Here is a 72,089-nt window from a genome sequence, read left to right as displayed (position 1 = left end):
TCGTGAATTTGCTTGTAACCTTTAGCAACTAATCTAGCTTTGCGTGTGAACACAATTTCATGTTTGATGGTTTTTTATCCTTAAAACAAACTTGCAACCAATAGATGTGAAACTATTCTTGCAAATCAACAAAATTTTAATTTTGTCATCAAAACATTGAGTATGTTTTATGGCCTCTAACCATTTAAACATATAGTCTATATATGGCCTCTAACCATTTTAGGGAATCTATATTTCGTCATAGCTTTCTTACAAGTCACAAACTCATTAATCTATATGATAATAGTTTGACTGCAAGTTGTAGGTTTCTTCACTATTTAATAGAAGAATCTCATAGTTTCATTGACCTGATCTCTATGTTTCTTCACTATCTAATAGAAGAATCTCATAGTTTCAGTGACTTGAATTCTATGCCTACTTGGGTATAGAACATCAAACAATAGAATATCAATAGCCACTTGAAAGTCCTTTGAATATTCTGTTCTCCTTGAAGCACTTGTAAAGTCTTCTAAGAGATGTCTATTCTTTAAAGCCACTTCTAAAGTCTTAAAGAATAAGTTCGGATTTTCTGAAGCACTTCGAAAAGCCTCCGGAATGTCCGTTTATGTTTGTTGTTCGCCTCGAAGACTTTCGAGGTCTATTTTCTCCCACTTGTCATTTTGGAAACGAATCTCCAAAAGGACATTATTTCGAGCAAACAAACATTATGTTCTCAAAAATTCGTGGTAGAAACAATACCCTTGTGTCTCATCACAATGAAACATATATCTATACTTGGGCCTTAGTTTGTCGAATAACAAACACTAAGCTCCCACTGAGTTTAGCAACTCTCTAGATATATATTATCGAAAAGATATTCTGAAATTTCTTTTCTATAGCTTTGACGAATTTAGTTCAGTTTGGTGGTAGTTGAGCATTTTGTTTTAGAAATTATAGGAAAAGTCTTTATGATTCATCATTGATCGAATCAAGTACTAATTGACTTCGATTATTCCAACTACGATATGCCATATCTTATGGACCTAGATTGTGAAATTACAACACACAATCATTGATGATCATATTTGGTCTCAAGTAATCATTAACATGATCTAACCTAGATCTTTATGATTTCTTACCAAGTGGATTTTATACTTCTGAATCTTTGAACTAGCCAAACAGATTCAACTTATATCACATTTGAGTAAATAAACCTATATTCACTCAAATCCATGTGAAATAATAAAGTCATAAAATCTTTCTTTAGCTTTGAACTCCATTGTCTAGGCGTTCTAACAATAGTTCATATCTTTTGTTACTTTCAACAAGTAAGACTAGTTGTCTTAAAATGATCTAGAAATCAATCAACTTTCAGAAGTCCATCAAAATAGAGCTTATGAATGTTAACTTGTTGATATGGTCTAAGCAACAATGCCAAAGATTTGTGGAACTCAAATCAAGGGGTTGATTTGAACCTAGTAAAGTTCTTTAAAGAGTTGTTTGTTTTAATCAAGCATATTGACTCAACCTGTAATTGACCATTTCATTCAAATAAACAAACAAACATTGTTTTTGTTTTTCTTTGAATGTGAGTCTTTCTGTGTTTGAAGCAGAAATTTAGGTATGCTGATTATGGATCAAAATAGCCATTAAGTTCCAGCCTTTGAAAGGACTTAAAACAAACTTAGATGACCCTACAATTAATGTAGCATTGCCATGCTTCATTTCCCACTTGTAGGTCATTAGTGTATCCTAGCTTCCATTGTTTGAGTTATTACCGAAGTAAGAACCTCAAGCGGTATATGATACCAAGGAAGTTTGATTGCTAGGTCACTTCTCTTTAAACATTAACTTTTAGGTAGAAACGGAATCGTAAATTCCTTTCATTTGTTCCTCGTTTTCCTATTTCTTGTACCCTTTCTTATAGTCTTAAGAATTGAATTCTTTAGTGTTGACTTTTATACTTTGTTAGACATGTCCAATGTCACCAACAAGGTTCTTTACCATTTTAATTTATGTTGAATATTTTGTTTCAACTAGATGATCTTACCAGAAGCTTCTAAAGTTCTCTAAGTATCGATCTATTCGAATGTCTAGGGACTAGACTCATTCGAGAATTAAATGGAAAAAGGATTTTAGGTTGTTAACCATTGGTAAAGCTAAGCGTTTAAACTCAATGCTTTATGATCTCAAAACCACATTGTATTTTGAATTCACAAGCACCAATCGGTTTGCCATTCGACTTTGATACTCGAAAACAACCATAAAAGTCGATATAAGAAACGTACATTTTAAATTGCTCACTTTCTCTCATTTCCGTGAATCGTTCTTGGATTCACTACCAATCGAGGAAATTTACTGTTACCTTTCTAAAAGGATTTATTGCAGTGCAAGATATTTAATTATAAACAATAATTAAAACATACATTGAAGCATGCAAAGTCTAAACATTTATCATGAATAATAACTTGAAATTAAAGCAACCATGCAATTCAAACAAGTTATTAGCATTTTATTCGATTTTATTGTTCCGGCAGGTGTGAATAAAATGATTCCAAGATCCTAAAATCATTGAAGAACTAAGCACAGTTTGTCGACTTAATCCTAGAACATCTTAGGTAAGCAAAAGCCTTTTGCTAATAGTCTAGAAACTATTCTTGGTTGATAGGTACGTCTAAGAACTTATTAGGTAAACCTATCGATTTTGCCACGACATAAAAGGACTCCTTACTTATATCGTTGAGTTTCACCAAAACTAACATGTACTCACAATTATTTGTGTACCTTGCCCCTTTAGGACCAATAAGTAACACCTCGCTGAGCGAAAACTATTACTAGATTGATGTAAAGGATATCCAAGCAAGTGTATATTTTGGCATGGCACCTTATAACTCAATTTTTAAGTTTGGAACTTAAGGCTCTTACTATGTTGGTTAGATTTTAAGTGAACTAAAATCCTTAATCATGCAACATAATCAAGCTTTTGATCTCATGCATTTTAAGACATATTTAAAAGCAATAAATAACTTAAAACATGCATAAGATATTTGTGATCTAGTATGGCCCGACTTCATCTTGAAGCTTTAACTTCAAAGTCCGTCTTGAAAATCTCCGTGGGAGGCACCATTTTCTTCAAATAGGATAAGCTATAACTAATTACAACTATTTGATGGTTCGTAGACCATATTTGAATTGAAAAATAACTTTGGTACTTTAGACCAATTACATTCAAATTAATGGTACGCAGACCATATTTTCTATCCTATTTGGGCCATACTAGTCACTTCATAACCTGCAAAACAGTACATATACAATATATACCATTCACCCATTCATTATCATGAATGGCCCACTTAGCTGGTTAGTAAAACACATTATGCATCACGTAAATATTTGCAGCAATTAATCAAGGGCACCAATAATCTACCAATTATTCAGTCCTTATTAATTCTAATCAAGTTGTTTTAACCTTAAGGATTTGTAGACCTAATCAAGAGTTTATGACTAAAAAGCGCTCCCACTTAAACCAATAAATTCATATGCTTTACCAATTTTAAACATAAAAATGTATTTCTAGTCTAACCGGAAACATACAAATTTAATTAAAATTTAAAGCTCATATCAATTTATAATTGAATCCAAAAATTTAATTTAATTTCAGTCATATTTAAATTAATTCATGATTTTAATTTTAGTAAAATAATTAGAATAAATAACATTTATTATAATTATAATATTCAAAATTAAAATCCAAGAAAATAATTTAAATTATTAATTTTAAAATTAATTAAAATTACGTGAACTGAAATTTTCAAATTAAACATTCAAAACGATCTAATCGTAACGCAAACACCCTACGCGTTGCACGCCCATGGACCGTACGCACACAGCCATTGCTGGCCATGTGCGCGCAGCCTATGTGCTCGTCGCATAGCTGCTGCTTCCCTATCGCAAGCCTCCGCACGCATTTGTGCTCGCTGCGCGCGCCAGCGCTCATCGCACGCGAGCTATCGCTCGCAGTGCGCGCGCGCGACATCGCTCGCTGGGCGCGCGACATCGCTCGCTGGGCGCGCGACATCGCTCGCTGGGCGCGCGAGCCATCGCTCGCTGGGCGCGCGACATCGCTCGCTGGGCGCGCGACATCGCTCGCTGTGCGCGCCAGCCATCGCTCGCTGGGGCGCGACATCGCTCGCTGGGCGGGCGACATCGCGCGCTGTGCGCGCGAGTAATGCTGGGCGCAGCGCTCGTGGCACGCGAGCTTGCGCTCGCTGCGCGCGAGGCTGCGCGCTCTTGTGCGAGGCAGCGCGCGTTGTGGCGCAGCTCGCTTGCTGCCCACACGCGACTGCCTTGGCTCGCCCTTCGCCCATGCCCATTCGTTCATTGCTCGTGGCACACGACACAAGGCAGGGCTGCTGCCTTGTGCTCGTGCACTACGCCCTTGCTCATTGCATTCGTGCCGCACGGGCGACGAGCTCCCTTGCTCGTCGTCGCATGCCCGCATTATACAACACCCCTTAAGGGTAACACGAAGCGTCCATTGCTTCGTGCGTGCAAGTTTTATGAACGAATCGCATAAAAATTTAAAATTTATATTTAAAATTAATGACAAATTAATAAATGATATTAATTTCATAATTTTAGGGCGAAAAAATCGAAAATTTATTATCCAATTGATTTCCGATTGTTATGGATTCAAGTCTAGGTCATAAAAATTTAAAATTTATCGTAAATTTACAATTTTTATGGTGGTTTTTAATCATAGGTTTCTAATTAAATTACAATTAATTATGAAAATCAAATTAATTCTAAATTATTCTAATTTTCAACAAATTAATCATAATTACAAATTAGATTGCATAATTAACAAGACTAGGCATTCAAACTTGTTAAACATATGCAGTAGGTCAATCAAAAATTCAAGATTTATCAACAAGAATCGCAAATATTTAATTTAACATCTTAAATTTACGAAATTTTGCATTCGAAAAACTAAAACCTTCGAAAAGTCATAGTTAGGCTTCGAATTTGAGAATTCTGGGTTCGGCAGAAAAATACTATTTTTGTCAAAATTTTAGAATGCCTTTTACATGCGGAATTGACACAAAAATCACTCGATTTGGATGAGTAACGAAGAAACTGCCGAAAAACTGCGTACGTATAATTAAATAAACGCAATTTGCAATTAATTAACAATTACGAAAATTAATCACCCCTTTTAATTCTTGCAAATTTGTAATATTTAACCATGTTCATGCAATTTAGATTATGAAAATAATAAGGGGCTCGTGATACCACTGTTAGGTTATGATTCATATGACAGTTCATAAATCATGCGGAAAAACCATAAAGCCAGGAAACATATTATTTACACATAATCATTTAGCATAGTTTAGATGCATACTCTTTGTTGCGTGCCTTCCCTAGCTGCGCCCGAACCGAACAAGAACAAGTCTTTAGGACTCCAAGTGTCGTCCCTCCGTAGATAGTCCACAGCACGTCCGGATCCGCCTTAAGATTGACCAACTAGAATCGCCCTTAAGGTTCTAATATTTTCGGTTAGGTAGGCAAGAATATTGGCTGATTTTTCTGCTTAAAAATCTTAGTTTTGAATACTTAAAACTTGTGTATAAATAATGACCCCTAGGCCTTTATTTATAGAGTTATGGAAAAGGAATCGTAATCCTAGTAGGATACGAATTAATTGAAATTAGAATCCTACATGAATTCTATTTAATTAATTTATCCAATTAGGAATAGGAATTTAATCATACACTAACTCTTGTAGATTTAGGAATCACGCATGAGCACAAACTCACACACACACGACAGCCACAAGGGCTGCCCATGCGCGTGCGAGCAGCAGCCCACGCAGCGCGGCCCACGCATCCGTGGCCTTGGCGCGCGCTGGGCCTGCCTTGCGGTAGGCCTGGGCGCTGCCTTGGCTGGGCTTGTGGCGCGTGTGCTTGCTGGGCGATGGCCCGGCTTCGTGCTGGGCCTTCGTCCGGCAGGCCTCGTCCGATGCTAATTCGTACGATACGCTTCCGATTAAATTTCCAGTTCCGGAATTTATTTCCGATACGAACAATATTTAATATTTCCGATTCCGGAATTAATTTCCGTTTCGAACAAATATTTAATATTTCCGTTTCCGGAATTATTTTCCGATTCCGGTAATATTTCCGATTCTGACAATATTTCCGTTTCCGGCAATATTTCCGATTCTGGTAATATTTTCATTTCCAATAATATTTTCCGATACGTACCATGTTTCCGTTTCCGGCAACATCTACGACTTGGATAATATTCATATTTCCGATACGATCCATATTTCCGTTTCCGGCAATATCATCGTTTCCGGAGTATTCATTTCTTGCCTGTGACGATCTTAGCTCCCACTGAAACCAAGATCCGTCGGTTCCGAATATTCATAGATGGAGTATTTAATGCCATTAAATACTTGATCCGTTTACGTACTATTTGTGTGACCCTACGGGTTCAGTCAAGAGTAAGCTGTGGATTAATATCATTAATTCCACTTGAACTGAAGCGGCCTCTAGCTAGGCATTCAGTTCACTTGATCTCACTGAATTATTAACTTGTTAATTAATACTGAACCGCATTTATTAGACTTAACATAGAATGCATACTTGGACCAAGGGCATTATTTCCTTCATTATTTCCTTCAGGAGGAAGTGCTGAGTTTGGTCTAGCAACCTCTTCACTGGGGTGCATATTCAGCCGTCGCCTAGTTCTCCTCTCTTCTTGGCGGCCGTTTATCAATCCGGCCTTGCTCCTTCTCATTCAAGAGGAAGTTTTGCATGATGGTTATGGCCGCGGTGAGCTCTTCCCGGGTTGGGAGCAGAGGCCTTGCGGTCACGGCGGTCGTAGCCCTGCTCGGTTGTGACCTCGCCTCTGACCGTGGTTGCATCTCCGCTTCAGATTCTGAATTTGTGCGAGCGATGACACGTTATCAGCGTTGTGATTATTGTCTTTTTCCATTTTCAGAACATAAATGGTTGATTTTTCGAGGCTTTGAAGTGTTCGTCCCCACAAACGGCGCCAAATTGTTCTGGTGTTGAAACAACAGGCTTTGTATGAAGGCCCTTTTTGTTGGTGTTGAAGATCTTGCTTGCTTGAGTGAGTTGTGTACGAATTTACCTGCACAATGACAATGTTACTGGCCTTGGGGTGTTTCTGAGGAAAGCCCCTCCGATGCCTAAGTAAGAACGATGCTCGGATTCTAGAGAGAGTTCTCTAGAGAGTAGTCTTAAGGCAATAAATTAGACGTACCTTGAGGTGTGAGTCTTTGCGGCTTATTTATATTGTTTGTGTAATAAATGTGACCATAGGTCATTTATTGCAGTTGGGCCTTGGGCCTTGTTTGGTGGCTGACAAGCCAAGTTGGTTTGGAGTGGGTTTGATGTTGTTGTGTTGAGCCTTTGGGCTTTGAACTGCTGGCCCAATTGGTATTCAATTGGGAGCCCAAACAACATGCCCCCCAGACCCGGTCCATTTAGAATTAAATGGGTGGGTTTCCAAGCATCAGAAGTCCAAAAGTTCCCTATCTTTTTTCAAAAATGAACGTTTGAATCCGTGTATTCGTGGGACAGGTGTCGAAAAGATCTTCGGAAGTGTCTTCTTTAATACTTGTGTAGGTCAACCTAAGACTGCTAAAAAAATACGGATGGAGTATATTTTCATAGTTCAATATAGTAGTTAACTGTATCGATCGAAGGTTTGGGATTTATTTTCGTCTAAATTAATACTCTCTTCGTCCCTTGATACTCGCACCGGTTTGATTGATGCGGAGTTTAAGACACTTAATTCCCTTATTAATTTAATGGGTGTTAGTTAATAGTGGGATATTTTTTTAATATAGTTAGTGGTAAATGGGTAAGGGGTGAAGATGAAGAGTGGGGGGTGTGAATTTTTAAATGATGTTTTGTAGAGAGTAGAGGTGTAAGTGAGTTACTGTGTAAGTGTGAAAAATAATATAGTATTGGTAAAAAAATTATATTTATAGAATTGGTACAAGTATTAAAGGACGGTTCGAAAAGAAAAGCAGTGCGAGTATTAAGAGACGGAGGGAGTACAAATATGGAGTCGATGGTGCATAATCGTAAGCATCTTGCCCACTTGTGCTCTCATCCATCGAAAAATCAAACCTAGTTCTTGATCGGTATTAACAATTGACGTCTTTGTTGGTGCCAAATTCAGTGCAAGGCCGTCGATCATGATAAAAAATGAATTCTCTGTATTAATTAGTGCAAATATACTAACGTAATATTTGGTATATTTTTTGTTTTTAATTTTCTGTTTTTACTTACAAAACTAAAAGTTAAAAATATGAAAATCACAAAAAGTAGTTGTAGTTTTTTATTGTCAGTTTTCAAAATACAACAATATTCCTATAAGTATGCCTTTTTAGTTCATAATTCAATCTAAATCATACTTCCTCTGATTTTTAATACTCGCAACGTTTGTGATTTCTACACTATTCACATATTATACTTTGACCATTGTGATTTATACGTAAGATAAAACATAGTCTATGGGATCTTGTTGCATTCGTTTTAATGTGTATTTTCAAAATATTAACTTTTATAATTTTTGCTTAAAGAGAATTATAGATAATAATGATCAAAGTGTGCATTGGCATGCGTGAAAGTGACAAACGTTGCGAGTAAAAATGAACGGAGGAAGTATGACTTAAAAAAATTAAATACCAAAAACTGAAAACTGATAGTGATACCATAGATTATTATATGATATGCGTCATCCCCATCTTTTACCCGTTAATTTGTTCTTTTGTTGTTTGTTATACGAAGTATTTTATAGCTTCAGTCAACACCTCTTCCACTTCATCTTCCTCATTCAACATGAAATTACCATTTAATTCATATAAGCTTTTCCATCCCATCTCCCTCTTTAAAAATCGATATTAATCCACCATCTAATTTATACTTCCTCCGTTCCGGAAATATTGCACCATTTTTTTTACACTATTCACACTACAACTTTGGCCATTTTTTGTGATTCGTACGGAAGAAAATTTAGTCATGTGTGGTCATGTTAGATTCGTATCGATATAGATTTTCTAAATATTATTTTTTTATAAGTTTTACTTGCACACGATTTGAGATATTAAGAGTCAAAGTAATAGTTAGGAGTAAAAGTCAACCATGGTGCAATATTTCCGAAACGTAGGAAGTATATTTTTTCTACTTTTAAATTTCGCTGCTCACAACAAAATAGCACTTTAAATACCGTTTAACTACTATGTAATTACCTATTCATTGAACAGACTCAAGAACTAGTTGTCATTTATCTACACCATCGTTGCCACGTGACTCTCCCATACAAATTTACCTCTCCAATTTCCACATAGGCAACCAATCATAAAATCGAGTGCTTCTTTTTATAACTTGGATAAATGATGAACGATAAATTAATGAGCAAATTAGTGATTAGTCAATTATTTATACATAACCAATCAATTTCTTTATGTTTTGGGTTAAGCCGGTTAACTTTGCATCTTTATTTGGTCCTAGTTGCAGATTACGGATACTTGATATTAATTGGAATCGTTGTTTACAGGTACTCAACCAGATCCCCGTTCCAAAATGAACATGTTGCAATAGCTAGGTTTCCAATTTTGTTAACTAAAATCGCAGGTTCCTAGTATGTTTCGATTCCAATTCAGGTTGTCCTGACTTTTTGATTACCCCAAAAGGTTATCTAATTAAATTCATAATTTTATACACTATTTTATCGGAGTAATTAAGATTCAAACATAAAATCAATAAGATCAAGCTATTAATTATGTGAATTGAATCTAAGTTGGAGAATGATGACTATCCTAACTATGTGTACTAAAATCTAAGTTGGAGATGGTATGAGGAATGGAGACATACAACAAAATAAAGGAGTGTTTGGGTTAGTGTGAAATGTTTTCCTGCAAAACGATTTTTCTCCTTTTCAATCATTTTCCATTATTTATTTTGACAAAGGCTGTAAAATAATTTTCCGATGATGGAAAATGGGTGGAAATTAAAACATCTTCCGTTTGAAAAGAAGGGAAACGAATTTTCCTCCTTACTTCCATCTTCTCTCTTTCCCATCAACTCGCACCCATCTACTCTAATTTCCTTTCCCTATGACTTTTCTTGTAAGGAACCAAACAACGTGAAAGTAATTTGAAAATGTATTATCTATTGAAAATTATATTTTACTGAAAATATTTTACTTCAAACCAAACGGTTTTCAATTATGCCCATTCGGTATCACTATCAGTTTTCAATTTTTGTTTTATGATTTTGAAAGTCATATGAGTAAGATTGAATCACGCGTTAGAAAGTAGGCATGCATACCTACGATAACCATGTCAATTTTGAAAACTGAAAACAAAAAATGATAACTATTTTGTGTGGATTCCATATGTTTACTTTTAATTTTCTAAAAAAAAATGGTAATAAATATGATATCTAACGAGGTCGATTGGTTAAGTTCATGTACAGATTAACAGACGTATAACACAAATAGTGATGGATAGCTCAGTTGGTTAGAGCTTCCATCCCGATTCCAGGTGATCCTTGGATCGATTCTCATCCCCGCCCTTGTGGCTCATTTACACCAAAAAAAAAAAAAAAAACAGACGTATAACACAAATAGTTGCACTTACTGAATGTTACACTAAAGTGATGGACTATTATAATCAAATCATATGAGGCAAACTCAAAAGAATAATCCCAAAAGAGGGGGGGCTATTTCTATTTATTGACATGAATTTTTAGCATAAATTTCCCCACCATCCCTTATAATTCATTCACATTTCCTCATTTACTCACTCAACCACACTTTTATGATTTTTTATTACTTTAATAAAAATATCTTCTCTCTCCTTCATTTCTTTATTATTTTCCTTCATTTTTTTATTACTTTCTCTTACACTCAATCATTCCTCTTACACTCAATCATTACAGGATTTCATTTTCTTAATTTCCACCCCAAACTTCAAATAGGAACATCAAATGAGAACAGAGGGAGTAGTTGTGAATTGTCCAACACTAATGAGTAAGATGAAAAAATCACAGTAAGAATATTAATCACCCGCATACACCGTACAATCTCTCACGTTTTTCCCTTATGTGCATGAAAGGAATTAAGGTTGAATGGCTGATTATTCTCATTAATCAAAGGTCAATATATACAATCAGCGCGTCTCCTGTGAGACTAGTCACACCATCAACTTGATGGTGTGAAGAGCGTGAAACCCATAGCGTACCTCCCCTAAAACTATATATAAAAAAAAGTAACATAGCTAAACTATAGAAGTAACATACCTAAACTAAAAAAGTACCTCCTCTAAAATTATATATATAAAAAAGTAACATGTCCAAACTATAGAAGTAACATACCTAAACTAAAAATGTACCTCCCATAAAACTATTCCATATAAAAAAAAGTAACATGTCTAAACTATAGAAGTAACATACCAAAACTAAAAAAGTACCTCATTTAAAATTATAAAAAAAAAGTAACATGTCTAAACTATAGAAGTAACATACCTAAACTAAAAAAAATACCTCCTCTAAAATTATTAAAAAAAAAGTAACATGTCTAAACTATAGAAGTAACATACCTAAACTAAGAAGGTATCTCCCCTAAAACTACTCCGTATAAAAAAAGTAACATGTATAAACTATAGAAGTAACATACCTAAACTAAAAAAAGTACTTCGTCTAAAATTATATAAAAAAAGTAACATGTCTAAACTATAGAAGTAACATACCTAAACTAAGAAGGTATCTCCCCTAAAACTACTTCGTATAAAAAAAAGTAACATGTATAAACTATAGAAGTAACATACCTAAACTAAAAAAAGTACCTCTTCTAAAATTATAAAAAAAAAGTAATATGTCTAAACTATAGAAGTAACATACCTAAATTCGCAAGTGTGAACTGGTCTCATCATCAGTTGATGGTGAGGACAATCTCATATAAGAATTTGGGATATACAATTATGCGTGCCAATATTATGGCTGCAATTTAGGCATATATTGATTTGATTGCCTGATTGTTAGCCGTAATCTAATCAAATCATATTGATTTGATTTCCTAATATTTACTGCCTATACATAGGAACGATATTATACATAGAATAATATACAAATATACAAATAATTTATCGCACCCCCGCAGTCGAAACGGAAGGTTCTCGTACACTGAGACCGTCCCTGAAATCATTGAAGAGTACACGTGGATGACCTTTAGTAAATATGTCGGCTATTTGAACACGGGACGGAACATGAAGGACTCGACATTGTCCTTTTGCAACTTTTTCACGTACGAAGTGAATATCCATTTCAATATGTTTAGTGCGTTGATGTTGAACCGAATTTCCTGAGATATATATGGCACTAACATTGTCACAATAGACTAAGGTAGCCTTGTTGATCGGACATTGAATCTCCAAGAGAAGATTACGTAGCCAACATGACTCAGAAACCACGTTAGTCACTCCTCTGTACTCGGCTTCGGCACTTGAGCGTGATAAAGTGGGTTGTCGTTTGGACGACCAAGAGATAAAATTGTCTCCAAGGAAGACACAGTAGCCTGATGTAGATCGTCTCGTGTCCGAGCTACCGCCCCAATCAGCATCAGTGTAGGAAATGAGACTAGAAATGGATGACTTATATAAATGTAAGCCAAAAGAGAGAGTGCCTTGAATATATCGAACAATGCGCTTTAGAGCACCCATATGTTCATCTCGGGGGTCGTGCATGTGGTGACAGACTTGCTGAACTGCAAAGAGATATCTGCCCTGGTGAAGGTAAGATATTGCAATGCACCTGCAAGACTGCGATACTGTGTTGGATCCTTATATGGTGATCCCGAAGAGGAGCTCAACTTTGGGGTAGTATCAACAGGAGTAGGAGTGGGTGCACAAGATGACATGCCTGCTCTCTCAATTATCTCTTCAGCATATTTGCGTTGTGAAAGAAAAAACCCTGAAGCATGACGAGTCACAGCAATGCCCATAAAATAACTTAGAGGATCCAAGTCCTTCATAGCAAATTCAGAACTGAGAATAGACATAATATTACAGCGTAACATATCAGAAGAAGCAGTAAGAATGATGTCATCCACATATAGCAATATATAAGTTGTCTCATTGCTATGATGATAAATAAAGAGAGAGTGGTCAGATTTGCTGTGAGAAAAACCAATAGTTGAAATAAAATCAGCAAACCTTTGGTACCATGCCCAGGGAGCCTGTTTAAGACCATAAAGAGACTTCTTCAATAAACAAACATGATCTGGGCGAGAAGGGTATCGAAACCCCATCGGTTGATGCATATATACTGTTTCATGGAGATTACCATGTAAATATGCATTCTTTACATCCTATTGATGAATGTGCCATGATTTGGAGAGTGCAATGCTAAGCAAAGTCCGAATAGTAGCAGGCTTGACCACGGGGCTAAAAGTTTCATCACAATCCACACCAACCTGTTGAGATGCTCCATCGCCTACAAGACGGGCTTTATGCCTCTCAAAAGAACCATCAGATTTACGTTTATGACGGAAAATCCATGAAGACCGAATAATATTAACATCAACATATTTGGGAACCAACTCCCACGTCTTACTATTAATAAGAGCATTTTACTCATCTAACATGACCTCTTTCCAGTTTGGATTGGACAAAGCCGCCTTCGGATTACGAGGAATAGGAGAAGGGGTAACCGAAGTCGTCAAATTAAGTTAACGTTTAGGCTTATAAATTCCATGTTTAGAACGTGTGGCCATAGAATGTGTGGGTTGGACCTTCTGATTTGTAGGCGTAGAGGAAACAGAAGATGGATGGGATTGAGGGGCTTGGCCCACGTGAGGTGGACTGTGGGTAGGGGATGCTGCCAAGGGAGTAGAGTAGTTTTGGTGGGCCGGCTGGGTTGATTCCCTAATTGGACCAGAAGGTGACAAAGTCACATTAGGAGGAGAGCTGTGTGACTGCTCTGTGTGGGCCTACTTCGGTTGAGCTTGGTGAGGCCTAACTGGAGTGGGAATCAATGGGTTTTGATTGAGAATGGATGAATTTGACCCAAAAAAATCATATGTAGTAGGTGTAGGATTATGGATTGAGGAGAACGGAAATTTTGACTCATCAAATACGACATGGCGGGAGATGATAATTTTGCCACTTGAGATATCGTAATATTTTAAACCCCTATGATTTTGAGGATACCCTAGAAAGACACATGGTGGAGATCGAGATTGAAGTTTATTGATTTTAGTAGAGGGATGTAAGGGAAAACATAAACACCCAAAAACTCGTAGAAGAGAGTAAGAAGGATCCTTTAAATAAAGGATTTGGGTGGGGGATTTATTGTTCAATTTCTTGTTCGGTAAAATGTTAAGTAAGTACGTAGCCATTTGAAAAGTATGGTGCCAAAAGGATGGGGGCATGGAGGAATGAGCAAGGATAGTGCGAGCTAAGTTATTGATCGTTCGAATTTTACGCTCGGTTTTCCCATTTTGAGGAGAAGTATGAGGACAAGAAAAGCAAAAAACCATCCCATTTTGTGCACAAAATTACTTAAAGAAATAATTGTTATATTCCCTCCCATTGTCACATTGAAAACATTTTATTGGGCGCTCAAATTGGGTTCGAATGTAAGCACTAAATTTCAAGAAAATGGAGTAAATCTGAGATTTAGCTCCTAAGGGAAAGTCCATAAGAAATTAGTGAAATCATCCAAAATCAACATGAAGTATAATATTTATGGCCGGCGGAATTCAAAACCGGAGAGGTCCATAAATTACTATGACAAATATCAAATAGCATGCAAGTATGAGAAACAGAATCATAAAAAGGTAACTTGACATGTTTACCGAAAACACAAGATTGACAGACCGAAGAAACAGAAGTCCGCTTACAATCACTCAATTTATTATTTTTGAGGGAATTGAAAACTAAAGAGCCAGGATGCCCTAAACGGGCATGCCACATAACAGGAGATATAGCAGAGAATGAGGAAGGTTGGGAAACTTGAGTTTTGGTGAAGTCGGTGATGATAGGATAAAGATCACCTGTGGGGTGACATCTCATGAGATGCATCCCGTCTAAAAGTCCTTCACATAAAACCCAAATGGATCAAACTCAACAGAAACATTATTATCAAGAGTAAAATGACGAACAGAAATTAAGTTTTTGATGAGTTTAGGAGCATGAATCACATTATTTAGTTGAAAGGGTGGAAAAGGAGGGTGAAAAGATTTTTCTCCATAGCCACAAATTGGAATTTCATGTCTGTTTCCAACAATAATATTACGATCAATGCCCATATTAAAGTAAGGTGAGAGTGTACCTCCATTCGAAATCATATGAGACGTAGCACCGATATTTATGTACCAATTCTCATCTGGTTGTTGAAGCGTCATTGTATGCATTGTTATCGGTGCATATCACACCCATGACAGAGACCATCGATAGATATAAAAATATCCTTTGGTGTACGATGCAGCTAGAAATTTCTGAATGAAAAATACATTGGAATGAAAATGTGGTGGATCTAGGTTGCTTAATCTAAACGGCTATACCTGCCCAATGCCCCAATCTCATTGATGTTATTGGGTTATAAATAGGGATCGACTCAACTAAGCTCTGATAGTTTTCAATATATCTACCATACATATATTGTTTTATTCCAGAAAATGAAATACGTGGTGGTTCTGATCGGATTCGTTGCCATCACTGCTGTTGCGGTGATGGTTACTGCTGGTACATCGTCTTCTGCCGACAAATTTAGAGATGAATTAGCCGAGATGTTACCGGTTTATAACATAATGCTTACAGAAGCCCAAATAGGGAAAACTCAGGAGTGCACTGGAGAAGGTGGAAATTGCGAGGAAGACGACGAATGTTGCCAAGGGTACAACTGTAGAGCTAGTTTCTCTTCGTTTCCTGCCACAGTATGCCTACCATGCAGCACTGCTACTCAAGATTGTTCTTTAGCCCGTACTTGTTGCAATGGCTTTCACTGCGTCTACCCATCTTTGGCCTCACTTGTGGGTACATGTGAGTGATGACCTATTTGTCCAACTTGCTAGGTGCGTTTAGGGCTTCAATTTATGTACCTTTTTCAATAAAATTGGATATCGGATATCCGAAAGTGTTCGGATCCGATACGGATATGAAATATTATAATTTTCGTTTACAGATATCCCATCCGTGTTCATGTCTGATGTCTATATTGGATTGGGTTAGATTGGGATAAGTATGATCCCTGTGTGATTAAGTGTGTAGTAACTAGTAAGAGGGTACCCTACATAAATAAGCATGTACGTTTGTTGTCGTACTTTACGAAGGATTACTACTACTAGTACGTGAACGTGTATGTAAATCATGTATACAACTACCGTCATATTCTTAAGTGTCCTATTTATAATCGTGTTATTTCTATGATGATAAGTTGTGCAAGGTTAATCACATTCATAATTTTGTAGAAAGTGTTTTATCGGAGTGATTAAGGTTCCAACATGAAACCAACAAGATTAAGCTGCTATCTAAGTTGGAGACCATATGAGGAATGGAGACCTACAACAAATTAAATTAACCAACAAAACTTTGAGACTATTTATTCATTATTTACAGAGTAAACAGCTCGCTATAACACAAAACGCATATTAAAATTACAAAAACAGAACAACTACTACTTCTCACTTCTCAGGGCTTTCTTCTACCCAAAACTTCTACATTTTTTTAATCTTTTTCATTCCATTTTTTTGTTTTGTTTCCTAGCTCGTCGAAATCCTCCATTATCAACTCTAACGATTAAGACACTGGTCTGTTAGCAACAGCAAGTTCAACAGAGATGATGAAAGTCGAGGACCCAGCGGCTCTCAGATACTGGATATCTCCATTCATTAGCTTCACTAACTTCCTGCTTATTTGCAGACTAATTCCCTCTTCTGTTGCGTCTCCGTTGCTCTCGAACATCTGTCCCAACAATTCTTCTGGTATCCCTCCGCCTGTATGTAATATCCTGATTCAAGAACAACAAACCCATTAAGTAATTTTCGTCAGACTAAGATCCATAGCATCCCGGAATTAATTAAAACATGCATGATGGCTATTATGCAGAATATAACTGATCACGGGTCAGGCTTCAGCTGAAATTTCTGCCCAACCCATCAAAATCGGGTTGGGTAATGTGATCAGTGATTCGAGCAGTGCTGCACACAAAAGACCTGCTCCACTGTTTAGGCCCGAGAATTCTGCCCAATATAGGACCCTGATCATTTTATGATCTGCTCTATAAAGTCGTAGCAGTATATTGATATAGAACACTATTCAGGCAGAAACACGAGTAAAAACTATAACCAATAACACAGACAAGATGTTAGTTCATAATTATGATAAAACTAGCGATATCATTCTTCTCGCACGAAATGAGAGTTGAGAGTTTATGTAACCCTGTACTAATTGTCCCTTTTAATTGCCGGAAATTGTGTACTTCACTGTCAGCCTATCAGAACTTTATTCCTGGTCCATGACTCTTTTCAGATAACAAGTAGAATGTTTTAGTATTCTCATGAAGATAACTATCTGTACTGGTGGCTGTAGCTTACATTTCTTGTTCATTGTGATTACAAGTCACTTTCCCATGAGAAAAAATTCAAACAAGTTTGCAGTATCTCGCTTTTCTGACAAAGATACTGCTCCCGCTGTGGGTTTCTCCCTTAGTCCTACAGAAATGCTACCATGTTCACTTTCATAAGTTTTTTCTGGTCGAAAGAACTCTAGCTAGAGCTAAACACGGGCCAAGCTGAGGCAAAAGGCCCATTTTTGCCGTCCCGGCCCTAAATGTTTCCTCAACCCAGAAAAACACGGGTTGGGCCAATTTGATCAGTTCTAACTCCAGCTGAAATGGAGGCTTTAAAAGGTTAAGTGGTATACCCGTATAAGGTTGAATGATACACAAGATCTATACGGTTTTTTTTTTTGTGTGTGCATGTTTCTGTCAACTAATTTTCCAAACGTCAACAGAACAACAGAAATTGTTGAATCACTTCAAAAAAAAGAAAAAGGTACTCATGTTTAATCTAAATAAAGGTGAGGGTGATGCGTTACCTGAATTCTAAATTTGCAAGTTGAACGGATTCTCCTATCTTATCCTTGTTTAAGTGAACTATAATTCCAATATGACCTCCAGCAGGTGTAAAATTGACTGAAATTAACAGGAAATCAGCCAGGACTTGCTGGAGCCTTAAGCTATCCCCATACAAGGTCTCATCCATGTAATCTTTTGCAGACTCGTTCTCTATCTGAATTCCCTTTTCGTTGCTCTTTGTCATCACCTGACTTATTGAGGCAACCAGTACATCTTGCATAGAGAACTCTAACATCTCCAATTCAAGGTACCTATTAAAACACAACACTGACTTATTTACTTTTTCTTAGATATATATATATATATATATATATATATAAAGGAAATAAATAAACTTAAAGAGTAAGTAATACACAAATGGACGTCAAATTCACATACCCATCAGTTATGTTATCCAAGTCAGAATCTTCAAGGATCTTATTAAGCTGGCGTTGGCATTGAGCACTTGTATGCAATAACATCCTTTGATCTTCTCCCAAGTGAGTACCCTCAAGCAACTGCCTAGAGAACATAATCCCAGACAAAGGGTTTCTAATCTGTCTTTTCATATAAGCTAATGCTTTTAGCCTCTTTAAAGCAGCTTGCTCAGCTAATCGTTGAACATGGAGTGCATGCTGCAAGTCTTGACTAGCAAGCTGCAAGAAGCAGAACACGCCAGTGACTGCACCTTCTCTATCCAACTTAGGATTCACACAAAGCAGGCATTCAATATACTTCCCATTACGTGTGAAAAACCCAATTGGGACTTTCTCTGTATCTCGCCCACTCATAGCTCCATTGAGTACAACACCGAGGTTTACAAATGCCTCCTGATTTTTAAGACGGCAACATGATTTTTGGGTTCCGAAAACTTCCCCAAGTAACATCTTATCAATAACCTCGTCTCGTTTATACCCTGTTAACTTTGACATTGCAGGATTCCATTCTGAACACCATCCAAATTCATCCGTTCCAAATATTGGGGGAATCAAGGGATTTGGATTCTGTACTATTGCTTTGTAATCACCTTCAATTCGTGTGAACTTGTCCATAACTGTTTTCTGACCGGTTATATCTTGAGCAATGAAGCACACCCCGATAACATTTCCACTCACATCTTTGCTTGCACAAGCATTCACAACTAAACTGATGGAACCTGAGTCTACGATTGACTGTTGTCGTTTTATCTCAAATTGAACATCTTTCTCCTCTTTTCCTGATGAAAGAAGAAAACTCAATAATAAATATGGACCCACCCATTATACGCACAAGAAACCGTATCATAATATATATGTTAAAGCATATCTAAGACTAAATGATTGTTATATCAATACCAGTTCAGCTTTAAGTCCTCAATATATCAGTACCAGTTCAGTTTTAAGTCTTCAATTTTACAGAATTGTGGATAATTAACTTCAAAAGGGATATACTTGTCCTGATAGTGTATGACAACTGAAAACTAGATACCAAATAAGTATTAAACAGATTGCATTGAAAAGAAGTAGAATAGAACATACCCTGTAGAGCTAACTGCAACACATTCTTGACTATATCAATTGAAGAGTCTTCAACAAGTGCTGCAATATGTTTTCCAACAGCTTCTGTAACTGGAAGACCTGTTAGCTCGGAAATTTTGGTGTTCCATCCATTGACAAGTCCATCGGAATCAACAGCAAAAATGGGTACAGTAGCTGTTTCAATCAAGCGAACCATCTCACTAGTCACTGCTTCAAGCTCTCGCATACCATCAATCCTAAGATCGCTGATTTTAGAATGTATGACAGATGTATTCAAGTCAGACGCTTCCCTATCCTTGAAAGCATTTCTTAGAATAAGCTGCAAAGAGTGGATTGCATCCATCTCGAAATCCTTCCAAGGTACACTCCTATTCTTCACAACCTCAAGGAAAGCCTTAAATGAAGATCTTGGGTGCATCTTTGTTCCATCATCTTTCTCATACGGATGATGTTTAGCACCACCCCATTTAATCTCTCCAGCAGTATGGGACCGGAACCAGAAAATCATGTCTTTCAAAGTTATCCGTACTGCAGCCATCCCACAAACAGAATCACCAAGGGAAAGTGCACCCGGGTAACCGGCATCATACATACTATCCGTGCTCAACCCTGTGGAATCCTTATGATCAAGGGACAACCACACAGCTATATCTCTTATTTGGTATTCTGTTGGAGTGGCTCCAAGTTTCCATATCTTATTGTTGTATAAAAGGACAGCTCCATCACATTTAACAAGGTCCATTACGTTTGGACTTTGTGTCACTATACCTAACGGAACATCTCTCATTAGCATATCACATAGGAGAGTCTGAGTACGGAGGATTTTCTTCTCGAGGAACTGGTTTTCCAACTCTAGTTCTTTATTTACATGGATGGCAAATACTTGAGCTAGAAACTCACATGCATAGCGCAATGGAAAAGGGACAAACCTTGGAGATGTGTGATGGCAGACAACTAAACCCCATAGCCTTTTCCTCTTTTGGGTCTGAGGAGGAGCAGAGCCACCATCGTTGTTGTCATCATCTTCATCATTAACAACAACAGCCATAACCAAAGATCCAATAGAGTTCATATTCTCCATGTATTGAGCATGACAACCATGTGGGGCCCTAAGAGTCGAGCCACATAGAGTCAGATCAAAAGGAAGTTTCTCATCTTGGATCACCTGCACGTATCTTGCACGGCAATCACATATCAGGCGGACCTTATTCTTCATGAATAAGAACCGTGCAGCTTGTGGAATATCAGTTGCAGGATAATGCAATCCTAGGTAAGGGTCGAGGCCAGGCTTTGTAATCTCAGAGATAACCTCACCGTGATCATCTTCATGAAATTTATATGCCATTACCCTGTCATATCCTGTTAACTCAAACACCTCCTGAACCATAGTATCAACAAGTTTATTGAGATTTCCACTAGATAAAGATTGCAAACGAGTTATTGCTTTGGCTGCAAGCTTGTAAGATTGTAGGGCACCGGCAGCTGTCATTGGAACTTCATACGGCTTTACTGGTTCAAAATCAATGACTAAACTACCAGTCACCCTATGGATGATTGCATAGAAAGGCTTTCCAGAAGTCTTGCAATGAACTAAGATAGGATTTAAAAGAGAAACATCTGCAAACCCTAATGCCTTGTAAAGTGCAGAAGCACTTGGAGCAGTGAATATAGTCCTTATATCAGTTCCAATCCCTATTACTGGATAATCACCTACACTTGGGACAGCATGACTAACCATTGTTAACATATCAGGGGCATTCTCACTATAAGCAACCACCTTAAAAGTCTTCTCATCAAGGGCAAGCAAGCAGCCGAAAGGCTGTATTAACTTTCCTTTCTGTATTTGAAGGAGATAAGATGAGGTGACCTTGTCAGACTTTGGCGGTTGTTTTCCTCCACCACTAGAGCTAGTAGCTCGAACCGAACTGGTGTAATCAAATTCAGTACTTGAATCTTCAAAATCTGCATGAAGCTTCGCATCGACAATAGTTTGAGCAATAATCCTAGCACCGTGATTTGTACGGCCGGAATTGCTGGAACCCTGACTTGGTGTTGCACCAGACATATTTTTTGTCGAAAATCTAGTAACAATAAAAAAATATAAAAAAAACTGTGTTACACAAAAAGGATCAGAGATAAGTTGCAAAGGGATGAAAATAACCAAAAACAGGTGAAGGAATGGAAACTATCATCACCAAAACCATGTTCAGAAATTCGTGCAGTAACAAAGATGAACTACAATCAAGCTCTCATCCTCTAACTGAGAACTCCAATCCGATTAGCAAATACAGTCAGATTATTGTAGAAGGAAGTCAGGAACACCAGAGCTATAAAATCTTAGTAAAATGTTACATCAGGATTTTCTAATTGTTACTGTAACTTTGTAAGCATACCAATCAGGTGTTTCAGGTTATATGGGGACTTCACTTTGCAAGGTACATCTATAAATTTGGAGTTCCAATTCGAAATAAGGCCATGTTTTTTTCAACATCTTTCTAAAGGTTCATATCATTTTAGTTAAGCTCAATTCAGTTGAAAGAACATACTCTCTAGTTGAAACGAACATTTTTCTAACACGGTGGTAAAGTTTGGAGGGTGATACCCAAACCCTGGATCAAGTTTCATCTACACCATTTGTCGGTTTATCCTTTGAGGCTCTTTATAAGCCCAAAAAAAAAAACATTTTGTAACACTAATTCGAATTTGGTATCATCTTTATAAGTATCACCCTGGAAACCATTTTTAGAAAGAAAAAAAATAAAGAGCAGTGGCACTCACACAGTCACACCAACTAACTGAATATTTTCCCCAAATACTTGATATACAACTCATAAAAATAGTACTAATTATGGAATAATTCAGTTGAAAAAGAAGGTGCCAAATCTGTCAAGTACAAAAGTCATAACTAATTACTGAAAATAACACACACATACTCATAGCACCAGAAACATGATTGGAGTACATCACAGCCAAAAGTTATTAATCTCACCATTTGGTCACTTACCCTTTTTGATAAAATTAATAGTGAAAATTGCAACATTACTTGTTCAAATTAGCACTACCCTTTGCCTAATCCCGTTTTAGTTGTCACATTATTAGTTCAAACAAGGGAAATAATTTTGGATCAGGGGAGTAGTAATTCATGAATTTGACCAACAAACAAAACAAATAATTATTCTCCAAGCAAAATGAAGTCACCTAACAAAATATCCAGAAACATAACAGACAGGATCAAAATCTAACCTTTCAGAAAGACGAAGCTTGAGACTGAAGAAAACCCAGCAAAACAACTAAGCAAGAACACCCCTTTCAGCTGAAATTGGATCAGAACTAAATACCCAACTCAACCCACTTGACCCAGATGCTAAAATTTAAGTTCCCAACATCAAATCTCAAGTAATTTTACTCAATTTCCAAGGAACCCAAAGGGACCACTTCAGATTTTTCTCAATGAATCCAGAATTTTGAATTTCTGTGCAAAACCTCTGTATTTATTTCCTGCAATAGAGGGTTTTCTGAAGTGAAGTTGATCAGTGAGAAACACGAAAAGAAAAGAAACATGTAACAGAGTTTTGATTTGTCATTGTTGAGAGTGTAAAAGTGTGTTGGATTATGGTGAGTTGTTTACAAATTTATGGGGAGAAGGAAGAAGGAAGAAGGAAGAAGAAGAAAAAAAATGATGTTATTTTATTAAAAAAAGTGGGATGTGGGCACTGGGCACTGGGCAGGCAGAAAACAAGCATCAAATTATTGTAATTGGTAACATGGGGTTGCATTACTATCTTGAGTAAATTATGTACGGATAATGTTAAGTATGGGCTTGCTACTAGTGGCAACTTTTGTGGGGTCCACTCCTTGTCTAGATAATGGCATTACATTATTGAATTCCCCAGTTAGTTTATTACTCCCTCCGTCCCGGAATACTCGACCCGGTTTGACCGGCACAGAGTTTAAGGGATTTGAATTGACTTATTTAATTTAATAGGTAGTAGTTGATAGTGGGGTATTATTTTAATGTAGTTAGTGGGAAATGTGTAAAGGGGTGGGGTTGGGGAGAGTAGGAGTTGAATGTTTAATTATTTTTTGTATGGAGTAGGGGGTAGGTGGGTTAATAGGGGTGGAGTGAGAAATAATATAATATTGTTAGAATATTTCCATTTTTAGAAACAGGTCAAGTATTAAGGGGCGGCCCGATAAGGAAAACAGGTCAAGTATTCCGGGACGGAGGGAGTATTACTCTATTCGTTTCCTACCAATACTGATCGAATAGGAAACAATAGTATCACGAATTATGTATTAGAAAAATTATAAAAAATTACATTTAAAAAATAAAATATCGATATGAATCTAATGACATCTCACATGACTATAATGTTTCTTAAGTAGAAATCACAAAAAAGGAACAAATGGCTAGTGTGAATAGTGTAAAAAAAAGATGGTGCAATATTTATAGAATAAAGGAAGTAATAATAATAATAATAATAATAATAATGATAATAATAATAATAATAGGGCACGTTCTTCTTCCGGCGGAGGCTACGGTGGTTTGGTCCGACGAAGGCTTCGGCAAAGGGTAGGCGGTTCTCAGGCGAGATATACGGGCGGTCCTCATGCAAGATTTAGGCGGTGTTGGGTCGGTTTTATCTGTGTTTTCTACCGTAATTAGCGTGGAAGTTTTCAGGCGGCTTTTGGTGCAGTTATTGATCAGTCTCCGGTAACACATTACCGGCTTACGAAGGTGTCTTTCCAGGTGGCTTTTTCCGGTATCTCCTGGCGGTTCTCGGTTCTGTTGTGGTTCTGTTTGGTTGCGGTGCGGTTGTGATGTTGTTTCGTGTTTGTTGCGCTTCTGTTTTGGTGCGGTTGTAGTGCCTCGACGGCGGAGTTCTGCTGCGGAGTTTCCGGCTATTCGTAATTTCAGTTCCTGTTCGGGGTTCAGTTCAGTGATTTCAAGTTCGTAAGTCCAGTTTGGTGATTGGTGTTTGTCTTGGAGATTGGTGTTTGTCTTGGAGTTTGGTGATTTGGTCAGATTATTGCATTGTTGTTGTGCGTTTGGTGATTTGGTGATTGGTGATTTGGTCAGATTATTGCATTGTTGTTGTGCGTTTGTCTTGGAGATTGGTGTTTATCTTGGAGTTTGGTGTTTGTCTTGGAGTTTGGAGTTTGGGCAGCTTGAGTTGTTGCTCTTTGGTGTTGTTATTGTTTGCGTGTGTGTTGAGGTTATCAAGTGTGCGTTTGGTGTTGGTGGTGCTGTTGAAGTGCTTTGATATGGAGGCTTCCGTGGAGAAGTTTCATTGCCCTTTTGTGGGTCTTAGCGGGTGCCAGGATGGCGGTGGGCGTGGTTTGGTAAGGAGTTCTCTGATCACTCACTTACGGGATCGTCATTGTTGCTCTGATGTGCGGGATGTAACCCGTCAGTCCCTTACTACCAATTTGCAGGTTTTTACTTCGGCTGAGGTTACCTTTCGTCGTATGGGAATTTGGTTATGTGGAGATTGTTTCAAGACGCATACTCATCGTATTAGGTGTCGGCATGGCAGTGGTTCTAGTACGGTTTTTGTGGACCCACCTAATTCTGGGGATGGTACTATTCGTTTTACTCTCTACGGTATTCAAAAACCTCAAGCTCCTGCTTCCGAGCTGTCTACTTCTGATGCGCCTCGAGAACAATATTTTTCTTTTGATGTTGCTCTTCTGGACACTTTATGGTCTAAGCGGTTGCGTTCTGTGAAATCCATCCCTCCCAAATGTCGTTTGGGTTTTTCGCGAGTTCTGAAAGGGGCGCTTGATAAGGTGATTTGCAGACCAGATGACATCGCTTGTTGGGTTCAGTTGCTCGTGTTACCTCTTTGTGTCCTTAAGACTTTTTCTCCACGAAGTAATCGTGAGTGTTCCTCCGGTGTTAGGCGGCGGCAACAGGAGGAGTGTATCACCTCTGCTATTCGTTCTTGGGGTGTGCCTGGCGGTTCTGAGCAACTTGTCATAGACACATTGGCTAGCGTGTCTCCCTCTCTATTGGATGTTGACGATGACCATGATTTGGCGGAGCGTAATATTAAGCAATGCAAGAGAAAGATTTCTGACGGTCACTACACTGCTGCCGTTAGGGTTCTTTCTTCCTCAGGTCTTGCCCCTTACGATGATGCTACTCTTGCAGATTTACAAGCAAAGCACCCTTCCGTTCCGGTCCCTACCTTACCGGATATCCCTGTTGATCATCACCTTTCTGCTTCCTCCGCTGTTGTTTTGGAGCAGATTATGGGCTTTCCGCGTGGTACTTCGTGCGGTAGAGATGGCTTGCGTGCTCAGCACCTTTTGGATTGCTTGGGTGGTGCTGCTGTAGCTGTTTCTGATGAGTTGGTGGATGCTATCACTCAGGTAGTTAATCTCTTTCTTGCTGGGAAGTGTCCCGCTGAGCTTGGAGGATACATTGCTAGTGCTCCTCTTACGCCATTGGTTAAGCCTGGTGGGGGTGTTCGGCCTATTGCGGTGGGTACTATTTGGAGGCGCCTTGTTTCTAAGGTCGGGGCTGCTTTGATTGGTCCGCGTTTAGGAAACTACTTTGGAGGTCTGCAGTTTGGAGTTGGGGTTCCAGCAGGTGGTGAGGCCATTCTCCATGCTGTCAATCGGTTGGTTGGGGCTCGTGGGGCCGATGTTGGCCTATCTATGTTATTGGTGGATTTTCAGAATGCTTTCAATTTAGTTGATCGATCGGCTTTGTTGCGTGAGGTTCGGCTCCATTGTCCTGCTCTTTCGCGTTGGGTTGAATTCTGCTACTCTTCTCCAGCGCGGCTGTATTATGGGGAGCATACCTTGTGGTCTTGTCAGGGTGTGCAGCAAGGGGATCCTCTCGGCCCTTTGCTTTTTTCTCTGGTTCTACATCCATTGGTGTGTCGAATTCGAGACTCATTTGATCTATCTCTTCAGGCATGGTACTTGGACGATGGCACTATTGTTGGTGACACTTTGGTGGTTGGGCAGGTCTTGGAGTTGATTTTGGAGGAGGGGCCTCGTTTAGGTCTCCATGTTAATGTTGAGAAGACGGAGGTTTTCTGGCCTTCGGAGGACCCACGCTGTCGTCTAGAGGGTGTCTTTCCTACGGATATTGCTCGTCCTGAGCTTGGTGTTAAGTTGCTTGGTGGCCCAGTCAGTACGGATTCTTCTTTTTGTAAGGAGGTTGTTTCGCAACGTGTGTCGAAGACTGTTGTGTTGATGGATGCTGTAGCCAAGCTTAATGATCCCCAGTGTGAGTTGTTGCTTCTTCGTGCGTGTACTGGAGTTTCTAAACTCTACTTTGCTATGCGCACTTGTCCGCCTCATCTTTTCGAAGCGGCCCAATTATCTTTTGATGTGGCTCTGCGGGCTTCTTTAGAGCGCATCGTGGTTGCTTCGGGACCTGGGTTCGGTGACTGGCAATGGCGCCTTGCCACCTTGCCTTATTCTTATGGAGGATTGGGTGTTTATTCAGCTGGTGATGTTCGGCATTATGCTTTTCTTGCATCCCGTTTGCAGTCTTCTGGTTTGCAGGATTCGCTTCTTCGGCTTTCAGGTGTTGAAGGTCCGGGACCGGCCTTTGATGATGCTCTTGGTCTTTTCAACAGGACCGTGGAGACCGACCTTATGCGTAGCCCTAGTGAGATCGCTGCCCCCAGACTCATGAAGAAATTGGCAGACATATATTTCACGAAGGTTATTGCTGATGCGGAATCCGCCTACTCCTTATCTTCACGTTTTGTTGCCCTATGGAAATCTCAGCAGGGGGATCACTCCTCAGCTTGGTTGCGGGCAGTCCCCATCTCGGGGTTAGGCCAGACTATGAACGGTAAGACTTATCGTTCGGTTCTTTGCTATCGGTTGGGTATTCCGTTGTTCTCTGATTCGACGCCGTGTTCTGCTTGCTCTCGGATTTTCGACGGGGACATTTATGGGGATCATGCCGTGTCTTGTGCTGGGATTGTGGGTATCAAACATCGTCATAATGTTGTTCGTGATACCCTTTTGGATATTTGCTATCGGTCGGGGATTTCTGCTCGCAAGGAGGTTGATGTTGGGCTGACTAGTGAGAGCGATGGAGCTCTTCGTCCTGCAGATATATTGCTTTACTCATGGGATGGCGGTCTAGATGTGTGTGTTGACTTGACTGGGTCTTCCCCTATGACGCAATCTGGGTTGTCAGGCTTCATTCCGGGTCGGGTTGTGGCGGTTGCAGCACAGCGGAAGCAGGATAAGTATGCGGCACGTTGTAGGGCTTTGGGTTACGGTTTCTTTCCTTTTTCCTTCTCTTCTTTTGGGGAATTAGAGAAAGGGGCTGTTTCTTTGCTGAAGTGGGTTCAGACATACTCCAGGGCTCAGGACATTGGGGCACGGGCAGCTGCCCACATTTTCAGCAGGAACGGGTTCGCCATAGCTAGAGGAGTGGGGGCCCGGATTGTATCTCGGCTCCCCTCCAACTTCTTGTAGTTCACTTGATCTTTATAGCTTGTTAAGCTTGTAACGTTATAATAATAATAATAATAATAATAATAATAAAAAAAAAAATAAAAAAAAAATAATAATAATAATAATAATAATAATAATAATAATAATAATAAATTGAATTAAACTAAATACTCGTGAACTGAACTGAAACCTAAGGTATGGAATTAAAATTAAGCCAAAAAGAATAATGCATGACTCATCTTACTTGTAAAGTAAATTAGAAATTGATGACTCTTGTTCTTTGGACTGACTTTTAAATATTATGAGTTCAGTTCACTTTTATACTTTAAGATGAATCTAACACGGCTCTATGATTCAAGGTCAAAATTTTAACTCTTGATCGTGACATTCATAGAAAAGCCACTAAATCACTAATACAAAGTATATAAAGTTGAATAATACTTCATATATTGCACAAACTATATTCGCTTGATGTCATAACCCCTATAAATTACTCCCTCTGTCCAATAATTATAATTATACTTGTTAAAAAGTATGGATTTTAAGAAAAGTAAAAATAAAAAGTAACACATGAAAATATTTGTTAGATATTGCATTGGAAATATGGGTGACATAGAGGGAGGAAATAGTATAAAATCATATTGGACAAGGACCTCTCATAGAGACATATAGATAAAGCTCGTGTTTCATACATGTCATAACTTACTTATTCCCCAATCTCCCCAAAGTTCCAAGATTAGTAAACAGGATTGACAAACATATATGATGATGAACAAATCCAAGAGAAGGGGGTTTAATAGAAGAAGATGAGGCTAGGGGTGAAGGGAAAGAGGGGGCATGGCTCATGGGCTAAAAATGGAAAGAGTCGAACAAAACGATAAGAAAAGGCACGCAGCTGATCCAGCCTCAAAATCTGTGAGACCCAACCACCCATGCCCACATCACGTGCACATCCCAACACTCAACACACACGCTGTCACGGATGACATAACACCCCCCTCTAATCCTTCATGGCTCCATCCATATCCCCATACGGGTGGCGCCGTGGCGGATCTTGAATGGTTTTAGGAGGGGGCCGGTAGAACAAATTAAGCAATATACTATATAATTATACAATTATACACAAATTTTATAGGGGACCATAACTAAAAATACACTATAAAATTTTTCGGTCGGGGGGTTAGGCCCACCCCAGCCACAACAAAGATCCGCCCCTACGGCCATACCTATCTTTTTTTTTTTTGTGTGTAAGACTGTAAAATGAAGTGTTTTATCGGGTTAGAAATTTCGTACGGGTTAACTCGGTCGGGTTAATTCGGTCGGGTTTGCTAGATACTTTGAAAAACCTTCTTTAAAGTGCACCTAGTACGAATTGAACCCTAACTTTTTGATTAGGCAGTGAAAATCATTTTCACTAGACCACGGTAGCACTGGTTTATACCTATTTTCTCATGTTGCATATCTTCCCTTTTGAGTTATGCCCTCCATTCAATATCATTTTTCCTGTTTTCCTAATCGAGCGTTAAGTAATACTTTTCTTATTCTATTTTTTGACGTACAAATTTTTTGAGTTTTTCGAACCAACCATCGCCCCCATTCACTTTTATTTGTTTATCAATAAACAATCTTCTATTTTATCATCTTCCCCATTAAAAACACTCTTAATCATCTTTGTTTTTCTTACACACTCTTCTCATTTCTTAATACCCGTGTTTTTCTACAATCAGGAAATCTAATAAGGAAAGGTGGGAGTATTACTTACTCCTTCCGTTCCTAAAAGATTGACATATACATAAACTTCACTTTATTAATTGGGTGATGATAAAGGTCGTAAATTGCGACAACTAAACGGAGTTTAATTGGTACATATAGGCGTCACGTAGACTATGCGCATCAGAATATTTTTACTATAAAGAAGGAAACAAATTAAAATATTTAGATTTTCCTACTTTTTTGTAACATGTAAAATAGGTTATATAAGTTAAATATTTTAGTTTCTAATTTATACCATGGCACAAAAACATGGCATGCCATCATTGTGACACGGCTTAAATGTCGCATGTTGCGACCTTTTATCATTTTTGTTATTAATATTTGAATCGGTAAGGTGGTATTAGGAAGAGAGGCAGAGAGAGAGAGCGCGCGCGCAAGTGAAAACTTTTACCAATGAAATAGATAAATTTAGCCATTACTACCTAACTTTAAAATAATTTGACAATTACAACATATTCCTTCTGTCCCCTTCTTTACGTTTGATATTATGCACGCAATTTACTAATTAATTGAAGTGAGTTAAGATTTCCCTTTTTATTATTTAAACCATGCAAATCACGTTTATTAATAATATTTTCGCTTTGTCCAAATTAAATCTAACATTGCAATAGTGAAAGAGATATAATGTCTTAATTGCCCCGTCAAAAAATAATCTTAATAGAAAAGCGTGATAGATTGTGTTCCCAATGAATTTAGTTGATTAAAGTAATCACTTAGCACAACTTTTGGCAGAATATTAAGAGCATTTATGTGATAATATAAAAGAAAATATTTCAAACGAAAATATAATAAGACAACTAAAAATAAATATGTAAATAATAAAAAGGGGCGGAGGGAGTAGTTTTCTAATCCGTGATGTCAGTCGCTAACTTACAACATTTTAATGAACTAATAAAAATGAATATACAAGTTGTAAGAGATGAGGGAGAAAGAAACAAGGTTAGGGATGCATCATGCATATAGAGGAGAGAAACTTTTTACGCATTAGATTATTTTAGAGGTTTTTCTTTATCTATACTAACATATTAAAAGGCGTTTTGAAGAACGTATACGTGACACGTATACCTCTCCTTATTACGCCACGTCACCACTAATCTATACTATATATTAAAAAGTGTTGATAAGTAAGTCTATGTACCACGCGGCACTCCCACTAATCTCACTTCAATATTCCATGTCATACACAATAATTTAAAAATGATAAATATGTATGGTACAAGTCTTGAACCCAATACCTCTAATTTGTAAAGCAAACAATTAATCACTAATCCAAATCAAATTATATGTCATCTTTTCATAACAAAATATAATAAATGACAATTTAATAATTACGGAGTATTTATTCAAAAAATTTATCCGTGTATTAACCCGGGGAATCGGCCGGGTCCCACATACTAGTTAGCACCATAACACGTCATTACAACCAAAAAAAACATCTAACAAGGATCGAACACCAAACCTCTTTGTTAAAAGCTACATTTCTTACCATCTTAACCAACTACAACTTATGTAATATCTTTCCATATAAGCCTATATATTCTTTTTACAATAAACAATACATTGAATAAAAGTGAATGCAAAAACAGGAATGATTACTTAATTCAAAAATGTACAATTATTACTTTGAAGAAAAGGATCCGACTTTGTTTAGATTTTTGGATGTGGGGTTTAAACGGGGAGGTTGTTGATCGGCCACTAATCTTATGTCATCACCGTAATTTGATGATGACACCATCTCTACGTGCACATATTTTTTTTAAAAATCCGGAAAAAAAGTCAAAACCCGGGGCAACGCCCGGGTTGCATACTAGTTATTTGTTCTAAAATGAGTTAAGTATAAGAAGTGAGTAATTATCTATACTAATATATTAAAAGGCGTTGCGAAAATAGTTTATGTGTCATGTAGAACTCTCCTATTTACGCCATGTCATCCACTCACCAAGGTTATATGATGTTATTGACAACCAAAAATAAGTACAATAAGGTTCGAACACAAGACCTCATATTTGGAGAATAACTCTCATTACCATCTTAACCAACCATTAATTGTTGCTTATCCATGCACATTAATTTATAAATACATGTTAATGTTAGGTTATGATACATATGACAAAACATAAATCATGCGGAAAAACCATAAAGCCAGGAAACATATTATTTACACATAATCATTTAGCATAGTTTAGATGCATACACTTTGTAGCGTGCCCTCCCTAGCTGCGCCCGAACCGAACAAGAACAAGTCTTTAGGACTCCAAGTTTCGTCCCTCCGTAGATAGTCCACAGCACGTCTGGATCCGTCTTAAGCTTGACCAACTAGAATCGCCCTTAAGGTAGTATAGATTTCGGCTAAATAGGGGCAAGAGAGTGGCTGATTTTTCTTGAAAATCTTACCTTTGAATACTTCAATTGTATCTATAAATTATGACCCTAGGCACCTATTTATAGAGGTATGGAAAGGGAATTATAATCCTACTAGGATTTGGATTTATTAATTAGAATCCTATTTAAACTCTAAATAATAAATTTAATCTATTAGAATTAGGATTTAATCAATACACGAATTCCGATAGGATTAGGATTCGTTACGAACATGAGCATCGTATGGCCACGAGCATCGCACCACCCGCGCAGGCCTTGCGGCCCACACGAGCAGTCGCTGCTCGCAGCCCAACAACACGCTCAGCGTGCGCGCGCCAAGGCCTTGCGTTGGGCCTGGCGAGGCTGTGGCAGCTCCATGCTGGGCGCTCGGCTTGCTGGGCGCGGGCCTGGCTTCGTGCTGGGCCTTCGTCTAGCAAGCCTCGTCCGATGCTAATTCGTACGATGCGCTTCCGATTAAATTCCCGGTTCCGTAATTCATTTCCGATACGAACAATATTTAATATTTTCGATTCCGGAATTAATTTCCGCTTCGAACAAATATTTAATATTTCCGTTTGCGGAATTATTTTTCGATTCCGATAATATTTCCGGTTCTGACAATATTTCCGTTTCCGGCAATATTTCCGATTCCGGTAATATTTTCATTTCCAATAATATTTTCCGATACGTACCATGTTTCCGTTTCCGGCAACATCTACGACTTGGATAATATTTATCTTTCCGATAAGATCCATATTTCCGTTTCCGGTAATATCATAGTTTCCGGAGTATTCATTTCTTGCTTGTGACGATCTCAGCTCCCACTGAAACCAAGATCCATCGATTCCGAATATCCATAGATGGAGTATTTAATGTCATTAAATACTTGATCCGTTTACGTACTATTTGTGTGACCCAACGGGTTCAGTCAAGAGTAAGCTGTGGATTAATATCATCAATTCCACTTGAACTGAAGCGGCCTCTAGCTAGGCATTCAGCTCACTTGATCTCACTGAATTATTAACTTGTTTAATTAATACTGAACCGCATTTATTAGACTTAATATTATATGCATACTTGGACCAAGGGCATTATTTCCTTCAGTCTCCCACTTGTCCTTAGGGACAAGTGTGCATTACCTAATTCCTTCGTTGCTCGATGCTTGCTCTTGAACATAAGGTAAGAGTTGTCATCCTTATTATGTCCAGAGGTGTTTCTCGGTTTCAGAGTTCAACTGATCAAATAAACAGATAATCATAGCCTATGAGTCATCCGAGCACGGCCATGCATTTTACAGTTTCTAGCTCTCCGAGTGGCCTTGTACAACTTTTAAGCATCTCATCGCGATTTATGGGAGGACAATCCCAATCTTGTGATCTTGAGATTAGACTTCGTTTGATAGGTGATTACCTGAGCGTTGCCTTTATAACCTCCTTTTACGGTGCGACGGTTGGTCAACGTCAAAGCAACCAGTTCTCTAACAAGTAATCTCAAATCACTCAGGTATTGAGGATTTAGTGTCTAATAATTTTAATGAAATTTACTTATGACAGATTTTCATCTCTTACAGTAAAGTTTCATAGGTCTGTCCGATACTAGTCTTCCCAAAGTAAGTATCTATGCAAATGATTACGACATTGCCATGTCCACATAGTTTAAGAAACAGAACTATTAGTCATCTTGCATTCTAGTCGTCTAACTTTTTCTATGCGTCCAATTTTATAGAAAACTCCGACCAGGGACCATTTTCAACCTTTGACATTCAAGTTCACTTGATAGACATTTCTTAGTCACAGGACTGGTCCTGACAGTCTATCTTGAATATATCGTCAAATTGAAGGGACTCATCATTTAATAAACCACAAATTAAATGGAAAAATGAATTCTATTCATTTATTGTGAGTGATTAACCATTAATGTTTGACAAAGAATTAAACTCTAAAACTTTAAAACATTAAATAAGGACATCAAAGCCATTCTCCAATATGCTTGATTCCCCTAGCTGCAGTGTGCGAGTTGTGCTTCGCCTGCGGCAGAGGTTTAGTCAATGGATCTGATATGTTGTCATCAGTTCCAATCTTGCTTATCTCGACTTATTTTCTTTCAACGAACTCTCGTAGAAGGTGAAATCTACGAAGTACATGCTTGACTCTTTGGTGGTGTCTAGGCTCTTTTTCCTGTGCAATAGCTCCGTTATTATCACAATACAAGGCTATTGGTCCTTTAATGGAGGGGACTACACCAAGTTCACCTATGAACTTCCTTAGCCATATAGCTTCCTTTGCTACTTCATGTGCAGCAATGTACTCCGCTTCAGTTGTAGAATCCGCAATGGTGCTTTGCTTAGCACTTTTCCAGCTTACTGCACCTCCGTTGAGGCAGAAGACAAACCCAGACTGTGATCTGAAATCATCTTTGTCGGTTTGGAAACTTGCGTCCGTATAGCCTTTAACAATTAATTCATCATCTCCACCATAGACCAGGAAGTCATCTTTGTGCCTTTTCAGGTACTTCAGAATGTTCTTGGCAGCAGTCCAATGTGCCTCTCCTGGGTCTGACTGGTATCTTCTCGTAGCACTGAGTGCGTACGCAATATCTGGGCGTGTACATATCATAGCATACATTATTGAACCAATCAATGATGCATATGGAATCCCATTCATTCGTCTACGCTCATCAAGTGTTTTTGGGCACTAAGTCTTGCTTAGAGTCATTCCATGAGACATGGGTAGGTAGCCTCGCTTGGAGTCTGCCATCTTGAACCTTTCAAGCACCTTATTGATATAAGTGCTTTGACTAAGTCCAATCATCTTTTTAGATCTATCTCTGTAAATCTTGATGCCCAATATGTACTGTGCTTCTCCTAGATCCTTCATCGAAAAACATTTCCCAAGCCAAATCTTGACAGAGTTCAACATAGGAATGTCATTTCCGATAAGTAATATGTCGTCGACATATAATACTAGAAAAGCAATTTTGCTCCCACTGACCTTCTTGTATACACAAGATTCGTCTGCGTTCTTGATGAAACCAAAGTCACTGACTGCTTCATCAAAACGTATATTCCAGCTCCTGGATGCCTGCTTCAATCCGTAGATTGATTTCTTTAGCTTGCATACCTTTTTAGCATTCTTTGGATCCTCAAAACCCTCAGGCTGTGTCATAAACACAGTTTCTGTTAAAACGCCGTTTAAGAAAGCGGTTTTGACATCCATCTGCCATATTTCGTAATCGTAATATGCAGCGATTGCTAACATTATCCGAATAGACTTTAGCATTGCAACTGGTGAAAAGGTTTCATCGTAATCCACACCGTGGACCTGCCTGTAACCTTTTGCAACCAATCTAGCTTTGAAAACTTCAAGTTTCCCATCCTTGTCCTTTTTTCAGTTTGAAAATCCATTTGCTTCCAATGGCTTGGTAGCCATCTGGCAAATCGACCAAATCCCATACTTGGTTTTCAGACATGGAGTCTAATTCAGATTGCATGGCTTCTTGCCATTGCTTGGAGCTAGGGCTCGTCATAGCTTGCTTGTAAGGCGCAGGTTCATCACTTTCAAGTAATAGAACATCATAGCTCTCGTTTGTCAAAATACCTAAGTACCTTTCCGGTTGAGATCTATATCTCTGCGATCTACGCGGGGTTACATCTCTAGATTGACCATGATTCTCACCAGATACTTCTAAAGATCTCTGAGTTACATCTTGAATGTCATCTTGAGCATTCTCTAGAGTTTGTTGTTCGACTCGAATTTCTTCGAGGTCTAATTTTCTCCCACTTGTCATTTTGGAAATGTGATTCTTTTCCAAAAAGATACCATCTCGAGCAACAAACACTTTGTTCTCAGATGTATTGTAGAAGTAATACCCCTTTGTTTCCTTTGGATAGCCCACAAGGATACATTAGTCAGATTTTGGATGAAGTTTGTCTGAAATTAATCGCTTGACGTATACTTCACATCCCCAAATCTTAAGAAAAGACACATTTGGAGGCTTTCCAAACCATAACTCATATGGAGTATTTTCAACAGCTTTAGACGGAGCTCTATTTATAGTGAGTGCAGCTGTATTTAGTGCATGTCCCCAAAATTCTATTGGAAGTTCGGCCTGACCCATCATTGACCTAACCATGTCTAGCAAGGTTCTGTTCCTCCGTTCCGACACACCGTTCCATTGTGGTGTTCCAGGAGGAATCAATTCTGATAGAATTCCACATTCTTTCAGATGGTCATTAAATTCATAGCTCAGATATTCACCACCTCTATCAGACCGCAGTGCTTTAATCTTCTTGCCTAATTGATTCTCTACTTCACTGTGAAATTCCTTGAATTTTTCAAAGGATTCAGACTTATGCTTCATTAGGTAGACATAACCATATCTACTGAAGTCATCAGTGAAAGTGATAAAGTAGCTGAAACCACCCCTAGCATTTGTACTCATTGGTCCACATACATCTGTATCGATTAAACCCAATAGTTCAGTTGCTCTTTCTCCAACTTTAGAGAAAGGTTGCTTTGTCATTTTTCCAAGTAAACATGATTCGCACTTACCATAATCCTCTAAGTCAAATGGTTCTAGAATTTCTTCCTTTTGAAGTCTTTCCATGCGTTTCAAGTTAATATGGCCTAATCAACAATGCCACAGATAGGTGAGATCTGAATCATCCTTTTTGGCCTTTTTGGTATTTATGTTATAAACTTGTTTGTCGTGATCTAATAAATAAAGTCCATTGACTAATCTAGCAGATCCATAAAACATCTCTTTAAAATAAAACGAACAACTATTGTCATTTATTAAAAAGGAAAATCCCTTAGCATCTAAGCAAGAAACAGAAATGATGTTTTTAGTAAGACTTGGAACATGGAAACACTCTTCCAGTTCCAAAACTAGCCCAGAGGGCAACGATAAATAATAAGTTCCTACAGCTAATGCAGCAATCCGTGCTCCATTTCCCACTCGTAGGTCGACTTCACCCTTGCTTAACTTTCTACTTCTTCTTAGTCCCTGTGGATTGGAACATAAGTGTGAGCCACAACCTGTATCTAATACCCAAGAAGTTGAATTAGCAAGTATACAGTCTATAACGAAAATACCTGAAGATGGAACGACTGTTCTGTTCTTCTGATCTTCCTTTAGTTTCAAGCAATCTCTCTTCCAATGCCCCTTCTTCTTGCAGTAGAAGCATTCAGATTCAGAAGTGGGTTGACTGACCTTCCTCTTTTCAGATTTGGCGCCAGTTTGCTTAGTTGGGCTGGCCTTGTTGCAGCTTTTCTTAGCATTCCTCTTCTTTCCAGATTTCTTGAACTTGCCCCCACGCACCATAAGCACATCTTGCTTATAACTTTTGGGCGTCTTTTCTGCGGTCTTCAGCATACCGTGAAGCTTAATGAGCGTTTTGTCCAGACTATTCATACTGTAGTTCAGTTTGAACTGATCATACCCGTTATGAAGAGAATGGAGGATGGTGTCTACAGCCATTTCCTTAGAGAATTGCTGATCCAGCCGACACATATTCTCAATGAGTCCAATCATTTTGAGAACATGTGGACTTACGGGCTCGCCTTTCTTAAGTTTGGTCTCAAGAATTTGCCTATGAGTCTCGAATCTTTTGACTCGAGCCAGATCTTGGAACATGTTCTTTAACTCACTGATAATCGTGAAAGCATCTGAGTTGATGAACGTTTTCTGCAGATCTGCACTCATGGTGGCGAGCATTAGACATTTCACATCCTTGTTGGCATCAATCCAATGATTGAGGGCTGCCTGAGTGACCCCTTCGCCTGCAGCTTCGGGCATCGCCTCTTCCAGGACATACTCCTTTTCTTCCTGCATAAGAACTATTTGCAAGTTCCTTTGCCAGTCAAGGAAGTTTTTCCCGCTCAACTTCTCCTTTTCGAGAATTGATCGAATGTTGAATGAATTTTTGTTTGACATAATTAAAACTACAATTGAAAAGAATAAACAAATAAATAACCATTCACAGTTTCTCTTAATAAACTCAAATTTTAGCATACATGCATAATTTAATGTTCATTAAGTATTTTATTCAAGTTATGTGTTCCGGCAGGTGTGAATAAAATGATTCAAAGACCCTAAAATCCATTGAAGATTTAAGCACATTATGTATTTAGACTTAATTCTAAAATCTTTCAGGTAAGCAAAAGCCTTTTGCTAATAGTCTAGAATCTACTCTTGGTTGATAGGTACGTCTAAGAACTTATTAGGTAAACCTATCGATTTTGCCACGACATAAAAGGACTCCTTACTTATATCGTTGAGTTTCACCAAAACTAACATGTACTCACAATTATTTGTGTACCTTACCCCTTTAGGACCAATAAGTAACACCTCGCTGAGCGAAAACTATTACTAGATTGATGTAAAGGATATCCAAGCAAGTGTTTATTTTGGCATGGCACCTTTTAACTCAATTTTTAAGTTTGGAACTTAAGTCTCTTACTATGTTGGTTAGATTTTAAGTGAACTAAAATCCTTAATCATGCAACATAATCAAGCCACAATCTCATGCATAATTAAGACATATTTAAAGCAATAAATAACTTAAAGCATGCATGAGATAAATGTGATCTAGTATGGCCCGACTTCATCTTGAAACTTCAACTTCAAACTCCGTCTCGAAAATGGTAACTTCGTCTTGAATTTCACCGTGGGAGGCGCCATTTTCTTTAAATAGGATAAGCTATAATTAAACTAATTACAACTATTTGATGGTACGCTAGACCAATTACATTCAAATTAATGGTACGCAGACCATATTTTCTATCCTATTTGGGCCATACTAGTCACTTCCATAAACTGCAAAACAGTACATATACAACATATACCATTCACCCATTCATTATCATGAATGGCCCACATAGCTGGTTAGTAAAACACGTTATGCATCACATAAATATTTGCAGCAATTAATTAAGGGCACTAATAATCTACCAATTATTCAGTCCTTATTAATTCTAATCAAGTTGTTTAACCTTAAAGGATTTGTAGACCTAATCAAGAGTTTATGACTAAAAAATGCTCCCACTTAAACCAATAAATTCATATGCTTTACTAATTTTAAACATAAAAATGTATTTCTAGTCTAACCGGAAACATACAAATTTAATTAAAATTTAAAGCTCATATAAATTTACAATCGAATCCTTTAATTTAATTTATTTCAGTTGAGTTAAACGAATTTAAATTAATTCAATTTTTTTTTTACTTTAGTAAAATAATTAGTATAAATAAAATTTATAATAATTATAATATTCAAAATTAAAATCCAAGAAAACAATTTAAATTACGAATTTTAAAATTAATTAAAATCGTTTCCGAACTGAAAATTAAAAATTAAATTCAAAGCGCATCAATCGGGTCAAGACGAGGCCATGGGCTTGCGCCCATGCCCCGTCGAGTCCTCGAGGCAGCATCGCCCCTCACGAGTGATCGCACAGCAAGGCACGAGCAGCTGCCACGCGCAAACGCAGCAAGCCGAGCCACGCTTGCGCGCAGCATCGCTCGCCGCTTCGTAGCGCAGCAGTTGCTTGGGAGGCTGGGCGAGGCAGCGCTCGTTGCTGCGAGGCACCCCTCGTTGCCCGCGCGCGCGCGCCTGCCGTTCTCGCTCGCCATGCTTCTTCGTCCATCCGCCCATGCATCATCGCAGCACTCGACGCAAGGCAGGGCTGCTGCCTTGTGCTCGCGTGCTACTCGCCTTGCTCGCTGCATTCGTACCGCATGGGCGACGAGCTCCCTTGCTCGTCGTCGCATGCCCGCACTATACAACACCACTTAAGGGTAACACGTAGCGTCCATTGCTTTGTGTGTGCAAGTTTTATGAGCGAATTGCATAAAAATTAAAACTTTTATTTCCAAAATTAATGACAAATTAATAAATCATATTAATTTCATAATTTTAGGGCGAAAAATCGAAAATTTATTAATCAATTAATTTCCGATTAACATGGATTCAAATCTAGGTCATAAAAATTTAAAATTTTAACACAAATTAACAATTTTTATGGTGGTTTTTAATCATAGGTATCTAATTAAATTATTAATTAATTATGAAAATCAAATCAATTCTAAATTATTCGAATTTCAACAAATTAATCATAATTACAAATTAGATTGTATAATTAACAAGGCTAGGCATTCAAACTTGTTAAACATATACTGTAGGTCAATCAAAAACTCAAGATTTATCAACAAGAATCGCAAATACTTAATTTAACATCTTAAATTTACAAACTTTTGCGTTCGAAAAACTAAAACTTCCGAAAAGTCATAGTTAGTCATAGTTAGGCTTCGAATTTAGAATGCCTTTTACATGCGGAATTGACACAAAAATCACTCGATTTGGATGAGTAACGAAGAAACTGCCGAAAAATTGCGTACATATAATTAAATAAACGCAATTTGCAATTAATTAACAATTACGAAAATTAATCACCCCTTTTAATTCCTTGCAAATTTGTAATATTTAACCATGTTTATGCAATTTAGATTATGAAAATAATAAGAGGCTCGTGATACCACTGTTAGGTTATGATACATATGACAAAACATAAATCATGCGGAAAAAACATAAAGCCAGGAAACATATTATTTACACATAATCATTTAGCATAGTTTAGATGCATACACTTTATAGCGTGCCCTCCCTAGCTGCGCCTGAACCGAACAAGAACAAGTCTTTAGGACTCCAAGTGTCGTCCCTCCGTAGATAGTCCACAGCACGTCCGGATCCGCCTTAAGCTTGACCAACTAGAATCGCCCTTAAGGTAGTATAGATTTCGGCTAAATAGGGGCAAGAGAGTGGATGATTTTTCTTGAAAATCTTACCTTTGAATACTTCAATTGTATCTATAAATTATGACCCTAGGCACCTGTAATGCCCCGAATTTTTAAAGCTTGATTAATTATGATAAATTATTTTTATTTAGCTTAAAATCGTTTTAAATCCTAATTTCAAACTTTATTTTAATTAACGAAGTTTTAGTGCGATTGAATTTTAATATCGTTACACGATTTATTTATTTTTCAGATTTTATAATTTAATTTTTACGAGTTTAAACTACCTTTTTAAATCTTGTTTATTTCGAATTTTTAATTTCGGAACGTTCTTATTTTTATTCGAAAACTAAATTTATTTTATGTTATCGATATTTTATAAAAAATTATTTGAAAATCTGATTTTAATTTAAACATTCCTATTTATATCACTTCCTAAATATAGCAAAGAAATTTCAGAATTTTTCCTAAGTAAGTGAAATTACTAAAATACCCCTAAAGAGCAAATATCCAATTTTCTTCTCTTCCTTGCTCTCCACGTACAAAGTAAGAAGGAAGAAACTTCCTTCCTTCCTCTCCTCCCTTGAATCTGTCTATATTCATTTGCTTAAGCCCCAAGTTCTTTTTCTTCTCCTTCACTCTCCATGTTTACAATTCCAAATTGCTTTCTTCCTTTTTCCCTTACAAATTCATCAATTTTCAGAGTTGAAATAGAACATCAGAAATCAGAGAAATCAAAAAAAAAAAAAAACCAATTTTTACTCCCTTGTTTCCTGCGTTGTTCGAACACCACCATCAGTGGTTGCCGCCACTGAAACCACCATCACCACCATTATCTGCCTCACCTACCGCCCTACCACCACCTCTCATCCCACCTATCTTCGTCGCCGGCAAGAACCCGATCTACAATCACCACCACGCACCCCCGCATCCCCTGCTTTCCCTCCCCTGTCCGCACTCCCTCTCCCTTCCTCTTGACATTTCACCACCGCAAAATCCACCACCATCAACAACCAATCTCCGCCCCCAATCCCCGGCGAGCCGCCGCCCCCTGAACCACCCAAGCCCCCTCACAAAAGTCCCCTGCTCCCTCTCTTATTTTCGCACAATTTCTTCCCCTCCTTTCGGTTTTCGCGACACCATCCCACCACCACCACCGTCGCCTTCACCGGCGAAATTCGGCGGCACCAAGCCACCCAGTCGCTACTGCCGGTCTCCTTCCCTCCTCCTTCGTGCTTGTTGCTTGCCTCTCCCCTTTGCTCGACATTCACAAAATCAGGAAATCAATTTCCTACTTTTGAATTCTTCCAGTTAACCCAAATCAAAAGGGGATGGGCCCAATTCTAATGGGTTTTGTTAAGCTAATTCTCTATTACTATTTTCATATTTATAAATTTATCTTTCATGTTGTTATCTAAATAAATTTGATAAAATATTTCAATATATATATTTATAATAATTACTAATAAAATTGTTTATTATTTTTCAGGTAGGAAAATATATTTAAATTACCGGTTTTACTAAAATTAAGTTACTAGCTAGTATTAACAAAAATGGAATTTAAATATTTTTCATGTAAATCGATTTATGAAATATAAATTTATGTTTTGATTGAAATTCCATTTCGTGATATTTCAATTAATTTATGAAATTATATTTTTATTAAAATTCGTTATTTATAAATTCATTGCTTATAAATTTTATCATTTATAAAATATCGTTTTTTTTATTATCATTTATCGTTTTAAATAACTAATTGAATGACTTAATATTCTGAAAGAAATCGGACTTGGAGCTCAGAAAGAACGGTCCATCGAACAGGAAGTATAAACTACGGTTGAGGTAACATCTATTGCTAACACCCACAGTCCCCTTATTAAATGTGTTTTATGAGTTTATGAAATATGTTTATAATAATGTGTTTTATTGGGTTGTGGGATATGAAATGTGTTTATAAAGTATGTTTTATGATGATTATATTCAATCATGTTTATGTATGATTTTATAGAACGATGTCTATGAGTTATAAAAAGATATAGAACATGATAAATAAAAGTGTAACCGGTTCTGGCAGTTAGTGGGGTTACTATTTTTAGGTCGTGCACGTACCGCCGTACCGCGGGACACCCAACAAGGGAGAATGCTCCTTGAGGGTTACCGCAAGCTAAAAAAAAGAAACTATTTAGGTACGGGCGTATGTCCAACAAGGGAGAGTGCTCCTTGAGGACTATCGCAAGGTGGGAGACGTCCCGCAAGGCTAACTTGTCAGTTACCAAGTAAAATGAAGGTTTTATGAAAGATAATGGGAACTACTAAAGTTTCAAGTTATAAATGATGTTTTATTATGATATTTTTGTGAAAGTGATTTACGATATTCTATTCTCCCTGATTGCAAATTAAATAAAATGAATTGAACTGAATTTACATTGTTAGGGTAGTATGTTACTGGGCCTCGGCTCACGATGTTGCTTTTGTTTTAGGTACGAAGAAGATCATGGGATGCCTTAGAGTGAGGATGCAACCATCAAATTCACGATCGATGTTTAATAAAGATAATTATGTATCACTAGTAAAAATGGATGAACTAATTAAACTCTAAGTCAAATCTCAATTATTGAGTTGGATTTTAATATTTATCTTTAATCAATGTTAGGAATATTTATTAAAGTTCATTTAGATTTCGATGTAAATATTAAAGAATTAATCGAAGAAAAGTATAATTACTGTTACTCAACAGTAGTTAGTAAATATAAAAAGGTTATGTCGCCTTGTATTTCCCACGAGGGAGATACGGCAGTGACGCTCCGACTAAATTAGGGTTTCCGCTGCTAATTAAAGATAATTAACCTAATTAATGGTGTTTAGAAGTCGGGGTGTTACATCACCTATTTATAGAGGTATGGAAAATGAATTATAATCCTACTAGGATTTGGATTTATTAATTAGAATCCTATTTGAACTCTAAATAATAAATTTAATCTATTAGGATTAGGATTTAATCAATACACGAATTCCGATAGGATTAGGATTCGTTACGAACATGAGCATTGTATGGCCACGAGCATCGCACCACCCGCGCAGGCCTTGCGGCCCACACGAGCAATCGCTGCTCGCAGCCCAACAGCACGCTCAGCGTGCGCGCGCCAAGGCCTTGCTGGGCCTGGCCTTGCGCTGGACCTGGCGAGGCTGTGGCAGCTCCATGTTGGGCGCTCGGCTAGCTGGGCGCGGGCCTGGCTTCGTGCTGGGCCTTCGTCTAGCAAGCCTCGTCCGATGCTAATTCGTACGATGCGCTTCCGATTAAATTCCCGGTTCCGGAATTCATTTCCGATACGAACAATATTTAATATTTCCGATTCCGGAATTAATTTCCGTTTCGAACAAATATTTAATATTTCCGTTTCCGGAATTATTTTCCGATTCCGATAGTATTTCCAATTCTGACAATATTTCCGTTTCCGGCAATATTTCCGATTCCGGTAATATTTCCATTTCCAATAATATTTTCCGATACGTACCATGTTTCCGTTTCCGGCAACATCTACGACTTGGATAATATTTATCTCTCCGATACGATCCATATTTCCGTTTTCGGTAATATCATCGTTTCCGGAGTATTCATTTCTTGCTTGTGACGATCTCAGCTCCCACTGAAACCAAGATCCGTCAATTCCGAATATCCATAGATGGAGTACTTGATCCGTTTACGTACTATTTGTGTGACCCTACGGGTTCAATCAAGAGTAAGCTGTGGATTAATATCATTAATTCCACTTGAACTGAAGCGGCCTCTAGCTAGGCATTCAGCTCACTTGATCTCACTGAATTATTAACTTGTTTAATTAATAATGAACCGCATGTATTAGACTTAATATTATATGCATACTTGGACCAAGGGAATTATTTCCTTCAGTTAACACGAAGTCTAAAACAACTAAATCTTTATGTTACCTTTTATTTTTTATGGAATATATTGGAATAAAAAATAGCAATTAAAATATTAGGAGAACAATGAATTACACATGATATATATGATAAGTCTCATAAGCATCAACTACAGAAATGCCATGCATATATCTTATTAATTTGAAGAACGTAGTTCCATTAGAAAATAAATTAAACGAATTGTAAAATGATCTAACTGAAAAATTATTTGGCATGATAAATGACGGTAACGTACATGTGTAATTAATGAACTCAATGAATCTTTTCACTTTCATGGACTAAATACATTTTGGTCAAATATTGAGTTGAAAAAAAATCTCGAATTGTAATTATTCAAAGTAGCAATCGGGGCATCGCCCGGGCCACACACTAGTTAATTCATTGAAATGAGTTAAGTATAAGACTCAGTAATTATAATGTCATGACATCATATGTTAGTAATTTAGCTAGTATTTGCTAAAATTCTTAGGCTACATCACAATTGACAAACTTTCAGTTAGTTTGTAACTGGTGTATGTGGCAAATAAGCCCCAAGAGTTAGCTCTAATGTGCAAATTAGCCTTCTTACTATTAACTAGCTTTTGAGCTCGTTCATAGAACGGGCAGTTGTACAGTGGTTGTTCAGATGTCTTTTGAAGTTTTAATTAGTGAGTACTTGTGATTTTTGGTAATATATGAATTAAATAGAGGTGTAATTTGAAGGTTGGAAAAATATAAAATTATATGTTGAATAAATATTGGATGTTAAAGGGGTGGAGTGGAAGAGACTAATGAGTATTTTAGACTATTAATAACTTGATGTTGAATAAGTAAAATGGAGTGGAAGAGGCATTAGAAGTTGTAAATCATAGAAACAATAAAGAAAAATTGAAAAAAAATAAAATTAAATGATGGATGAAATTAGGGAGAGATGCCACATGGCTTCTAATAATGAGATGCCATATGTCTTCTAATAATCTATGGTTTCCTTTTTAAATACTAGTATAGACTAGGTATAGATTGAAGCAAATCAACCCCATATCTTTTGTAATATGTTCAATTAACACCTAAAAGTTATTATCCGGCCCAATCTAACCTGAAATTTATAATTTAGCCGGAATACAACCGTATATTTTCAATTTCACCGGAATATTACAATTACACAATTTTCTATCTCCTCCTGCAATCATGAGTCATCTCCTCCATTTCGTATTTTCATCTCTGCCATCCCAAACCTATTTCATTTCCTCCTACATTTTTTCTGTCTTCCTTCATGGGGCGTGGGTTGATCGAACCCTGCAACCTTCCGTGTCCACCCCAAGACATAACTCACCAACCCCTTGTTCCTTCCTCCCCAATTGGTTGACTCAATTAGAAATTATAAGCGGACGAAGACTCGAAGTGCTTTCAACCCCGCCTTTAGAAGATTTGAGTTTTTGACAACTTGTTTTGTAATTATGCATTTAACTTTCTAATTAATACGAACTGCATAGATTAGATTTTCCCGCTGTGAGCTTCTTTTTGGCAATAATAATGGTGGTTTCCATTGGGTTTTTTCTCATTCAGATTGTATCTCATCAGAAAATGTTGGTATGTTACATGGGTGTTTTAATTTGCACACTTTTTGAAGTAATAGGATTAATTTGCTACAATTAATAATAAGAGGGTTAATTTGCACATGAGAGTTAACTCTTGGGGCTTATTTGCCACATTTCCCGTTTGTAACTTGATAAACTTCTCTTGAAATATAGGACAAACATAATTAAAATGATACTCTAAAAAAAATTACGAAATAATCGTTCAAGACAAATTGAGCGTACGTTGTACATATCAACTACGGAGTATAAGATATCTCTCTCCTCCCTTCACTCTCATCTTCTAGGTTTTTAATTTTCTTGGCCGTTTAGGTCAAAAATTGTCTAATTTCTTCGAAAATTAGATTATTTCCGTCACTTCTTGTTTTTTCATTGTTTTCTTTTCATGTTTTGTATTTTTTTGGTTTCTTTTCCGTTGATTTTGTTCCCAATTTATTCTTGGGTTGTTCCCTATTTTATTTGGGTTTTTCCTAGATTTTTCTAGGTTCTTGATCCTTGTCCATGGATGAGAATTTTATTTTTATGGTTTCATTAATTGGGAAATAGATTTGAATTCATAGAGGTTTATGGTTTCATTAATTGGGAAATAGATTTGGATTCATAGAGGTTTATGGTTTATCATCAACTCGTCGATAGGAACAATTCGTGCACAGATTGCGGAGGACTCTACATGGAAAGATGCGAAAACATCGAAAATCATTGCTCGCGCCAAGCTAGAAGCGTTGGAGTATGAGCTGTGCTTTAGGATGCAAAATAGTAATTGTTTTGATTGTAACAGTTATGTATTTTATTTAAATCTGTGATATACAGATCTATTTTATCTGAGCGATTTCCTTCAATATTGTTTGAAGATTCGTAAATTCTCAAAATACGCTACTTTTTCACTTATTTTCCACTCTACCGTCCACGTCAGCAAGAAAGCCGGTCTAATATTTTTTTATATAAAATCTACAATAAACCGCTATCTGAAACAACGGTTTAAAGGGTAAACCGCTATCTAAAATAGCGGCTTATATATTTAATGAACCGCCATTTCAGGTTATAAAACAGCGTGGTTTTATAATAAAACCGCGTGGTACCACGCGGCTTTGTTTTAAAGCAAACCGCTATCTCAGATAGCGGTTTATACCATTGAACCGCCATCTGAGATAGCGGTTTGCATCAAAACAAAACCGCCATCTCAGATGGCGGTTCAACGCTGAACCGGAAAAAAAATACTTTTCTTTCTCCCTTGCTGACGTGGATGGTATGGTGGGAATTAAGTTAGAAAGTAGCGTATTTTGGAAATTATTGAATCTTTATCCATATTGAAGGAAATCGCTCTATTTTATCATTGTAAATACCGTATAACTGATTATCAGTGATATTATACTTCCATGTAAAAAAAACGAATTGAATTGAGCGTTATGCGATTACTTGGTCATTGTTATTCGGCTAAACCTAGTTAGCATATTTTGATTTGACGTAGTAGTAAGTATTATAAATCCCTAAAATCAAAGTGGTGGATTTTGTGGTGGGTTTTGTTTTTTATGCATTAAAGTGTCACGGTGGTGGAATTTATTTATAGTGCAAATTGGTAACAAATCTAACAATTGACTTTTGTTCTCATTTGTTACGAATTGTCTTTCGCACTGATAGACTGATAGTGATCTTTCTCCTTCATTACTCCGTATTACAGTAATTAGTGTAACACCAAGTAACACCAACCTTTTAAGTTTTGTACTATTTACCTATTTTTAATTCGACTATTTTTAATTTTGTATAGATATGATTATATTTTCAAAATATTAATCATCATATATAGTCGTGTGTTAGCGATTGTAATGCCAAATTGTTACGGAATATAGCTAAAAAGTACAAAGAAAGAATTACACCCCCGATTAGCGACTATATGTTCAATTATCGGGTGCTCTTATCATTTTGGATTATTGTTTTCTTACCTGACATGGCATAACTTTTTGATTTGTTTTCTTAGCCAAGCTAGAAGATACATTTGAGGTATGTTATACTCAATTAATCTTTATTTAACCAAATTTATCTAAACTTGACTAAACTAATTTGAGCTTATTACTCTGTAAAACTTGTCATAACTAAGTTTAGTTATAAGTTACATAAAGTGAACAAAATAAAACCTTAATTCCAATGTTGGTCCATTCATCAACTTTTGTTTCATCAATATAATCCATGACTCCACGAGGATTCAGTTCATTTATTTTATGATAACTTTAATTTGATGGAGTTAACCTCTAATGATCTCTCTTAATTACTTACAAGTATCCTATGTGCATAATTGCATATCATTCCCCCACAACAACATAGCTTTTATATCACTAAAGGCAAAAAGCTATATCACAACTACTAGAGATAATTGTGCCCAAGTTGCCTTTAAGAAATCTAGACCTTGTCAAATTGAAAATTGGTGTTTTTAATGTGCCGATGTTTACACCTTAGTAGATGTTGTTTGGAGGAATTAAACTCCAAGGTTCCGCAATGTTTTTGCTTTCGAGAAGATTAGTTACCAATTTTAATGCACAAATTCGTGCATTAATGTATTTATAAAATTATAACTAACTTGTATAATATTTTTTTAGAACTAATTAATACACAAATTGTGCAATTAATCGTGTATAAAAGTATGTTTTTATTGCGTTTTAATTCGTAAATCACATACGTAGTAATAAATAAAACTGGGGGTAAGTGTTCACGCTAGAATCCAGTGTATCCCACCAGCTTCTGGCTGACCACGCTAGATTCCAGCGTATTGTGCCTAGTACAAGTGGTAACCACTGGAGTCTAACACTTCGTGCCGACTCTAGTGGCCTTCTCCTGTCCCGAGGTTGAATGTTTCGACCCCATATAATCAATGCTAATCCTTTTCATTAATCTATTTTACATGTAAATTAGCCATTTAATTATGCGATTTGACTAACGTGTGTTTTACAGGGAGCGTTAGTTAAGAATAAGGGTTGCTCGCATGATCTAGCCGCGTGCGCCAGAAACTGCATCTGATCTAGCTAGGCCCCTTAGCTTTTGGAGGGAGCCTCCTGATCCACGTTGGCCGCTGGTTTTGGTGGGGCCACTCCAGACTCGGCGTGAACCCCTGTTTCGTCGCTCTTGTTTGTGGCTAAATTCAAATTAATATTCGAGTTTAATTAATTTATTTACGTTTATATTTTGTATATATTAAAACAGACAAAACCTCACAAAAGGTTAGCGCGTTTATCTCTCTAGCACTCTTCTCCTGCTTAGCAGTGACGCCATGGCAAGGAAGGCTAAAGCTCGGACGAAAGGAACTACATCGAACCAAGGAAAATCTACAACACAATGCACTGGTCCTTTTGCAGGGATATTGGGTGATTTGGAAACTGGAATCAAGGATTTAGCGCCACCCATTGTGGATACCCAGATTGTTGGAGATGGTGGTTTGGCATGATTTTTCGCCTACGGATTCATTGCGTGAACTACAACATCATCAAGCCAGTACGAGACGATCGTTCTCGGACTGGTTATCTGCGATTCATACACGATCGACTCCAATTCCATGGGACGATGAGATTGAAGGTAACCCTGTTTCTTTACCGCGTTTGCAATTTGGTAATATTAGGGGAAACTTAAACACTGATTTTGAGATTGCTGCAAACCCTGAAATGAATATGAATAATGTGAATACTGCGAATCCTGTGAATCATCTGATGAATGTGATTAGTGAGCCAACTATCAGAGCACCATTGATTAAGGATGAAACAGAGGATCTTGCTGTAAGGAATGGAGGATATACAGGAGGAAATTGACTTTTGGAACTCGGCCATTATGTGTTACGTGGTAGGAGCAAACCCCCCTATCCATGTTATGGAGGGTTTTGTCCGTAGAATTTGGAGGAACATGAGGGTAGATTAGGTGGTTGTAGCTGCGAAGGGGGTGTTCTTAGTTAGGTTTACTACCATGGATAGGAGAGATGAAGTTTTGGCTTCTAATAGACCTTTCTTTGATAGTAAACCAATGGTGTTGAAAGCATGGACACACAAGACATGGATTTCTCGAAGGAGGACTTACGTTCTGTCCCCATTTGGGTTAAGCTGCATAATCTTGATTTCAAATATTGGGGGGAGAAGAGCCTTAGCAAGATAGTGGGGAAGCTTGGTATCCTGATACATGTAGATAGTGCTACTGCAAAGAGAGATAAACTTCTGTTTGAAAGAGTGCAGGTTGAAGTGTCAGTGGGAGCAAGTTTTTCCTGAGAAACTGAAGTTCATCAATGAGAAGGGTGTGGTGGTGGATGTTGGTGTTGAATATTAATGGAGACCTATTGTGTGCTCTCAGTGTAAGGGTATGGGCCATGAGGTCTCTAAGTGTAGGAAAGTCACTGGTAGAAGGGTGTGGGTGCCAAAGGTTTTTGCTGCTCCCCTGGTTACTAGTAGTACTGATCATGTGAAGGCTGAACAGGTGAATGAAGGATTCCAACCTCTGTCGAATCCAAGCAGATCGAAGAGTGGTTCGAAGACCTGCAAGTGTTTGTATTGTCAACCATTTTCAAGCTTTAGATGAGGATAATGGGGAGAATGGTGAAGTGGTGGGTGTGTTACAGAATTTTGCTCCTGGGGGAAGGAACTTCTCTGGCAGCAATGGATAGTATTGTCAGTTGGAATATGAGAGGGATCAACACCCAGAGGAAGAAAAATGAGGTGAGAGCTTTCATTCTCTCACAACGCTGGGTTGGTTGGTCTCTTGGAAATCAAGGTCCCCCCATCTAAGTTGGGGGCCTTGTATATTAATATGTTTAGTGGGTGGTGTTTCACAACAAATAGTAGAGTTTGTAAGGGGGGTAGAGTCATGATAGCTTGGAACCCAAGTACTTTCACACTGACTCTGTTGGGTATTTCTAGCCAAATGATCCACTGCTTAGTTTTCCCTAGAAACAGAAAAAGTGAGTTTTTCTACACCATTGTGTATGCTTTTAATCAAAGTGCAGAAAGGGAGACCTTGTGGAGAGATCTATGTGTTTTTGGTGGTAATATGTGCAAGCCATGGGATGTTATGGGAGACTTTAAATGGGTCCTTAATGTGGATGAGAGAGTATGTGCTCCTGTAAGGCACCAGTCTATGATAGATTTCAGAAATTGTGTAAATTGTTGTGGGTTGGAAGATGTTAAATCTGTTGGCCATTTTTACACACGGAATAACAAACAGGAGGGCATTGCTAGGGTGTTCTCCAAAATTGATAGAGTCATGGCCAATGATCTTTGGATGCAAACTTTCCCTAGTGCTGAAGCTGGCTTCTTGTCTGAAGGCTTGTTTGACCACTGTCCTTGAAGGAAATATGTCCTTCACCCAAGGTGCATTAAGTCTAATACCAAGATTTAGATTAATTGCAAATAATTAATTCAGTAAGATCAAGTGATCGGAACAGCTAGCTGGAGCAATGCTTCCGATCTGTGAGTTCTAATCTATATTAGGCTCACAACTTACTCTTAACTGAACCTATAAGGTCACACCAATGATATGTAATAGATCACCGGATTTAATGAATCGGAAATTCATTTATTAGCTTTTCGGGAATTAGTTTGGGAAACGTATTATACGATACGACCTTGTATCGGAATCGTATATCGTATCGCGAATATTCGTAAGCTAGGCGAAACGAATAATCGTATTGTACGACGGTGATTCGTCGTGTACGATACGATAAATAATAGCCGTAAGGCGTTCGTCGCGAATACGAGCCGCATTGGAGCTGCCGGCCCGTCGAGCCAAGCGCGCAAGGCCCAACGAGCCAGCGAGCTCGCAACGAAGCAAGCAAGCCAGCCCGCGTGGGCGTGGCAGCGCGCACAAACGCGCAGCAACACATTAGCGAGCAAGCAAGGCCCACAGCCCATGCTGCTCGACTGCGCGCTGTGGGCTTCGGCCTGCAGTGTGTGTGTTGTGCGCGGGCTGTGCACGAGTGTGTGGGTGTGGCCGGTCAAGGCCCCTTGGTCTTGGCCGGTTACACTTAATATAACAATTAGGTTAAATTATTTTACACACACAACACAATCAGTTTTCCAAGTCACCTAAACCTAATTCCTAAATTACGTTGTTCAGTTTTTCTCTCTGCTCAAAAACTGTTCATCCCGAAAAGAAAAATATCTTGTGCGTTGTCTAAGCTACAATAATCAAGACGGATCTGAACATGTTGGTGAACCAAATAGAGGAACGACAAGTGGAGTGCTTTGTTCGTGTTCTTTGATACTATACTCGGGAAAATACGCTTCAAATGTAAGTATGCTTAAACTATGCTTTATACATGTTTCCTGGCTTTGGGGATGTTCCGCACATGTTATGTATGTTTAACTGTATTCCCCTATAGTGGTATCATGGGCCTTATGTATTCAAAGCAATTTTTAGCATGATTTATTGTTTTTGCTGTTGTCGAATTTTTTGGAATTTTTATTTAACTTTTTTGAATTATTATGGATTATTGGATGAATCGCGTAATAGGTCCTGAATTCAAAAAGTTTCGTATTTTCGACTTTTCTGACCTTAATCTGATTGGAAACGATTTTCTAAGATCAATTCATGTGAACGGAATTGCAAAAGTAGGCCTCGAAGTATGTGCTTTTGGGCGTTTTTGTTAATTTTCGTATTAAAATTAACAAATTCGGAAAGTTTTTCAATTAATTGGTCGACCTAAACTACTCGGAATTTATTGAAATTTTGACACAATGTTTTTGGGTATATTTTAAAATTATAGTAAAAATTTCGGCCATTTTTTTTAAGTATAAACCCAAATTCTTCTTTCCCCAAATTCGTACATTTTAGATCGCTAATTCATTTTTAAATAATTTGGATCTGGAAATTTGGTTAATTGGGAAAGATAATATAATTTCATGGAAAGTGGAAGATTTTAAAAATTATTGGATTAAAATGTTGATTAGATTCGTTAATTTTAATCAACACTTAAAACCAAATTTGTAAAAATCTGAAATTTAAATGTTTAGAACGATTTAAAGTTTTAGATTCGATTATTTAAAAGTTCAAATTTTTGGTTGAAATTGTTCGTTCTTAAAATTCGAATTAAGTTAGCCTAAATTTAATGAATTTAACAAAATTGGATTGTTTTTAAAAATTAATTAAATCGTAAAGTCATTATTTTTCGAAAATAAAAATCGTAAATTTTGTGAGAAATAACTTAATGCAAATGTTCGTGAAATTAATTATTTTTTTAATTAGTTGGTCCGTAGGCACGAACCAAAGGCACGAAAACGAGGGGTATGGGTGGACGTGTGGCTCGTCGAGCCATGCGGGCTACCACACCACTGCCGAGCCGCAACGACGCGGGCAACAGCAAGCATGCGGCGTGCCGCGCGCGTTGGGTGAGGAGCGCGAGCAAGGCAGGAGAGCCTTGGCTTGTGAGCTGCGAGCAAGCAAGGGCTGACTTGCCTTGCGCGCAGCGTCGAGCACCACACAGCGACACTGCGAGTGCCACAGCAGCGACGAGCTGCGATGTGTGCGCGTGGCTGCCGGGGCATGGGCGCATGCTCGTGTGCCTCGTAAGCCACACTGTACGGAGCATTGTTGGGCTGAGCGCAAGCCTAGCCCGCATTATGTTAGGTTATGATACATATGACAATTCATAAATCATGCGGAAAAACCATAAAGCCAGGAAAGCATATTATTTACACATAATCATTTAGCATAGAATAGATGCATACATGTTGTAGCGTGCCTTCCCTAGCTGCGCCCGAACCGAACAAGAACAAGTCTTTAGGACTCTAAATGTCGTCCCTCCGTAGATAGTCCACTGTACGTCCGGATCCGCCTCAAGTTTGACCAACTAGAATCGCCCTTAAGGTGCTTAGGAATTTCGGCTATTGTTTGCAAGTGTATGGCTGATTTTTATTTCAAAAACCTACCCTTTGAATACTTCAATCGTACCCATAAATTGTGACCCTAGGCACCTATTTATAGGAGTATGGAAAAGGAATTGTAATCCTACTAGGATGTGGATTTGCTAATTAGAACTTTATTAGGACTCTAAATAACAAAGCAAATCTAATAGGATTAGGATTTTAATCTTTGCACAAATCCTAATAGGATTAGGATTTCCCGCACAAGCATCGCACAAGCCGTGCACCCGCGCAAGCCTTGCGGCCCACGACAGGCGCACAACCCACGCTGCTGTGCTGCGCGCGCGCGCCCTTGGCTGGGCATGGCCTTGCGCTGGGCCTGGTCGAGGCGTGCGTTGGTGCGTGCGGCTCGCTGGGCGATGGCCTGGCTTCGTGCTGGGCCTTCGTCCAGCGGGCCTCGACCGATGCTAATTCGTACGATACGGTTCCGATTAAATTCCCGATTCCGGAATCCATTTCCGATACGAACAATATTTAATATTTCCGATTCCGGAATTAATTTCCGTTTCGAACAAATATTTAATATTTTCGTTTCCGGAATTATTTTCCGATTCCGATTATATTTCCGATTCTGACAATATTTCCGTTTCAGGCAATATTTCCGATTCCGGCAATATTTCCATTTCCGATAATATTTTCCGATACGTACCATGTTTCCGTTTCCGGCAACATCTACGACTTGGATAATATTTATATTTCCGATACGATCCATATTTCCGTTTCCGGCAATATCATCGTTTCCGGAGTATTCATTTCTTGCTTGTGACGATCTCAGCTCCCACTGAAACCAAGATCCGTCGATTCCGAATATCCATATATAGAGTATTTAATGCCATTAAATACTTGATCCGTTTACGTACTATTTGTGTGACCCTACGGGTTCAGTCAAGAGTAAGCTGTGGATTAATATCATTAATTCCACTTGAACTGAAGCGGCCTCTAGCTAGGCATTCAGTTCACTTGATCTCACTGAATTAACTTGTTAATTAATACTGAACCGCATTTATTAGACTTAACATAGAATGCATATTTGGACCAAGTGAAGGAAATAATGCCCTTGGTCCAAGTATGCATTCTATGTTAAGTCTAATAAATGCGGTTCAGTATTAATTAACAAGTTAATAATTCAGTGAGATCAAGTGAGCTGAATGCCTAGCTAGAGGCCGCTTCAGTTCAAGTGCAATTAATGATATTAATCCACAGCTTACTCTTGACTGAACCCGTAGGGTCACACAAATAGTACGTAAACGGATCAAGTATTTAATGGCATTAAATACTCTATCTATGGATATTCGGAACCGACGGATCTTGGTTTCAGTGGGAGCTGAGATCGTCACAGGCAAGAAATGAATACTCCGGAAACGATGATATTACCGGAAACGGAAATATGGATCGTATCGGAAATATAAATATTATCCAAGTCGTAGATGTTGCCGGAAACGGAAACATGGTATGTATCGGAAAATATTATCGGAAATGGAAATATTACCACAATCGGAAATATTGCCGGAAACGGAAATATTGTCAGAATCGGAAATATTACCCGAATCGGAAAATAATTCCGGAAACGGAAATATTAAATATTTGTTCGAAACGGAAATTAATTCCGGAATCGGAAATGTTAAATATTGTTCGTATCGGAAATGAATTCCGGAATCGGAAATTTAATCGGAAGCGTATCGTACGAATAAGCATCGGACGAGGCCTGCCGGACGAGGCCCAGCACGAAGCCAGGCCATCGCCCAGCAAGCCAAGCGCGCCGCACAAACAGCCACGCCAGGCCCAGCGCAAGGCCAGGCCCAGCAGGCCGTGGCAGCGCGCACAGCGCGCGCAGCGCGCGCGGGAGCTGCGTGGGCTTGCAGCTCGCGCAGGCCTCGCTGCGTGGGCTGCTGCTCGTGCGCTCGCATGGGCGGCCCATCGTGGCTGCCGTGTGTGCGTGTGTAAGTGTTTGTGTTCGTGCACGTTTCCTAAAACGTGCAGAGTTCGGTTAATGATTAAATTCCTAATTCTATTTGATAAATTAATTAAATTAGAGTTCTTGTAGGATTCTAGGTTTAATCAATTTGTATCTGAATAGGATTCCAATTCCCTTTCCATACCCCTATAAATATGTGGCCTGGGTTCAAAATTTATAACGAGTTTCAAAGTATTCAAAGTGAGTTTTTGAGAGAAAAATTCAGCCACACATCTTGCTCAAAAGTGCCGAAAATTCTAGTACCTTAAGGGCGATTCTAGTTGGTCAATCTTAAGGCGGATCCGGACGTGCTGTGGACTATCTACGGAGGGACGACACTTGGAGTCCTAAAGACTTGTTCTTGTTCGGTTCGGGCGCAGCTAGGGAGGGCACGCAACAAAGAGTATGCATCTAAATTATGCTATATGATTATGTGTAAATAATATGTAATCCTGGGTTAATGGTTGTTTCCGCATGATTTATGTAATATCATATGTATCATAACCTAACAGTGGTATCACGAGCCCCTTATTATTTTCATAATCTAAATTGCATAAACATGGTTAAATATTACAAATTTGCAAGAATTAAAAGGGGTGATTAATTTTCATAATTGTTAATTAATTGCAAATTGCGTTTATTTAATTATACGTACGCAGTTTTTCGGCAGTTTCTTCGTTACTCATCCAAATCGAGTGATTTTTGTGTCAATTCCGCATGTAAAAGGCATTCTAAAATTTTGACAAAAATAGTATTTTTCTGCCGAACCCAGAATTCTCAAATTCGAAGCCTAACTATGACTTTTCGAAGGTTTTAGTTTTTCGAATGCAAAATTTCGTAAATTTAAGATGTTAAATTAAATATTTGCGATTCTTGTTGATAAATCTTGAATTTTTGATTGACCTATAGTATATGTTTAACAAGTTTGAATGCCTAGCCTTGTTAATTATGCAATCTAATTTGTAATTATGATTAATTTGTTGAAAATTAGAATAATTTAGAATTAATTTGATTTTCATAATTAATTATAATTTAATTAGAAACCTATGATTAAAAACCACCATAAAAATTGTAAATTTATGATAAATTTTAAATTTTTATGACCTAGACTTGAATCCATAACAATCGGAAATCAATTGAATAATAAATTTTCGATTTTTCGCCCTAAAAAATTATGAAATTAATAATATTTATTAATTTGTCATTAATTTTATAAATTTTAAATTTTTTATGCGATTCGTTCATATAACTTGCACGCACAAAGCAATGGACGCTTCGTGTTACCCTTAAGGGGTGTTGTATAGTGCGGGCATGCGACGACGAGCAAGGGAGCTCGTCGCCCGTGCGGCACGAATGCAATGAGCAAGGCATGGTGCACGTGCACAAGGCAGCAGCCCTGCCTTGTGTCGTGGGCCACGAGCAATGGACGAATGGGCATGGGCGAAGGGCGAGCCAAGGCAGTCGCGTGTGGGCAGCAAGCGAGCTGCGCCACAACGCGCACTGCCTCGCGCAAGAGCGCGCAGCCTCGCGCGCAGCGAGCGCAAGCTCGCGTGCCACGAGCGCTGCGCCCAGCGTTGCTCGCGCGCACAGCGAGCGATGTCGCGCGCCCAGCGAGCGATGTCGCGCGCCCAGCGAGCGATGGCTCGCACGCACAGCGAGCGATGTCGCGCGCCCAGCGAGCGATGGCTCGCACGCACAGCGAGAGATGTCGCGCGCCCAGCGAGCGATGTCGCGCGCCCAGCGAGCGATGTCGCGCGCCCAGCGAGCGATGTCGCGCGCACAGCGAGCGATGGCTCGAGCGCACTGCGAGCGATGGCTCGCGTGCGACGAGCGCTGGCGCGCGCGCAGCGTGCGATGGCTTGCGATGGAAATGCAGCAGCTATGCGACGAGCGCATGGGCTGCGCGCACATGGCCAGCGATGGCTGTGTGCGAGCGGCCCATGGGCGTGCAATGCGTAGGGTGTTTGCGTTACGATTATATCGTTTTGAATGTTTAATTTGAAAATTTCAGTTCACGTAATTTTAATTAATTTTAAAATTAATAATTTAAATTATTTTCTTGCATTTTAATTTTGAATATTGTAATTATAATAAATGTTATTTATTCTAATTATTTTACTAAAATTAAAATCATGAATTAATTTAAATAACGACTGAAATTAAATTAAACTTTTTGGATTCAATTATAAATTTATATGAGCTTTAAATTTTAATTAAATTTGTATGTTTCCGGTTAGACTAGAAATACATTTTTATGTTTAAAATTAGTAAAGCATATGAATTTATTGGTTTAAGTGGGAGCGCTTTTAGTCATAAACTCTTGATTAGGTCTACAAATCCTTAAGGTTAAAACAACTTGATTAAAATTAATAAGGACTGAATAATTGGTAGATTATTGGTGCCCTTGATTAATTGCTGCAAATGTTTACGTGATGCATAATGTGTTTTACTAACCAGCTATGTGGGCCATTCATGATAATGAATGGGTGAATGGTATATATTGTATATGTACTGTTTTGCAGGTTATGAAGTGACTAGTATGGCCCAAATAGGATAGAAAATATGGTCTGCGTACCATTAATTTGAATGTAATTGGTCTGAAGTACCAAAGTTATTTTTCAATTCAAATATGGTCTGCGTACCATCAAATAGTTGTAATTAGTTATAGCTTATCCTATTTGAAGAAAATGGTGCCTCCCACGGAGATTTTCAAGACGGACTTTGAAGTTAAAGCTTCAAGATGAAGTCGGGCCATACTAGATCACAAATATCTTATGCATGTTTTAAGTTATTTATTGCTTTTAAATATGTCTTAAAATGCATGAGATCAAAAGCTTGATTATGTTGCATGATTAAGGATTTTAGTTCACTTAAAATCTAACCAACATAGTAAGAGCTTTAAGTTCCAAACTTAAAAATTGAGTTAAAAGGTGCCATGCCAAAATATACACTTGCTTGGATATCCTTTACATCAATCTAGTAATAGTTTTCGCTCAGCGAGGTGTTACTTATTGGTCCTAAAGGGGCAAGGTACACAAATAATTGTGAGTACATGTTAGTTTTGGTGAAACTCAACGATATAAGTAAGGAGTCCTTTTATGTCGTGGCAAAATCGATAGGTTTACCTAATAAGTTCTTAGACGTACCTATCAACCAAGAATAGTTTCTAGACTATTAGCAAAAGGCTTTTGCTTACCTAAGATGTTCTAGGATTAAGTCGACAAACTGTGCTTAGTTCTTCAATGATTTTAGGATCTTGGAATCATTTTATTCACACCTGCCGGAACACATAACTTGAATAAAATGCTTAATAAACATTGAATTATGCATGTATGCTAGAATTTAAGTTTATTAAGAGAAACTGTGAATGGTTATTTATTTGTTTATTCTTTTCAATTGTAGTTTTTAATATGGCAAACAACAATTCATTCAACATTCGATCAATTCTCGAAAAGGAGAAGTTGAACAGGAAAAACTTCCTTGACTGGCAAAGGAACTTGCAAATAGTTCTTATGCATGAAGAAAAGGAGTATGTCCTAGATGAGGCGATGCCCGAAGCTGCAGGCGACGGGGTCACTCAGGCAGCCCTCAATCGTTGGATTGATGCCAACAAGGATGTGAAATGTCTAATGCTCGCCACCATGAGTGCGGATCTGCAGAAAACGTTCATCAACTCAGATGCTTTCACAATCATCAGTGAGTTGAAGAACATGTTCCAAGATCTGGCTCGAGTCGAAAGATTCGAGACTCATAGGCAAATTCTTGAGACCAAACTTAAGAAAGGCGAGCCCGTAAGTCCACATGTTCTCAAAATGATTGGACTCATTGAGAATATGAGTCGGCTGGATCAGTAATTTTCTCAGGAAATGGCTATAGACACCATCCTCCATTCTCTTCATAGCGGGTATGATCAGTTCAAACTGAACTACAGTATGAATAGTCTGGACAAAACGCTCACTGAGCTTCACGGTATGCTGAAGACCGCTGAAAAGACGCTCAAAAGTGATAAGCAGGATGTGCTTATGGTGCGTGGGGGCAAGTTCAAGAAATCTGGAAAGAAGAGGAATGCTAAGAAAGGTGGCAACAAGGCCAGCCCAACTAAGCAAACTGGCGCCAAATCTGCAAAGAGGAAGGTCAGTCAACCCACTTCTGAATCCGAATGCTTCTACTGCAAGAAGAAGGGGCATTGGAAAAGAGATTGCTTGAAGCTAAAGGAAGATCAGAAGAACGGAACAGTCGTTCCATCTTCAGGTATTTTCGTTATAGACTGTATACTTGCTAATTCAACTTCTTGGGTATTAGATACAGGTTGTGGCTCACACTTATGTTCCAATCCACAGGGACTAAGAAGAAGTAGAAAGTTAAGCAAGGGTGAAGTCGACCTACGAGTGGGAAATGGAGCACGGATTGCTGCATTAGCTGTAGGAACTTACTATTTGTCGTTGCCCTCCGGGCTAGTTTTGGAACTGGAAGAATGTTTCCATGTTCCAAGTCTTACTAAAAACATCATTTCAGTTTCTTGCTTAGATGCAAAGGGATTTTCTTTTTTAATAAAAGACAATAGTTGTTCGTTTTATTTTAAAGAGATTTTTTATGGATCTGCTAGATTAGTCAATGGACTTTATTTATTAGATCACGACAAACAAGTATATAACATAAATACCAAAAGGCCAAAAAGAATGATTCAGATCTCACCTATCTGTGGCATTGTCGATTAGGCCATATAAACTTGAAACGCTTAGAAAGACTTCAAAAGGAAGGAATTCTAAAACCATTTGACTTAGAGGATTATGGTAAATGCGAATCATGTTTACTTGGCAAAATGACAAAGCAACCTTTCTCTAAAGTTGGAGAAAGAGCAAATGAACTATTGGGCTTAATCCATACAGATGTATGTGGACCAATGAGTACAAATGCTAGAGGTGGTTTCAGCTACTTTATCACTTTCACTGATGACTTCAGTAGGTATGGTTATGTCTACCTAATGAAGCATAAGTCTGAATCCTTTGACAAATTCAAGGAATTTCAGAGTGAAGTAGAGAATCAATTAGGCAAGAAGATTAAAGCACTGCGGTCTGATAGAGGCGGTGAATATCTGAGCTATGAATTTGATGACCATCTGAAAGAATGTGGAATTCTATCAGAATTGACTCCTCCTGGAACACCACAATGGAACGGTGTGTCGGAACGGAGGAACAGAACCTTGCTAGACATGGTCAGGTCAATGATGGGTCAGGCCGAACTTCCATTAGAATTTTGGGGACATGCACTAAATACAGCTGCACTCACTATAAATAGAGCTCCGTCTAAAGCTGTCGAAAAGACTCCATACGAATTATGGTTTGGAAAGCCTCCAAATGTGTCTTTTCTTAAGATTTGGGGATGTGAAGTATACGTCAAACGATTAATTTCAGACAAACTTCATCCAAAATCTGACAAATGTATCCTTGTGGGCTATCCAAAGGAAACAAAGGGGTATTACTTCTACAATACATCTGAGAACAAAGTGTTTGTTGCTCGAGATGGTGTCTTTTTGGAGAAAGATCACATTTCCAAAATGACAAGTGGGAGAAAAGTAGACCTCGAAGAAATTCGAGTCGAACAACAAACTCTAGAGAATGCTCAAGATGACATTCAGGATGAAACTCAGAGATCTTTAGAAGAATCTGGTGAGAATCATGGTCAATCTAGAAATGTTACCCCGCGTAGATCGCAAAGATATAGATCTCAACCGGAAAGGTACTTAGGTATTTTGACGAACGAGAGCTATGACGTTCTATTACTTGAAAGTGATGAACCTGCGACTTACAAACAAGCTATGACGAGCCCTAGCTCCAAGCAGTGGCAAGAAGCCATGCAATCTGAATTAGACTCCATGTCTGAAAACCAAGTATGGGATTTGGTCGATTTGCCAGATGGCTACCAAGCCATTGGAAACAAATGGGTTTTCAAACTGAAAAAGGACAAGGATGGGAAACTTGAAGTTTTCAAAGCTAGATTGGTTGCAAAAGGTTACAGGCAAGTCCACGGTGTGGATTACGATGAAACCTTTTCACCAGTTGCAATGCTAAAGTCTATTCGAATAATGTTAGCAATCGCTGCATATTACGATTACGAAATATGGCAGATGGATGTCAAAACTGCTTTCTTAAACGGCATTTTAACAGAAACTGTGTTTATGACACAGCCTGAAGGTTTTGAGGATCCAAAGAATGCTAAAAAGGTATGCAAGCTAAAAAAGTCAATCTACGGATTGAAGCAGGCATCCAGGAGCTGGAATATACGTTTTGATGAAGCAGTCAGTGACTTTGGTTTCATCAAGAACGCAGACGAATCTTGTGTATACAAGAAGGTCAGTGGGAGCAAAATTGCTTTCCTAGTATTATATGTCGACGACATATTACTTATCGGAAATGACATTCCTATGTTGAACTCTGTCAAGATTTGGCTTGGGAAATATTTTTCGATGAAGGATCTAGGAGAAGCACAGTACATATTGGGCATTAAGATTTACAGAGATAGATCTAAAAAGATGATTGGACTTAGTCAAAGCACTTATATCAATAAGGTGCTTGATAGGTTCAAGATGGCGGACTCCAAGCGAGGCTACCTACCCATGTCTCATGGAATGACTCTAAGCAAGACTCAGTGCCCAAAAACACTTGATGAGCGTAGACGAATGAATGGGATTCCATATGCATCATTGATTGGTTCAATAATGTATGCTATGATATGTACACGCCCGGATGTTGCGTACGCACTCAGTGCTACGAGCAGATACCAGTCAGACCCAGGAGAGGCGCATTGGACTGCTGCCAAGAACATTCTGAAGTACCTGAAAAGGCACAAAGATGACTTCCTGGTCTATGGTGGAGATGATGAATTAATTGTTAAAGGCTATACGGACGCAAGTTTCCAAACCGACAAAGATGATTTCAGATCACAGTCTGGGTTTGTCTTCTGCCTCAACGGAGGAGCAGTAAGCTGGAAAAGTGCTAAGCAAAGCACCATTGCGGATTCTACAACTGAAGCGGAGTACATTGCTGCACATGAAGCAGCAAAGGAAGCTATATGGCTAAGGAAGTTCATAGGTGAACTTGGTGTAGTCCCCTCCATTAAAGGACCAATAGCCCTGTATTGTGATAATAACGGAGCTATTGCACAGGCAAAAGAGCCTAGACACCACCAGAGAGTCAAGCATGTACTTCGTAGATTTCACCTTCTACGAGAGTTCGTTGAAAGAAAAGAAGTCGAGATAAGCAAAATTGGAACTGATGACAACATATCAGATCCATTAACTAAACCTCTGCCGCAAGCGAAGCACAACTCGCACACTGCAGCTATGGGAATCAAGCATATTGGAGAATGGCTTTGATGTCTCTGTTTAATGTTTTAAAGTTTTAGAGTTTAAATCTTTGTAAAACATTATTGGTTAATCATTCACAATAAATGAAAAGAATTCATTTTTCCATTTAATTTGTGGTTTATTAAATGATGAGTCCCTTCAATTTGACGATATATTCAAGATAGACTGTCAGGACCAGTCCTGTGACTAAGAAATGTCTATCAAGTGAACTTGAATGTCAAAGGTTGAAAATGGTCCCTAATCGGAGTTTTCTATAAAATTGGACGCATAGAAAACGTTAGACGATTAGAATGCAAGATGACTAGTAGTTCTGTTTCTTGAACTATGTGGACATGGCAATGTCATAATAATTTGCATAGATACTTACTTTGGGAAGACTAGTATCGGACAAGACCTATGAAACTTTACTGTAAGAGATGAAAGTCTGTCATAAGTAAATTTCATTAAATTATTAGACGCTAAATCCTCAATACCTGAGTGATTTGAGATTACTTGTTTGAGAACTGGTTGCTTTGACGTTGACCAACCGTCGCACCGTAAAAGGAGGCTATAAAGGCAACGCTCAGGTAATCACCTATCAAACGAAGTCTAATCTCAAGATCGCAAGACTGGGATTGTCCTCCCATAAATCGGGATGAGATGCTTAAAAGTTGTACAAGGCCACTCGGAGAGCTAGAAACTGTGAAATGCATGGCCGTGCTCGGATGAATCATAGGCTATGATTATCTGTTTATTTGATCAGTTGAACTCTGAAACCGAGGAACACCTCTGGACATAATAAGGATGACAACTCTTACCTTATGTTCAAGAGCAAGCATCGAGCGACAAAGGAATTAGGAAATGCACACTTGTCCCTAAGGACAAGTGGGAGACTGAAGGAAATAATGCCCTTGGTCCAAGTATGCATTCTATATATGTTAAGTCTAATAAATGCGGTTCAGTATTAATTAACAAGTTAATAATTCAGTGAGATCAAGTGAGCTGAATGCCTAGCTAGAGGCCGCTTCAGTTCAAGTGGAATTAATGATATTAATCCACAGCTTACTCTTGACTGAACCCGTAGGGTCACACAAATAGTACGTAAACGGATCAAGTATTTAATGGCATTAAATACTCTATCTATGGATATTCGGAACCGACGGATCTTGGTTTCAGTGGGAGCTGAGATCGTCACAGGCAAGAAATGAATACTCCGGAAACGATGATATTACCGGAAACGGAAATATGGATCGTATCGGAAATATAAATATTATCCAAGTCGTAGATGTTGCCGGAAACGGAAACATGGTATGTATCGGAAAATATTATCGGAAATGGAAATATTACCAGAATCGGAAATATTGCCGGAAACGGAAATATGTCAGAATCGGAAATATTACCGGAATCGGAAAATAATTCCGGAAACGGAAATATTAAATATTTGTTCGAAACGGAAATTAATTCCGGAATCGGAAATGTTAAATATTGTTCGTATCGGAAATGAATTCCGGAATCGGAAATTTAATCGGAAGCGTATCGTACGAATAAGCATCGGACGAGGCCTGCCGGATGAGGCCCAGCACGAAGCCAGGCCATCGCCCAGCAAGCCAAGCGCGCCGCACAAACAGCCACGCCAGGCCCAGCGCAAGGCCAGGCCCAGCAGGCCGTGGCAGCGCGCACAGCGCGCGCAGCGCGCGCGGGAGCTGCGTGGGCTTGCAGCTCGCGCAGGCCTCGCTGCGTGGGCTGCTGCTCGTGCGCTCGCATGGGTGGCCCATCGTGTCTGCCGTGTGTGCGTGTGTAAGTGTTTGTGTTCGTGCACGTTTCCTAAAACGTGCAGAGTTCGGTTAATGATTAAATTCCTAATTCTATTTGATAAATTAATTAAATTAGAGTTCTTGTAGGATTCTAGGTTTAATCAATTTGTATCTGAATAGGATTCCAATTCCCTTTCCATACCCCTATAAATATGTGGCCTGGGTTCACAATTTATAACGAGTTTCAAAGTATTCAAAGTGAGTTTTTGAGAGAAAAATTCAGCCACACATCTTGCTCAAAAGTGCCGAAAATTCTAGTACCTTAAGGGCGATTCTAGTTGGTCAATCTTAAGGCGGATCCGGACGTGCTGTGGACTATCTACGGAGGGACGACACTTGGAGTCCTAAAGACTTGTTCTTGTTCGGTTCGGGCGCAGCTAGGGAGGGCACGCAACAAAGAGTATGCATCTAAATAATGCTATATGATTATGTGTAAATAATATGTAATCCTGGGTTAATGGTTGTTTCCGCATGATTTATGTAATATCATATGTATCATAACCTAACACCAAGGGCATTATTTCCTTTAGTCTCCCACTTGTCCTTAGGGACAAGTGTGCATTTACTAATTCCTTTGTCGCTCGATGCTTGCTCTTGAACATAAGGTAAGAGTTGTCATCCTTATTATGTCCAGAGGTGTTTCTCGGTTTCAGAGTTCAACTGATCAAATAAACAGATAATCATAGCCTATGATTCATCCGAGCACGGCCATGCATTTCACAGTTTCTAGCTCTCCGAGTGGCCTTGTAGAACTTTTAAGCATCTCATCCCGATTTATGGGAGGACAATCCCAATCTTGCGATCTTGAGATTAGACTTCGTTTGATAGGTGATTACCTGAGCGTTGCCTTTATAGCCTCCTTTTACGGTGCGACGGTTGGTCAACGTCAAAGCAACCAGTTCTCAAACAAGTAATCTCAAATCACTCAGGTATTGAGGATTTAGTGTCTAATAATTTTAATGAAATTTACTTATGACAGATTTTCATCTCTTACAGTAAAGTTTCATAGGTCTGTCCGATACTAGTCTTCCCAAAGTAAGTATCTATGCAAATGATTATGACATTGCCATGTCCACATAGTTCAAGAAACAGAACTACTAGTCATCTTGCATTTTAGTCGTCTAACGTTTTCTATGCGTCCAATTTTATAGAAAACTCCGACTAGGGACCATTTTCAACTTTTGACATTCAAGTTCACTTGATAGACATTTCTTAGTCACAGGACTGGTCCTGACAGTCTATCTTGAATATATTGTCAAATTGAAGGGACTCATCATTTAATAAACCACAAATTAAATGGAAAAATGAATTCTATTCATTTTTTGTGAATGATTAACCAATAATGTTTTACAAAGATTTAAACTCTAAAACTTTAAAACATTAAACAAGGATATCAAAGCCATTCTCCAATATGCTTGATTCCCATAGCTGCAGTGTGCGAGTTGTGCTTCGCCTGCGGCAGAGGTTTAGTCAATGGATCTGATATGTTGTCATCAGTTCCAATCTTGCTTATCTCGACTTCTTTTCTTTCAACGAACTCTCGTAGAAGGTGAAATCTACGAAGTACATGCTCGACTCTCTGGTGGTGTCTAGGCTCCTTTGCCTGTGAAATAGCTCCGTTATTATCACAATACAGGGCTATTGGTCCTTTAATGGAGGGGACTACACCAAGTTCGCCTATGAACTTCCTTAGCCATATAGCTTCCTTTGCTGCTTCATGTGCAGCAATGTACTCCGCTTCAGTTGTAGAATCCGCAATGGTGCTTTTCCTAGCACTTTTCCAGCTTACTGCACCTTCGTTGAGGCAGAAGACAAACCCAGACTGTGATCTGAAATCATCTTTGTCGGTTTGGAAACTTGCGTCCGTATAGCCTTTAACAATTAATTCATCATATCCACCATAGACCAGGAAGTCATCTTTGTGCCTTTTCAGGTACTTCAGAATATTCTTGGCAGCAGTCCAATGCGCCTCTCCTGGGTCTGACTGGTATCTTCTCGTAGCACTGAGTGCGTACGCAACATCCGGGCGTGTACATATCATAGCATACATTATTGAACCAATCAATGATGCATATGGAATCCCATTCATTCGTCTACGCTCATCAAGTGTTTTTGGGCACTGAGTCTTGCTTAGAGTTATTCCATGAGACATGGGTAAGTAGCCTCGCTTGGAGTCTGCCATCTTGAACCTATCAAGCACCTTATTGATATAAGTGCTTTGACTAAGTCCAATCATCTTTTTAGATCTATCTCTGTAAATCTTGATGCCCAATATGTACTGTGCTTCTCCTAGATCCTTCATCGAAAAACATTTCCCAAGCCAAATCTTGACAGAGTTCAACATAGGAATGTCATTTCCGATAAGTAATATGTCGTCGACATATAATACTAGAAAAGCAATTTTGCTCCCACTGACCTTCTTGTATACACAAGATTCGTCTGCGTTCTTGATGAAACCAAAGTCACTGACTGCTTCATCAAAACGTATACTCCAGCTCCTGGATGCCTGCTTCAATCCGTAGATTGATTTCTTTAGCTTGCATACCTTTTTAGCATTCTTTGGATCCTCAAAACCTTCAGGTTGTGTCATAAACACAGTTTCTGTTAAAACGCCGTTTAAGAAAGCAGTTTTGACATCCATCTGCCATATTTCGTAATCGTAATATGCAGCGATTGCTATAATTATCCGAATAGACTTTAGCATTGCAACTGGTGAAAAGGTTTCATCGTAATCCACACCGTGGACTTGCCTGTAACCTTTTGCAACCAATCTAGCTTTGAAAACTTCAAGTTTCCCGTCCTTGTCCTTTTTCAGTTTGAAAACCCATTTGCTTCCAATGGCTTGGTAGCCATCTGGCAAATCGACCAAATCCCATACTTGGTTTTCAGACATGGAGTCTAATTCAGATTGCATGGCTTCTTGCCATTGCTTGGAGCTAGGGCTCGTCATAGCTTGTTTGTAAGTCGCAGGTTCATCACTTTCAAGTAATAGAACGTCACAGCTCTCGTTCGTCAAAATACCTAAGTACCTTTTCGGTTGAGATCTATATCTTTGCGATCTACGCGGGGCAACATTTCTAGATTGGCCATGATTCTCACCAGATTCTTCTAAAGATCTCTGAGTTTCATCCTGAATGTCATCTTGAGCATTCTCTAGAGTTTGTTGTTCGAATCGAATTTCTTCGAGGTCTACTTTTCTCCCACTTGTCATTTTGGAAATGTGATCTTTCTCCAAAAAGACACCATCTCGAGCAACAAACACCTTGTTCTCAGATGTATTGTAGAAGTAATACCCCTTTGTTTCCTTTGGATAGCCCACAAGGATACATTTGTCAGATTTCGGATGAAGTTTGTCTGAAATTAATCGTTTGACGTATACTTCACATCCCCAAATCTTAAGAAAAGACACATTTGGAGGCTTTCCAAACCATAACTCATATGGAGTCTTTCCGACAGCTTTAGACGGAGCTCTATTTATAGTGAGTGCAGCTGTATTTAGTGCATATCCCCAAAATTCTAATGGAAGTTCGGCCTGACCCATCATTGACCTGACCATGTCTAGCAAGGTTCTGTTCCTCCGTTCCGACACACCGTTCCATTGTGGTGTTCTAGGAGGAGTCAATTCTGATAGAATTCCACATTCTTTCAGATGGTCATCAAATTCATAGCTCAGATATTCACCGCCTCTATCAGACCGCAGTGCCTTAATCTTCTTGCCTAATTGATTCTCTACTTCACCCTGAAATTCCTTGAATTTGTCAAAGGATTCAGACTTATGCTTCATTAGGTAGACATAACCATATCTACTGAAGTCATCAGTGAAAGTGATAAAGTAGCTGAAACCACCTCTAGTATTTGTACTCATTGGTCCACATACATCTGTATGGATTAAACCCAATAGTTCAGTTGCTCTTTCTCCAACTTTAGAGAAAGGTTGCTTTGTCATTTTGCCAAGTGTGAGGGGGTCGAAAAAGCACGAGGCTAATGCGTGACCTCGTCCCTCGTGGATGTGACGATTCTTTTTATTCAATCAAGTGTAATTGGATTTCCTGTGAGTTTACACCCAATTGACTAGTAATATAGGAGTTTCCATTCAGTTTTTAACGACAATGAGAAAAACTGACAAAACCCGGTTATCGTGACATAAAGGGAGTGCAATTATGTTTGACCACGACGGCCGTAGGTTCCCTTGTGATCCCTGGTGTGGGGATCTCTCAACATACACCCGCAAGGTAGAGATTGAGGGTTCGGGGGACTGTAACTACCGAGAGGAGTACTTCGCTCGTCGATAACTCCAGAGGCAGGATATCCTTACTAGCTCAGCATAAATAATTGAAGGGACATGCGTTAACTATTAAACTAATCTGAATTGATTTTAGCAATATGCAACATATAATACTAATTCGATCGTGATTATCTGATTTAAATAGCATTAAGGGACCTAGCATGATAATCCGATTTCCCAAAAATATTATATTTGTTAGGCGTGATAGAACAATCAGATTTAGTTAGTTTAACAGTTCATAAAAAGGGCGAGGAAAGCAATTAAATCATCGAGAAGGGGCACATTACGACGCACCCTTGAGAGGTGCGTCACGGTTCTCAGAAAACTAACCACTTTGACTTTGCTATTTCTCCTTTTTATTTAACGAATCTCAATTATGGGACAGGATACGTTCTGTTCGATTTATGGATCGATTGCGACAGAACGCGTGAACAGTTTCGCAGCGAGAGGCTTAGGCTAAGGGTTGGAGTCAATACTCAGAATATAATTGTGTGTTGTTGTGTTCTTTTCACGTCGAATTTAGGGGTCTATTTATAGGGAAGAGTTCGTGGAAAGATAGAATTGCAGAGTTCTAATCCATGAAGAATTAGGAAAAAACACGTACCCAGGTATTTTCAGCGCCCAGGCCTGGGCACCGAAGATTTCGGCGCCCAGAGCCAGGCGTTGAAAATAGGATATGGGCTGTTTTCTTTAGTCAGATTCGGATTCCTGAAATCCGTAGAGTTTTAGACTCAATCGAGTCTTTTAGCGCGTATCAATTTTATGACGGAATGCGTCTGGGCCCGTTACGAACTCTAGGCTCGTTAGGATTTTAATTAATACGTAACTCTTATTTCCGAATCATATTAGGAATAGGATTCTCGCAGTTTTCTATCTCATTTAGGATTTATGTTGGAATGCAACACCTAATTCTGACAGGTTTCTATCTTTTATGATTTGCCACTTTTAGAAGCTACCTTTTACTGCAGTTACTATTTTTAGCAGGTTTCCATAAATAGCAGGTTTCGGGTGAAATAAAAAGGGGAATTGAGATTCGTTTATTTTATAGGAGATGCATTGTCAAGTGGAGATTTACGCTTTCATCATCGAACCTTTCCCTTTCGGGAATGGGGACAAAAGTAGGTGTCTACAGTTAGCCCCCACTTTGACTGAGTCTTGGAGTAAGACGATGGTCAAAGTATTAGACGGAGTGCGTCACACAAGCCATGGTGTATTGTGACCTGTTTTGCGAGGGTCTCACGAACCCCGAGTGATAACATTTGACTTAAGGGTCATCACTTGAAGTGTCGACATATCCCTCACGTGTCATTGGGATTTGTCAACTGATAGTATAGAAACTTCCTCACTTTGTCATTGGAAGGATCTAAAGGTGCGTAGAAACTCCCTCACTTTGTCATTGGGAGTAGCTACAGAATTTTTTGAAATCAAAGCTGTAAAGTGTAATTCGGCCTGGCCAAGCCCAATCACGAGGTAAAATGGTTTTTAAAAATTCTCATTTTCAAGGCTAGTTAAACGAGAAAACCCCCTTGTTTTTATAGGACGTAAAACGAAGAAAATCCAGCACCCTTGTTTTTATAGGACGTAAAACGAAGGAAAATCCAGCACCCTTGTTTTTATAGGACGTAAAACGAAGGAAAATCCAGCACCCTTGTTTTTATAGGACGTAAAACGAAGGAAAATCCAACAAAAGTTATCGCTGCAGCGACTAAGGACCTGCGCGGTTTTAATGGCGCAGACCCCGCTGGCTAAAGATGTCGAGCCTGTCCGCTAAGGGTGGACCCCCCGTCCGATAGAAGTGGACGAATCTGTTTTTGAAATTTGAAAATAAGGACCTACGCGGTTTGTGGCGTAGACCCCGCCGGCTAAAGATGGCGAACCTTGTCCGCTAAGGGTGGAAACCCCATCCGATAGAAGTGGACGAATCTATTTTGAAATTTGTTTTGCTTTTTTGAAAATAAGGACCTACGCGGTTTGTGACGTAGACCCCGCCGGCTGAAGATGGCGAGCCTGTCTTAATTTTAAAGACTTTATTTTTTCGAAAACTGAGGACCTGCGCGGCTAGTGACGCAGATCCCGCCCGCTGAGGGTGGGCGAGCCCTGTCCGCTGAGGGTGGACGTCCCTGAATTCGTTTTCTTTTCGATTTGGGAACTCGCGCGGTTTGTGACGCGATCTTGCCGACTGAAGATGGGCAAGTTCCTATTTCTTTGGTTCTTTGTGATTTCTTTTGAGAATTTCTTTTTATTCATTCTTGCAAGAGCGAATTCTTTCGAGGGGTGC

General features: G+C 38.6%; 2 protein-coding genes across 2 annotated transcripts; one reads left to right on the top strand and one right to left on the bottom strand.

The window, feature by feature from the left end:
* Nucleotides 1–16,565: 16,565 nt before the first annotated feature.
* Nucleotides 16,566–23,393, bottom strand: LOC110790420 (phytochrome A1). The gene is made up of 5 exons (XM_021995200.2): nucleotides 22,895–23,393; nucleotides 19,652–21,732; nucleotides 18,534–19,350; nucleotides 18,116–18,406; nucleotides 16,566–17,027 (listed from the first exon to the last, which is right to left on the bottom strand). Exons 2-5 carry the CDS (start codon nucleotides 21,714–21,716, stop codon nucleotides 16,817–16,819), a joined length of 3,384 nt encoding a protein of 1,127 aa, XP_021850892.2. The 5' UTR covers nucleotides 21,717–21,732; nucleotides 22,895–23,393; the 3' UTR covers nucleotides 16,566–16,816.
* Nucleotides 23,394–50,543: 27,150 nt separating this feature from the next.
* On the top strand, nucleotides 50,544–51,840 carry LOC110793511 (uncharacterized). Its single transcript, XM_056839514.1, has 4 exons — nucleotides 50,544–50,735; nucleotides 50,851–50,973; nucleotides 51,072–51,212; nucleotides 51,268–51,840. Exons 1-4 carry the CDS (start codon nucleotides 50,544–50,546, stop codon nucleotides 51,838–51,840), a joined length of 1,029 nt encoding a protein of 342 aa, XP_056695492.1.
* Nucleotides 51,841–72,089: the final 20,249 nt, after the last annotated feature.

This window comes from Spinacia oleracea, chromosome 3, assembly GCF_020520425.1.
Source record: "Spinacia oleracea cultivar Varoflay chromosome 3, BTI_SOV_V1, whole genome shotgun sequence".
In the NCBI taxonomy this organism is placed as follows: Eukaryota; Viridiplantae; Streptophyta; class Magnoliopsida; order Caryophyllales; family Amaranthaceae; genus Spinacia; species Spinacia oleracea.
This window is presented reverse-complemented; position numbering and strand designations above follow the sequence as displayed.

What these genes read in the sequence shown, in the direction of transcription:
- LOC110790420 (XM_021995200.2), bottom strand. Translation starts at nt 21,716, where the DNA reads ATGTCTGGTGCAACACCAAGTCAGGGTTCCAGCAATTCCGGCCGTACA. An exon ending in TTGGATAACATAACTGATGG is followed by an intron (nt 18,407 to 18,533) that starts GTATGTGAATTT and finishes GTGTTTTAATAG; the next exon opens with GTACCTTGAATTGGAGATGT. An exon ending in CTTGCAAATTTAGAATTCAG is followed by an intron (nt 17,028 to 18,115) that starts GTAACGCATCAC and finishes TTCTTGAATCAG; the next exon opens with GATATTACATACAGGCGGAG.
- LOC110793511 (XM_056839514.1), top strand. Translation starts at nt 50,544, where the DNA reads ATGGACACACAAGACATGGATTTCTCGAAGGAGGACTTACGTTCTGTC. An exon ending in ATCATGTGAAGGCTGAACAG is followed by an intron (nt 50,974 to 51,071) that starts GTGAATGAAGGA and finishes TTCAAGCTTTAG; the next exon opens with ATGAGGATAATGGGGAGAAT. An exon ending in CCCAGAGGAAGAAAAATGAG is followed by an intron (nt 51,213 to 51,267) that starts GTGAGAGCTTTC and finishes TTGGAAATCAAG; the next exon opens with GTCCCCCCATCTAAGTTGGG.